A 72,089-nucleotide genomic window follows, 5' to 3' on the forward strand; every position below is an offset into this window, starting at 1 on the left:
TTTTTTTTTAAAACAATTCAAAATGTGTATTTATAACGCAAAAAAACGTATTCCTCAGTTTCCAGAATATGATATAATGGGAATGCAACGAGAAACAGTGCTCTAAGACAATATTGTGAGGCTAAAATGTGTTTTAGATGAAATGGCAATAATCCCTGTCAGGTTATTTTTTGCTGCCACTGTGGGAAACTGACCTGGAAATCTCTCCAAAGTGAACAGAATTCTTATCTTGGATAGCTGTGATAGGAACAAGTATTCCTATTGAAAGATTTGCCCTTATCCCTTGCTGTGGTGACAACTCTAACATTTTTGATTTCCTCTTACTTTTTCTCTTCAAATATAATGGTGAATCTCCACAACGCAGACAGCCGTAAAAACCTGACAGAGGTCCTATCCCTTCCCTACTCATGGTAATACTAAAAAAGAAAATGTTGCTTTTATATATGCTTTACCAACATAACTACAGCAGTTTCCTTAAAGTGTCACTAAACCATATCCTTATTCTAAAATAATAATCCATACACATCCATTAATGTTCCTGTAATCTATTTTCATGAAATAGTTTCTTACTGTGGTTTTCTGCTTCTTTGTATTGTCCTTCATGAGCTCCTGAACCTCTAATTCCGTTCATTTGTTTGGAGCAAGCAGTGCATGTTAGTTGCAGTCATGTGTATGCACACTACACATCCCATAGACTATAGCCCAGTGGCAGATGGTGCTCGATAATTTGGGGGGGGGGGCAGCAAACCAACACCACCCTCCCCCCAGCGAGAGACAAGGCTGTTCCTCCAGGGGAAATTAATGTGAGGAATGTAGCCCCCCCCCATGAGACAGACGGCCTCCTTACTTGTCCAGTCTGAGCCGGGGAGTGTCAGATAGCTGAGCCGCTGAGGGTGAGCCATCCATGGTCACAGTGGCGGCTGGTGAGTCAGTCAGTCTTCTCCTCCATGCCGTGCTCTCCTCTCTCTCTCCTCCTACCTCCTGATCTTCCTAGATATCCAATAGGATCGCCTGGCGATTTGGCCAGTTGGGAAATGGGTCTCATGACACGCTTCCTAATTGTCAGGGAGGCAATACAGTGTGAAAATAGCGAATATTCATTCACTGTTGTCACACAACTGAGTGGGCTTGGAGCGCAGTGTTCTGTACACCAAGATCACCCTTTTTTGAAGCCTATTAGAGTTGGAATCCATTCATCTGGTGCCCTGTATGTAGATCAGGGGGCTGAATGCATGGATAGGGGGGCGGTCCGTGACTGCTATAGCCCCTAGACCATACTGATAGTGAGCAAGAGAGGATGGCTGCATTCATACATACAGTGAGACCACGGGGGACCAAATGCAGCCATCCTCTAACAGGAAGAAAAATCACAGCAGCAAAAAGAAAAAAAAATCTGGAGATTTGGAGAAAGCTGGGAGCAATGGAAAGAACTTTTTGAGTTAAGAATATATACTTGAATATATTTTTTAATTTATTGTCTCTTTAACCAGTTCAGGTCTGCCATATAGCATTATTACTGCTACAGGGTGGCACCTGTGCGCCAAATCATGTATATATACAGTACGTGTTCTGACACTTCCGGGTAGAAGGGCATGAATGCACGTCACCGGCGGCTTGCTCCTGCTGTGATTACACACAGCGGGAGCTGATCAACAGGTATCGCGGCACCTGCCGATCGTCCTGCGGAGAGACAGAACTGCGATCTGCCTATTTCAACAAGGCAAATACAAGGTGGAGAGGGATTAAATTTGTGTACCTACAAAGCAGGAAATAAATTCTATCTCTTCCCCTAGTAAAAGCACCTCCCAAAGTACAGTAAAACACTAGCTAGGCACACCTTTGATCACCATAGATGCGTGACCTCTTCCCAGCTAGTGTCATTAGTACAGTGAAAGTGCATATTTTTAGCACTGATCACTGTATTAGTGTCACTGGTTCCCAAAAAGTGTCAGCTAGTCTCAGAATATCTGACGCAATTTTGCAATACCACTATAAGTTACCAATTGCCGCCATTACTAGTAAAAAAAAAGTAAATAAAAAAATCCCATAGTTTGTAGATGCTATAACTTTTGCGCAAACCAATCAATGGTTTAATGCTTATTGGGATTTTTTTTTACAAAAATATGTAGCAGAATACATATTGGCCTAAATTTATGAAGACATTTTTCAATTTTTTTTATAGCGGAAAATAAAAATTATTTTTTTTTTTTCAATATTGTCCACCAAAGGAAAGCTCAATTTGTGGAATAAAATTACATAAATTTTATTTGGGTACAGCACTGCACGACCGCGCAATTGTCAGTTAAAGTAACGTAGTCCAGTATCACAAAAAAAGGCCTAGTCATGAAGGGGGGTAAATTTTATGGAGGTCAACTGGTTAACTGTATAATTTGAATATAGTAATGGGACTTGCTTTTGTGACTGGACCCAATACTAGCACAGGGCTGCCTTATGAACATGCCAAATACAAAAGTGGGCAGTGCAGTTAAAGATCAACGTATCTTTCAAGACATATTGTAGTTTGAATACTTATGTTCTTAAAGATCCTGTTCCCATACTCTGTCATAGTTATTAAAAGTAGATTTACTAAAAGCCTCCCATTAAATATGTCACATCTCACCTGTTTGAATGCTAAAACTGTCACATTTTTGGTTACAGCTGGCAATTATAGTCAAGTCATTGCCAAGTAGCAAACTGGAAATAGTTTTTGTGGTACAGGGATAGAGCTACAGGGATATTTCAATAAACCTAGTTAACGTTATTTCCTTTTTTTTAATACAGTGTTTAAACACTGCTCAATAAATACAAACTATCTGTCTCTTACCATACACACAAACACACACTCACATACTTAGGTGCATTTCTTTATTAGTATTTTTCTGTGCAAAAATATCTGCTTTATATCTCCTTATTTCCTTTTAAATAACAAGTGACTGTAGGAACATAATACTTTATAGCTTTAATTTTACTATATATTCCGGGGGATAATATGATATCATTAAATTGTATCTCCATGATATAAATGTATGTATTGCTTTCCATCGTGTTAATGTGAGGTTTATTGAATACATTTGCCTCAACCTAATCAATAAAATAACACCACGGCAAAATGTAACCCAGTCTAAGGAACAGTAAATGATGGTATGTAAAGCTGCATATGTGTATTTGTGTACAAGTGTTTGTATACTTTGCAATAGGATTTTTAGGTGAAAAACACGCCCATGCTGTAACCCAGACATACGTCAGTCTTTTCAGACAGAAAGAAATAGCTAAGCATCTGATCTTCATATGACATCTTCATTTTAAAAACAAAGGCGTTAGAAACCTGCAGGAGTCAATATAAGGAAAATAAAGATAATATATCTGAGTTTCAGGATATATGTGAATTGGTTTATCCTCCCTGCTCCCTGCACCGGGGTGGGGGGGGGGGGGTGCAGCAGGGCAGTTGCAGCCCCCGCCCCGAGAAGATATTACAGACTCCAAGTCTCACATTCAGAATCAGCAGAAGCAGCACAGAGACCCTCTTATTGTTGCATGCCCTCTACTGCCTACCACACCGGTTGCTATCGCCTGCCACCTGCCGTCTAGCAACCAGTGATGTCACATACGAGGAGGTGAATGAGGCCCCAGCATTCAGAGCGGAGGAGGATTTAACTTCTTCCTCCTCCACGCCTAGTGAATCTTGGCTCCACCCACCTCCTCCCTCCAACTTTTCCAGAGCAGCGTGAGGGAAAGGAACTGTGCCAACCAGTCTGCCAGGATTAGAGCACAGCACGTCTGAAGAGCTGCCTGTTGACCTGCACGCTGCACCTGCCTGCGGTGAGGGCGAGGTGGATCATGGATGAATTAAAACATATAAGCATTATTAGCATATTCTTTATTTAGCATATACTCATTATTTTGTAAAAAGGCTCTAATCAAGCCCTCACTGACCTCCTTAGCTTTGGGTACTGTGGAGCAATATACTATTAAAATATCACAGTTGAAGCACAGAAATTGTAATTCATCACCCTTTGATTCCCATGGCCTCAAGGAATATGAGAACGAATTACTTTATTACACCTGGCTTGCTAGAGAGGTTAATGAAGGCTCATTTTAAAGCTTATATACAACCACTTAAAAATAAACAAATTTGGTTTGTAATGTCATAATCTAATCTGGAATGATAAGCATGTCACTGTTTTAAAGAAGGTTAGGACTGTATGATACGTTAAATACAGTTCTGTAAGCAACACCTTATTTTCTGGCAGTACCCCTCCTGAGACTAGACCTCTGGATCCGCTCCTGACCTGCACCTGGAATTTTTCTTTTTCTATTATGTTATCATTTAAAGAGCTCTTTGGTCACAGCATACGCTTTCAACTTATAACATCAGTATTGTATTAACAACACAAACAATAATTATTTTTGGCAATCCAATATAACCTTACTGAAAAATCTCCATGATTCATGAGTTCTGCCTGTCTACTGGTTATCTCTTTCCACAACTTCCTGCATTCCCTACATGCTTTGCAGCGTCTCCTCTGCTGTTTACTTCCTATTTCTAAGGACTACCTGTCCCATGGTATCTTGATACCCACAAGCAGTGATTCCTGTACTGACTCTGCCTCCTGAAACACACACACACACATATATATATATTAGCACCTCCAATGCTTCCTGTCCTATTAACTTGTGTTTGAAGTAGCTAAGCAAGGGAAACAGAAATTCAAGGCAGTCTGTCTGGCAACTCTGGAAGTACAGGGGTGGAAATAGAACTATTAGGTAACTTAAATTGATATTAAAGTGTTACTAAACCCACAACAATAAAATCATTCTGTATATGTAGTAAAGCATGCTTATTATACTCACTGTGGAACCTAAGTGATTACTCATTTGCATTATGTATAAAGGCTGTTTGATCCTGTCTTCTCTGATCCTCCTTTTCTTTCAATATCTCCTAAAAATAACCTGATATTTACAGAGCCAGGGGGCAGGCTGCACATGCTCAGTTTGGTGTGTATTGCTAAAGAGGTTTTTTTTTCTTGGGAGGTTGCATGTGATCAGCACAGGGTCAATCAACACTGTCCAGACATGTCCAGGCAGTGGATATGGGGAGAATGAAAATTCCTCCTACAAGCTTTACTAGGAACTGGTACAAGTCACAAGACTGCTATATACTACTGATGAGAAAAGGTATTTATCAGTTTATATTTTCTAAAATGATTGCATTTCCATGTTCTGTGTACTGTGGGAGACCAGATATAGTGAATGCAGGGTCCCGAGTTTAGTAACACTTTAACCTCCCTGGCCATTTCCCAAAGTGTGTCTCGGGGTTAAATTTCAGTACCAATAGCGGTAACCAGGAGCCACACTCGGGATTGCATCGCAGATCCTGGTGCAAGTTACTTACCTTGGCCCCAGGATCCTGCAATGTCCCCCCGCTGTGTCTGTGGTACTCCGCCCAATGCCTCTGTGTGCTAGGCTCCATTCCCTGCAAGTGTCACAACGCAAGGGGGTGGAGCCCAGCAGCAAATTCAAAAAGTACAAAATTCATAACACATACAGTACGCTGTAATTTTACAGGTTACATTACTGTATGAAATCATTTCACATCCCTTTTGTCCCAAGTGCTTTGTCCAGTGCACTGCATGCATTTTTATATTATATATACTGTTCTTTCTGCCTGGAAACTTGAGATTGCCCATAGCAACTAAAAAGTGTCCCTTTATGTCAAGAGTGGTTTTAGCCCAGCTAGAAAACAGCGATAATAAATTAGAACACTTGCAGAATTGAGTGATAGGGAATCATGGGGAAATTCATTTTAATATTATTATATATATTTTTTATAATTATTAATAGTTATTTATTATATTATAATTTATGATTTAGTGTTTCAAACTTTATCATACCCGGGATGTCTACTAGACTCTTTGTTTGGACAGATTTAAGTGAGTTATTCCTAAAAATTTAAATTTTTTTTGCAAAACATTGTACCGCTTTGAGGCGCAAAAATCTCACATAATCTTATCGCCAGGGTGGCTACAGGCATTTTTTTTTGTTTAACCACTTGCCGACCGCCGCACGACGATATACGTCGACAGAATGGCACGGGCAGGCATATGGGCGTACCTGTACGTCCCTGCCTTCCCGCGGGTGGGGGGCCCGATCGGGCCCGCCCCGGTGCCAGCGGCGGTCAGTATCCGTTCAGGAGCAATCCGGGATGAGGGGGCGGCCATTCATTCATGGCCACCCCCTCGCGATCGCTCCCGACGAATGGAAGTGAAGCATTGCACCACTTTCTCTCCTGTAATGTAAACACAGGCAGAGGAAGTGATGTAATCTCTCCTCCGTGTCGGTATTTTTCGTTCCGGCACCGAGGAGAGAGGATCGGTGAGTTGCACCAACACGACACTACACAGTAGAACATGCCAGGCACACTCACACCCCCCCTTCACCCCCGATCACCCCCCCCCCCCCAATTACCCCTGCCCCCCCAGTCACAGTGACACCAATTGCATTATTTTTATTTTTTTTGCATTGGTGTCATTTGTGACTGTAATAACTGTTAGGGCAGTTAGGGTTAGCCCCCTTTAGTTCTAAGGTACCCCCCTAACCCCCCCAATAAAGGTTTAACCCCGTGATCACCCCCCGTCGCCAGTGTCACTAAGGCTGGGTTCACATTGCAGCGGTTTATGAGAACGGATGTGATTCGCACCACACTGCAGTGCAAATCACATCCGATCTCTGTGCGATTTGAGTTCAGCCATACAGATAGTATGGCTGAATTTGCGCCGCACCCGCCACAAACTCGCACGGGGCCCTTTTTTTGGTCCGCAGCAGAATCGGATCGCATGGGTGTTCACACCATGCGATCCGAGTTTGCAGATCGCACTGCGATATGCGAACTGATCTGGGGGTGTCATTAACATTTCACTGACACTCCCAGCAGTTCGCATAGGGCAGTGTGAACTGCCGCCGGGAGGCATGCGATGCGGGAACCCGCTGCGGATTCGTGGCGTTCCCACATCGCTCCAGTGTTAACCCAGCCTAATAAGCGATCGTTTTTCTGATCGCTGTATTAGTGTCACAGGTGACGCTAGTTAGGCAGGTAGGTATTTAGGTTCGCCGCAGCTTTTTATAGCGCCAGGGACCCCCATATACTACCGCATAAAGCCCCCTGATTGCCCCCTAGTTAACCCTTTCACCAGTGATCACCATATAACTGTTACAGGTGACGCTGGTTGGTTAGTTATTTTTTTATAGTTTCAGGGCACCCGCCATTTATTACCTAGTCTCACTAGTGTACCCCTAAATTTAGGGGTGTCTACTTTCCAAAATGGGGTCATTTGGGGGGGGTTTGTGCCATCTTGGCATTTTATGGCCTTCAAAACTGTAATAGGTAGTGAGGAGTGAAGTCAAAAATTTACGCCCTTAGAAAGCCTGAAGGCGGTGCTTGCTTTTCGGGGCCCAGTACGCGGCTAGGCTCCCAAAAAGTCCCACATATGTGGTATCCCCGTACTCAGGAGAAGCAGCAGAATTTATTTTGGGGTGTTATTTCACATATGTCCATGGCATGCGTGAGCAATATATCATTTAGTGACAACTTTGTGAAAAAAATAAAAAATAAATAAAAGTTTGTAATTTTCCCGCAACTTGTGCCAAATATAAAATATTCCATGGACTCAACATGCCTCTCAGCAAATAGCTTGGGGTGTCTACTTTCTAAAATGGGGTCATTTGTGGGGGTTTTGTGCCATATTGGCATTTCATGGCCTTCAAAACTGTGATAGGTAGTGAGGAGTGAAATTACAAATGTATGCCCTTAGAAATCCTGAAGGCGGTGCTTGGTTTTCGGGGCCCCGTACGCGGCTAGGCTTCCAAAAAGTCGACCACGTGTGGTATCCCCGTACTCAGGAGAAGCAGCAGAATGTATTTTGGGGTACAATTCCACATATAACTATGGCATGTGTGAGCAATATATCATTTAGTGACAACTTTGTGTAAAAAAAAATAAAAAATTTTTTTTTGTCATTGTTCAATCGCTTGAGGCAAAAAAATAAAATATTCAATGGGCTCAACATGCCTCTTATCAATTTCCTTAGGGGGTCTACTTTCCAAAATGGGGTCATTTGGGGGGGGGGTTTGTACTGCCCTGCCATTTTAGCACCTCAAGAAATGAGATAGGCAGTCATAAACTAAAAGCTGCGTAAATTCCAGAAAACGTACCTTAGTTTGTAGATGTGACAACTTTTGCGCAAACCAATAAATATACAGTTATTGACTTTTTTTTTACCAAAGACATGTGGCTGAATACATTTTGGTCTAAATGTATGACTAAAATTGAGTTTATTGGATTTTTCTAATAACAAAAAGTAGAAAATATCATTTTTTTTCAAAATTTGCGGTCTTTTTACGTTTATATCGCAAAAAATAAAAATCGCAGAGTCAGTGAAATACCTTTAAAAGAAATCTCTATTTGTGGGAAAAAAAGGACGCAAATTTTGTTTGGGTACAACATTGCATGACCGCGCAATTACCAGTTAAAGCAGCGCAGTGCCAAATTGTAAAAAGACCTCTGGTCATTGACCAGCAAAATGGTCCGGTCTGAAAGTGGTTAAAAATAACAAACATGTTATACTTACCTCCTCTTCTCGGGCCCCCCCGCTGGTACTCCTGGCCCCTCCCTTCTGCCGAGTGCCCCCAGAGCAAGCAGTTTGCTATGCGCGCACATGAGTAGGCTTACTTCCAAGATGTTGTTTTGTGTGTTTCCGCTCTCTCCTCATTGGCTCACTGGCTGTGATTGACAGTAACGAGAGTCAATGGCTACTTCTGTTGTCTCAGCCAATGAGTAGGGGGAGACCCAGGAGAATCGAGGTTCTGGGGCACATTGTTAGATCGAGATGGGGCTCAGTAAGTTTTAGGGGGGAAGCTGGGCAGGCTACTGCACATAAAAGATTTTTACCTTGGGCGTTTACAATTACTTTAACAGCTTGCTGACCAGCTGCAGTGGGTATACGGTGGCAAGTTGGCTCTCCTCGGCAAATCACTGTAGCTGTACGGCGGCTGGTGCAGATGCGATAGCGGTCGACCGTGCACCGCCCCCGGTGTGCACTAGCACCCGCTGCCCTCTGCAAAGCATGCCGTGGGTCGGGCAGACTCGATGTCCGCCAGCAACCCACAATCGCCTATTACAGAGGCAGAATGGGGAACTGCCTTTGTAAACAAGGCAATTCCCTGTTCTGACAGGAGCATGACAGAGATCTACTGTTCCCAGTGATCAGGAACAGTGATCTCTGTTATGTCCCTGGCAGCCCATCCCCCCTACAGTTAGAATACACATGAGGGAACACATTTAACCCCTTGATCGCCCCCTAATGTTAGCCCCCTTCCCTGCCAGTGACATTTACACGGTAATCAGTGGCTATTTATAGCAGTGATCACTGTATAAATATCAATGGTCCCAAAAAAAGTGTCACAAGTGTCCGATCTGTCCGCCACAATGGCACAGTCACGCTAAAAATTGCAGATCGCCGCCATTACTAGTAAAAACAATAAAAATAATAAAAATACCATAAATCTATTCCCTATTTTGTAAACTCCATAACTTTTGCGCAAACCAATCAATATATATTTATATATATTATATTTGTGCTTAGATATGTATTATAGCAAAATTTAAAAATAAATATTTTCATTTTTTTTACAAAATTGTCGCTCTTTGTTTATAGCACAAAAAATTAAAACCACAGAGGTGATCAAATACCACCAAAAGAAAGCTCTATTTGTGGGGAAAAAATTACATCAATTTTGTTTGGGTACAATGTTGTACTACCATACAATTGTCAGTTAAAGCGACGCAGTGGCGTATCGCCAAAAATGGCCTGGTCATTAAGGGGGCAAATCCTTCCGAGGCTGAAGTGGTTAAGATGGCGCTAAAATCTCTCCAAGTTGCTTTCCTTCCCATGATTGCAGGTTTAGGAAGAGACTCAAAGTACAGGTTGAAGCAGTAGTAAACTGGGGCAGCTAAAAAAAAATCCCCTGCAAGGTAATGGCATAATGTGCTAGTATGCAAAGCATACTAGCACATTATGAAGTACTTGCCTTAGAACAAATCACAAAGCAGACTTTAACTCCTTCAGATCCGTATTATAGCCGAATGACGGCTACATGCCAGATCTGCTTGAGGGAAGGCCGTCAATAGACATCCTCCCCTTTGCACACTCCCCGAGACTCCTCAGTGAGACTCGGGTGAGCCAATGACAGCTGATCATGTGATGTAAACAGAAGATCGGTAATCTTTTTTTTTTTCTCCTTACGCTGACAGCGTGAGGAGAAAAAAAAGCTGATCACCGGCTTCTGTACAAGGGACATCAGTCATGAAGAGGAAGAGGTGAAGCTGGCTCATCTGTGCCCACCAATACCGCCTTCCAGTGCCACCTGCCAGTGCCCACACAGTGCCACGAATGAGTGCATAAGTGCCAACAATCAGTGGCACCGATCAATGCCCACCAGTGGTGCCAATCAGTGCCTAATCAGTGCCACCTAGCAGTACTGCCCATCAGTGTCACCTATCAGTGCCCATCAGTGCCCATCACTGCCACCCATCAGTGCCCATCACTGCCACCTATCAGTGCCCATAAGTGCCAGCTATCAGTGCCACCTATTAGTGTCCTTCAGTGACACCTATCAATGCCCTTCAGTGCCACCCATCAGTGAGAACCAATGCCACTTCATCAGTGCCCACCAGTGCCGCCTATTAGTGTCCATCAGTGCCGCCTTATCAGTGCCCATCAATGCAGCCTATCAGTGTCCATCAGTGCTCATCAGTGCCAGCTATCAGTGCCACCTATTAGTGCCCTTCAGTGACACCTATCAATTGACTTTGTATTGCTTTACTCTTTTGTAACCCTGCACATCTTTTGGGTGGTTGTTTTAATGGCTCCATCTGTGCATTGTCACGTCACTCTTTCTCACTTTTCTTTCTCCAGGCATTTTATTTCTTTGGTACTTGGCAGTGCTACCGGGTCCATCATAAAAAAAACCTTCTATTTATCTTATAGATTCTACTTGCCATTATCGGCATAATACTGCAATTACTCTATTTGCTGGCTGGGGGCTTCTCATTGTTGGCCGGGTGTTCTGGGTGGACTCTTTGCGCCTCAGCTCCCGGTGGAGGCTTGATGTAGCGACCCATGCACACCAGGACAAATCATGCTTGGCATTCCTACGGGGTGTAAGTTCTGTGGACTTGACCATCTTTTTTCTATATAAAATTTATTTGTATATAATATTTCTTATAATATGGGCTTTTTACCTGTTATTATTCATTATTTACAGACATTATACATTTGCTGCTGATAAGTCGGTCAACCGACGAAACGCGTCGAGCTAGTAAGGATGCAATCCCTCACATTTCCATCATTTGTTACAACATTTTTAGGAATTCTATTGTACATTATTACTGTACTATTTCTTTGAAATTTGTATACATTTTTTTCCCTGTTATGATTATTAAGTTCTATATCATGTTTACTCGGATGTCATGTCTGTATATGTATTGAATACTCATTGGTCAGATAGAAACGCTCCTTGACATTCATCTATAATTAATAATAACATTTCTACTCTTACATTGTTTTTGAGCCTGCCTCATTTAAAGTCCCATACTCGTTTTGTCTTTTGAATTCAGTGACACCTATCAATGCCCTTCAGTGCTGCCCATCAGTGACAACCAATGCCACCTCATCAGTGCCCACCAGTGCCACTTCATCAGTGCCCACCAGTGCTGCCTATTAGTGTCCATCAGTGCCCATCAATGCAGCCTATCGGTGCCCATCAGTGCAGCCTCATCAGCGTACATCAATGAAGGAGAAAAATTACCTGTTTACAAAATATAAAACGATTTAGTATATATATATTTTTTTTTTAATTTCAGTCTTTTTAATTTTTTTTACCAAAGAATAAAAAACCCAGAGGTGATCAAATACCACCAAAATAAAGCATTATTTGTGGGGAAAAAATTATAAAAATGTAATTTGGGTACAGTGTCGTTCAAAGAGTGACAGCACCAAAAGATGAAAATTTGGTCTGGGCAGGAGGTGGGTTTAGGTGCCCAGTAAGCAAGTGGTTAAATAAAATTACAGAAGAGCACCCCATATGCACTAGTAATCAATTGAATTAGTGTACTTTTGGAGATACTTTTTTTTTTTTGTAATGACATTCTGTGTTGGTTATTAAAACCCTGTCGAGATGAGGCTTAAAAATGGTTGTGTGGTGGTTGTCACATGCTAATGGAAGGTCTGTTCTTTGCCTACAAGGCGTGGACCTGTTGGCAGTAGTGAATTGCTATTTCACTTCTACACTTCTGGATTGCTCTGAGACTACACATCTCATTGCTGATACATCAGTGGCAGAAATATTAAATAGAGCTGCTCACTATGATATTAAGGCTGGGTTCACACCTATGCGAACTGGGTGTGGGTTTCCCCCCATCCAATTTGCATAGCAGGAGAATGTAATCGTCTCTTTATGGAGCTGATTCACATATCTCCGGGGCGGCTGCGGAGTGGCTTGCTTCTTTGGCTCAGTTTCAGGGTCGAATACAGGCAAAGATTTGGCCCTGATTCGTCCCTGAAATGGAGAACAGGGACTCACAGCGTTCAGGTGTGATCCGCGGCCGTTTTCAGTGTGAACCGAGCCTCAAAGCCCCAAAATTAACCCCAAATGATAACACCTCCATGTAGTTCAGAGGTTCATGATAAACAGGCTGCTTTGATCATTCATATGTGGATAGTAATTTTAGCCCTGGTAAGCAATCTGAATGTATCCTTTAAACAGCACATCTTTGGGCATGGAGTACAAGCATGTCGGTTTGGTATGCACTTTGCTGCTACTGTATGTCTTCTTGTAGTGTTTGCAAGTTTTGCTCATGATTATTTGTCACATGAGAGTGTGTACTTTTTAAGTTTTATGGTAGTGTTTTAATACATACTTCACTATATGCATTACTCTTTATGTGTGTTATTTCTCCACTACATGGATAGCTGCTGAAACAAGTGTGATCTTTCCATCTAAGTTCAAGATTGATGTACTGTAGCTATTATCATTGAGCGTTGTATGACCTCTCATAAAAAAGAGGGTCATTATCTTTTGGTAAGCGGTGTGGTTTGCTTCCTTAAATGATACACAGATGGTCTTCGGTGAATAAGAATTATTCACAATGTGTTTCATGTACTTTATTTATTTATGCATATATTTGTTGGCCCAACATTATTGTTCATACTTGTATTATTTTTATATATCATATTTATATTATTGAGTTTTGTATTGATATTAGTTGTTACACTATTTTTGTTTAAAGTATATGTCAACCCATTCAGTTAACCGCCAAAGAAAAAAAAGAGAAGAAAATTAATGTCATAATGTGCTAGTATGAATCGCATTCTTGCACAGTATAAATACGCGTACGGGAGTCATGGTCGGGGCATGGCTCTCTCTATGTCTGGCACACCAGCCATAGAGAGCACAGTGCACATGCTGCAAACGTAAATATCTCCTAAACCGTGCATGTTTAGGAGATATTTATTGTACCTACAGGTAAGTCTTTAAGTAGGTAGGTATACATTTTTTTTTAAAAAGCCTTTACTACCACTTTAAAATAGAAATGAAAGGCAAAACACTTGTGTATATAGTAGATATAAGAAAAAAAACCTTATAAATACCCTTTTTTTCCTTTTTTTTAAGTGATCACATGTTCTCTATTCTCAGCTGCATTCTTGGCTTAGGCCCCTTTCACACAGGTACCCCTGCTATGTGGAATCTGCTTGGTTAGCGAGGGATCTTTCCGCTGATCCCCCACGAGCAGGCGGATGAAAGATCTGTGTCTGCTCCGCTATGTTGAGCGGACACGGACACAGTCCTGCTCTTCTCTATGGAGAAATAGGATGGAAACGGACTGCCTTTCCATTTCCATCAGATGCCATCTGATCCACCGAACAGATGGAAAATAGGACCAACATCCATCTGTTTTTGGCGGACAGGACAGGAGCAGATCAGATGGTGGCAGGTGTCAGAGGACATGTGTCCCCTGACATCCACCGCTCTATAGAGGACAATGCAGTATCCGATCAGGTCCACCTGAAAAACTGATAGGCAGATCTGATCAGACAGCCCATGTGAAAGGGGCGTTAGAGCGATGGTGGTAGAGAAATAGCAGTACACTGATCTTCCCAGTGAATGGCTGTGTGGGGGGCATGTCAGGCATGTCTGACCATTGGAGGACAGGGTGGCTGCTCTCCCAGCACAGCAAGAAAACTGATCACTCTGGGATGGATTTGCTCGCATGTCTAGAGTGTCCAGCTTGAAATAGGAAAGCAGGGGGACTGGCAGGATCACCTGGACACACAAGGAATACAAAGAGAACAAGATACTTTTTAAAGTAGGTTTAAAAAAGGCACATATAGGGAATGTGAAATGTTGGGGTTACATATTCTTTAACAAAAGGAAGGGATTGGTTGACATTGGGCACCATGCGGCATGGAAGTGGAAAAGTGGCCAATAACAGTAGATGAGCAAAACTTAGAAAGCTGCTATGCACTACTAGAATGGTAGACATTAAGGCAAGAGCCAGACTTTATTCAGCCATACTAAACAAATCTGTTGCACCATGTTTTCTTTTTTGTAAGTGAACAGAGCACACAAGGTTTGATGGAGATGAAGCTGTAAGAAACCAGTTCCTCCATATTTTCTCTTTGCCTAGCAGTTCTGACAATATACAGCATGTTGCTCTTTTACAAAGAGTGTACTAGTTTTTTTTGTTTAAACCTGAAACTGAATTCATAGATTATGAAACAGTGCATAAAGGGTATGTGTTTTTAGCAAAAATATTGCCACCCCTGCACTGGGCAATTGCACGGGTAAGAGCTTTTTGTAGGCAAAGGATAACAGAAAATATAAAATATAAAAAAGACACATGTGCATTCGTTTTCGTCCGAATGCATTTTCGTCCGAATTTCAGCTATATTCGTTTTCGTTTTGACAAACGATAACGAAAGCACAAAATCCGAAAAACGAAAGATCCGACATAAATAAATGCTTTATTTTCGTTTTCATTGTTACAACAGTTCGATATAGAATAGGAGATTCGACATGACTCTGACAATAACAATCTGTCTATAGAACCTGTGGTCGAATGTGCCTAACCTTACCTCTATTAGTCCAAGATTATATAGAGAAAATATTCGACAGAGAAAAAAGATTTGACAGAGAGAAAAGATTCTGCAAGTTACTGTCCTAAAAAGTGTTTGGGGACCCGGGTCCTGCCCCAGGGGACATGTATCAATGCAAAAAAAAGTTTTAAAAACGTCCGTTTTTTCGGGAGCAGTGATTTTAATAATGATTAAAGTGAAACAATAAAAGTGTAATATTCCTTAAAATTTCGTAGGGGGGGTTGTCTATAGTATGCCTGTGAAGGGGCGCATGTTTCTGGTGCTTAGAACTGTCCCTGCACAAAGTGTCATTTATGCAGGAAAAAAAGTCTTTTAAAATCACTCGCAGCTATTATGAATTTTCGGCTCCCGTAATACAGAGAACACTCATTGAAAGTCATTGATAAAAAAAAAAATAAATAAATAAATAAAAAGCGTGGGGGTCCCTCAAATTAAATTACCAGGCCCTTCAGGTCTGGTATGGATATTAAGGGGAACCCTGCCTCAAATTTAAGAAAAAAATTGACGTGGGGTTCCCCCTAAATATCTATAACCAGACCCTTCAGGTCTGGTATGGATATTAAGGGGAACCCCGCGTCAAATTTAAAAAAAAATTGACGTGGGATCCCCCTAAAAATCCATACCAGACCCTTTATCCGAGCACGCAACCTGGCAGGCCGCAGGAAAAGAGGGGGGACGAGAGAGCGGCCCCCCCTCCCTCCTGAACCGTACCAGGCCACATGCCCTCAACATTGGGAGGATGCTTTGGGGGTCTGTGACCCCTCAAAGCACCTTGTCCCCATGTTGATGAGGACAAGGGCCTCATCCCCACAACCGTGGCCGGTGGTTGTGGAGGTCTGCGGGAGGGGGGCTTATCAGAATCTGGAAGCCCCCTTTAACAAGGGGACCCCCAGATCCCGGCCCCCCCCTGTTTGAAATGGTAAGGGGGTACAAAAGTACCCCTACCATTTCACAAAGAAAGTGTAAAAAATAGTTAAATAAGACAAACACACTTTTGAAAAATATCTTTATTAAAAATAAAAAAAATAAAAAAAAGATTCCAGCGGCGGTAATCCACTCTTGCTATCCAGCGACGGACGGTCATCTCTCCAGCGATGGCTCATCTCATCCAGCGCAGCGAATACATCCTTCTTCTGTCTCCGCGGAGGAGACACTGCAAGGATTCCGGCGGCCTGACGTTTCTTATATACGGAGGGCGGGGCCACCCGTCACCTGACCCCGCCCCCTCTGACGCAAGGGGAAACCCGGGGTTCCCTGTGACGTATGGGTGACCCCGCACCCCTCTGATGTAACACAGGCAGGTTTCCGTTACATCAGAGGGGGCGGGGTCACCCATACGTCACGGGGAACCCCGGGTTTCCCCTTGCGTCAGAGGGGGGCGGGGTCAGGTGACGGGTGGCCCCGCCCTCCATATATAAGAAACGTCAGGCCGCCGGAATCCTTGCAGTGTCTCCTCTGCGGAGACAGAAGAAGGATGTATTCGCTGCGCTGGATGAGATGAGCCATCGCTGGAGAGATGACCGTCCGTCGCTGGATAGCAAGAATGGATTACCACCGCTGGAATCTTTTTTTTATTTTTTTTATTTTTAATAAAGATATTTTTCAAAAGTGTGTTTGTCTTATTTAACTATTTTTTACACTTTCTTTGTGAAATGGTAGGGGTACTTTTGTACCCCCTTACCATTTCAAACAGGGGGGGCCGGGATCTGGGGGTTCCCTTGTTAAAGGGGGCTTCCAGATTCTGATAAGCCCCCCTCCCGCAGACCTCCACAACCACCGGCCACGGTTGTGGGGATGAGGCCCTTGTCCTCATCAACATGGGGACAAGGTGCTTTGAGGGGTCACAGACCCCCAAAGCATCCTCCCAATGTTGAGGGCATGTGGCCTGGTACGGTTCAGGAGGGAGGGGGGGCCGCTCTCTCGTCCCCCCTCTTTTCCTGCGGCCTGCCAGGTTGCGTGCTCGGATAAAGGGTCTGGTATGGATTTTTAGGGGGACCCCACGTCAATTTTTTTTTTAATTTGACGCGGGGTTCCCCTTAATATCCATACCAGACCTGAAGGGTCTGGTTATGGATATTTAGGGGGAACCCCATGTCAAATTTTCTCTTAAATTTGAGGCAGGGTTCCCTTTAATATCCATACCAGACCTGAAGGGCCTGGTAATTGAATTTGGGGGACCCCCACGCTTTTTTTCTTTTTTTTTTTTTTTTTTTTTTATCAATGACTTTCAATGAGTGTTCTCTGTATTATGGGAGCCGACAATTCATAATAGCTGCAAGTGATTTTAAAGGACTTTTTTTCCTGCATAAATGACACTTTGTGCAGGGACAGTTCTAAGCACCAGAAACATGCGCCCCTTCACAGGCATACTATAGACACCCCCCCTCCCTACGAAATTTAAAGGAATATTACACTTTTATTGTTTCACTTTAATCATTATTAAAATCACTGCTCCCGAAAAAACGGCCGTTTTTAAAACTTTTTTTGCATTGATACATGTTCCCTGGGGCAGGACCCGGGTCCCCAAACACTTTTTAGGACAGTAACTTGCAAATTAGTCTTTAAAATTAGCACTTTAGATTTTGAATGTTGGAGTCCCATAGACTTTAACAGGGTTCTAAAGTATGCTATATACTAGCTCCGTCGAATCTTCTTTATACATTCGACAGACACCATAAGCCTTAAAGACAGATTCAACCGTAATTCATGTGGATTTTCGGACGAATGCAATTTTTGAACGAAAAACGAAATAAATAAAAACGAATGTCGGGAGTAACTAAATAAATTATGTTTTCGGACGAAAACGAAATTCCGAAACGAAATATTTTACTCTGCACATTAGCATTTTGTCATATTTGTCAATTGCCTTGGACACATTTTATGCATGCTGGGATGTCTGTGTCCTTACACTGGGGGGGGGGTCACTGTATATGAATAGCTTAATTTATTTTTACTGTGTAAAAAGTATAATAGGTGCCCTTTTTTTCTAGTGGTATTGCATACAGTAGTTTACAACTCTGCGGGTTACATACATAGTCAGGTTGAAAAAAGACACAAGCCCATCTAGTTCAACCATAAAAAAATAAAAATAAATTAAATTAAAAATTTACAATCCGATATACCCAATCCTATACCCACAGTTGATCCAGAGGAGGAAGGTGCAAAACCCCCCAGAAAAGCAGGATCCAATTTGCTACAGCAGGGGAAAAAATTCCTTCCTGATCCCAGAAAGGCAATCAGATTTTCCCTGGATCAACATTACCTATAAATGATAGTACCCAGTTATATTGTGTACATTTAGGAAACGCAGGCCTTTTCTTAAAGCAACCTACTGAGTTGGCCAGGTTATACACGGGAATGGCATCTCCAGGACATGGTGTTAAAAAAAAGCATGCTCATCTCCCTTTAACACAGCATGCAATTGTTACTGGGTTTGAAAGCAGAAATCCTCATTTAGCTTGAATAATATACACTCATATCTGATAAGAAGATTTAACTGTCCATAAAGATGTTAATTGGCTTGAAGTTAGCCTTGTGTCTCAGAATAATTACATCCATGTTTCTGCTGGCATTTTAAAGATATAAGACTAAAAAACATCAGTTTACATGTTTCAAAAGCAGTTGGAGAAGCAAACACTGAACATTCTTGGCGTCCTGTAGGGTAGATTTTAAACACTGCAGTTCAAAGAAAGAACAGCAGATGTCCTCGTGGATAAAGAATCGAGCCAGACTTGTGCAATCCTTCCACAATACATACACAAAGCAGCAGATTTTTTTTCTTGCTTTCTAGACTCAAGTTTACAAAAAGTGATTCACGCCAGACAAAGTTCCAAAGTACCATTCCGTACTTTTGTAAAGCATCACTCCATAAGACTGTGTAGTCACTGATAAGTTTTCTGTTGCATCATCGTCCAAACTTTTCTTCCAATGGTTATTAGTTAAACGTTTAAGAAGTGGCTCCAAATGTTATTTAAGGCATTACGAAATTTCAGAATTTTGCTTACGTTAGTCCTGTTTTAAAAGCAGTTTTTGATAATTTATTTAGCGAGGCTGACATACAATGGCTGTGTTCCATGCTGTTTGTATGCATTAACTAAAACACTGTTTAAAACAGGAAATCAATTTCCTAATATATACACTTATAGTAAAGGTATAATCACACACGATTATTTGTTGTAGCGTGTAACTGCTGCTGGTATAACCCTAAAATCAATAAATATACATTAATACTTAGAATCTGTTTACCTTTATATATGTTTGCTTTATTTTTTTATCAGAAATATCTTTGAGTAGCAGAGCTGGCATTTTAACTTTGCAAAGTGGTTTTACAAATATGTGTGTTCTAGCATGATAAAAACTTTGATTTTAAAACATTTAACCTTTTTTAAGATTAAAACTCAATTTCCCTCATCTCTTTTAGGTCTAAACTAGAGAGATTTTTTTTTTCTTGCTGGCAGTCAATTTATTTGTAAGACATTGATCTAAGTTGCTGTAGATGAGACATTTGCCAACCAAAGGTTATTCTGAAGTTCCCGAGTGATTCAAAGCCTCATATGCAGTTTAGGCCAAAAAGCCAAAAGGAGCCTAAGCTAAGACATCCAATAGGAAAATGTTGTTACCAAATCCTTGATGATTTATCATTTTGAAGTGCATCAAAAATTGGATGTTTTTTTCCATATTTATAGTGACGCTGTCGCTTCCCAGAAAATCTCCTGAAGGTGGCAAGTCCAAACTCTTCTGTTTTTAAGTGATAAAACCTTCAGCAAAGTCTTTAGCATTTAACACTTCTGTAAGTGTTGAATGTCTTTGTCCCTCTCTGAACACTGTCGTTCCTTCCACCGGCTCCTACAACACTACCGGACACAGTTGTGACTTGGGGGGTCAGTGGGAGGAACCACCGAGTGCAGTGGGGGACCAGACATCCGGCACAACCAGAAGTGTGTCAGATGTGACAATGCACAGACTGATTCAGAAGTAGTGCACTTACACCAAGTAGGTAATAAAAGATTCACCAGTGCTGTAATATCACTTACACACACACAGATCCACCAATGATGAAAGAACACTCTCGTAAATGTGCCAGTGTAGCATTAGTATGCTATAAACATTTAGTAAATAAAATATCTTACTATATACCGTATATACTCGAGTATAGGCCGACCCGAATATAAGCCGAGGCCCCCAATTTACCCCCAAAAAAACTGGCAAACTTATTGACTCGTGTATAAGCCGAGGGTGAGACATGCCTGTCCATCCCTGTGTGTGTGTCCGTCCCTGTGTGTCCGTCCATCCCTGTGTGTCCGTCCATCCCTGTGTGTGTGTGTGTCCATCCATCCCTGTGTGTGTGTGTGTGTCCATCCATCCATCCATCCCTGTGTGTGTGTGTGTCCATCCATCCATCCATCCCTGTGTGTGTGTGTCTCCATCCATCCATCCATCCCTGTGTGTGTGTGTCTCCATCCATCCATCCATCCCTGTGTGTGTGTGTCTCCATCCATCCATCCATCCCTGTGTGTGTGTGTGTCTCCATCCATCCATCCCTGTGTGTGTGTGTCCATGTGTGTGTGTGTGTGTGTGTGTGTGTGTGTGTGTGTGTGTGTGTGTGTGTGTGTGTGTGTGTGTGTGTGTGTGTGTCCAGCCTACCTGTGTCCCGAGCCTCCGTCCCGTGCCTTGCCTCCTTGCCTCCGTCCCGTGCCGTGCCTTGCCTCCTTGCCTCCGTCCCGTGCCGTGCCTTGCCTCCGTCCCGTGTCGTGCCTTGCCTCCGTCCCGTCCCGTCCCATGCCGTGCCTTGCCTTGCCTCCGTCCCGTGCCTTGCCAGGATCGCCGCTCTTCGTCGGCGCCTCGGCGGCCATTCTAAAATTCAAAAGCCCCGCCTCCGCCTCCGCCTGTGATAGGCGGAACACTGAATTTCCCAGCAGCCTGTGTTCCGCCTATCACGGACATCGGCTCATCCTCGTACTACGGACGAGGATGAGACGATGTCCGTGATAGGCGGAACACAGGCTGCTGGGAAATTCAGTGTTCCGCCTATCACAGGCGGAGGCGGAGGCGGAGGCGCGGCTTTCAAATTGTAGTATGTCCGCCGTCTGTCTGCTCGATACGCTGATTGAGCAGTCAGACGGCGATGACTCGAGTATAAGCCGAGGGGGGCACTTTCAGCCTCAAAAAAGAGGCTGAAAATCTCGGCTTATACTCGAGTATATACGGTAACTATGGATTATCAACATTTTCTGTGTTTTGTTACTTGAAATGTGCATTATTATTATTATTATTATTATACAGGTTTTATATAGCGCCAACAGTTTGCTCAGCGCTTTACAACATGAGGGCAGACATTACAGTTACATTACAGTTTGGTACAAGAGGAATCAGAGGGCCCTGCTCGTTAGAGCTTACAATCTAAAAAATATTTTGGTATGTCTTTTTCTTGTAATTTTTAATGACTTGTGACACTATAAACTTCAACATTTAAAACTTCTCTCTTATTGGTCAAATAAGCTCCAGATCACACTGCCGAGACTTGTTCTGCAGCTTGAGAGTTGAAAGTCGCATGACAAGTCACACTTCATTAATGACAATGGAATCGTTCTAATCGGGGGCGTGACTCAAGTCACTCCTGACTTCTGTTAAAGAAGTTGTATGCAACCGCTGATGAAGTCACGCAGGAATGTCGGATTCAAAGTCGTGCGACAGTTTGAACAAGGGCTAAAGCGCACTCCTGATGTTATTTGCCAAGTGAGACTCTCTCCTGGCATGTGACTGTTCTTTGAACAGGTTAGCAGTTCTGTCTGGCTCATCTGTGTTCCAATTATCTTAACTAGAAACCAACAGAGGTGGATCAGACCATGTATGGCTGATGGTATCACATTATTCATGATGTCACGTGGGAGGTTTATAGGTTTGTGCTGAAAGAAATATAATCAGATATCAGTGGGAATTGTCACATATTGGTGTTGATTTACTAAAGGCAAATAGGCTGTTCTTTTTGCTAGAGAATGTGCATTTTACAGGGACATTTTCCCCAGAGCTTAGTAAAGTGGTTAAATTTTAGAAAGAATAGCCAATTATGTGAAAGGGGAAAAAAAACTGTATTTTTGCTTGTATGTAATTGAATGATGGATGTCGGAAGAGCTTCACCTCTTTCACTGGGCTCTCTGGAAAATTCCGTTGCAAAGTGCAATTTCCCTTGTCCCTGTCTATTTGCTTTTAGTAAAAACCCATTGTCTTGTAAATTATGCGATTTACAAAGTGGAACATTATTTTTTATTTGTTGTCTTTTCTCTCAATTAAAGGGCTTTTGCCAAGTGTCAATGTGTGTTTTTCAATTTATCTCTTACTGTGAAAAAGGGGTCCTTGTGTGCTTTGTAATACTTTCTTTTGGGTGTTGCATTGATTTTCCACAATCTGCAACTTCTCCTCCACTAACCTCCACGTCCCTTTTGGTAGACGGGTTGTGGTGATGAGTCCCATCAACATGGTGCATAGATGCTATATGGGGTAAAAGCCTTAGGTGTCCCCCTGCCAAGGTAACCCCTTTGTTCCATTTTCCTGACCACCCACCAAAATGCCTGTAAATGTGCTTGATTTGAAAAGAAGTAGTAACACAAAAAACGTTTTTTTTTTCTTTATGCCACTTTAATCAGATTACATTGTATTGTTCAGTAAAAGAATTTGCATTTATAAAGCATTTCCAAAGCATGGTAATAAAATGAGTTGTGTTTGAGAAATGTACACTCCTAACATGTATGAAAAGGCATACTCCTTGCTGATTTTTTTTGTTTAAAGTACACCTCTAATTCCATTTTTTATATTTATTTATTTATTTTTTGGTGTGGTGACTTAAGCTTACAACATTCATACATTTTTTTACTGTTGTACAGGTCTCCATTAGTAAGATTTCCCCATACTTCCTGTTTTGGTAGCAAACTTTTCAGAAGACAGGAAGTGAAGGAAACCCTCCAATGCTAACACAGTATATATCGTAGAGAGGATCTTTTGCACATTTTCAACTCCTTCTATTTTTTATGCATTCCAGGACTCCATTAGGGAGCTTTGCCCTCATTTCCTGTTCTGGTGACAAAGTTTAACCCGAATAGAAGGGGTGAAAATACGCAGCAAGTGAAGGGAAGGGAGGAAAGAGGGGAGAGAAGGGGTCTTGATTGTAGATTTTAGAAATGTCATGTGCTGCAAATATCTTGGGCAAAAAAATGTTTATTGTGTAAACTAGGGACCCCCAATCAAAAGGAATACTATAAACAAATTAGATCTAATTGTGTCTAAAATATTTGCGTAAAATTATTATTTTGATTTAGACCCCTTTCACACTGAGGTGTTTTTCAGGTGTTTTTGGGCTAAAAATAGTGCTAAAAATAGTCAGAGTGCTTTCACACTGAAGCACTGCTCTGGCAGGACGTTAAAAGAAGTCCTGCAAGCAGTATCTTTGGGCCGGTGAAGGAGCAGTGTATATGCCGCTCCTCCACTGCTCCTGCCCATTGAAATCAATGGGCACTGATGCCGGAGCACCTGCAAAGGGATTTGGCAGTGGTGCTACACGGGCGCATTTAAACCTTAATTCTGCGGCTAGCGGGGGTTATAACCGGCCCGCTAGTGGCCGAATAGCGCCGGTAAAATTATGGTAAGTTGGCACTAAAACTAGCAACATTTTACCGTCAATGCCCACTCGCCCCAGTGTGAAAGCAGCCTAAGACTCCTTTCACACTGAGAAGCTTTTCAGACACCTTCACGGAAAAAAAAGCACCTGACAACCTAATGAAAATCTATTTCCATTAAAATCAGTGAATACTTTCACACTATGGCGATGCACTGGCGGAGAGGTAAAAAAATTCTTCCAAGCAGCATTATTGGAGCATGCTTGGAGAGCTCAAAAAAGCCCCTCAAAAACACCCCCCCCCAATTCAAATGAATGGAAAGCATCTGAAAAGCACATGCAAAGCTCTTCAAAAGCACTTAAAAAGCCCTGAAAAGCTCTTTCACACTTAGGCACTCAAAAACTGCCCATAAAACGTCGGGCATTTCTATCGTGCTTTTGTGGCGATTTAGCACCATTTTTGCTGTGCTTTTGTAGCATTAGCGGTGCATGTTTTTTTTAAGTCACGGTGCTTTTGTGGTGCTTTTGAAGTGCTTTGGAATCGCTTTCCATTCATTTGAATGCACAGAATTGAATTGTTTTTGAGGAGCTTTTTAAAGCGCTCCAAACATGCCCCAAAGATGCTGCTTGCAGGACTTTTTGTACCATCCCACCCCAGTGTGAAAGCATCCATTTAAATGAATGGCAAGCAGTTTTCAGGTGCTTTTCAGGCACTATTTTTAGAGCAAAAGCGCCTAAAAAGCGTCTCAGTGTGAAAGGTGTCTTAGGCTTTGGGGTCCATGGTTTAATAAAGAAGAAGGCCATGTCTAGATTTTTATATCAAAATAAACACACATAAACACTGCTAACCCATTTTATTAAAAAAAAAGTTATATTTGAGCCCAGTCTTATACACATAGAAAAAAACCTCATAACACATCTCCTGCCTTAAGGCCCCTTTCCCGCTAAGGTGCTTCTAAACTGCCAGTAAAGCACTGAGCGCTTTTGAAGAGCTTTTCAGGCGCTTTTGAAGAGCTTTCCATTAATTTCAATGGAGAGGGGCATTTTTTCATTGGCGCACTGGCCCAGTGTAAAAGCATTAATTGATTTTAATGGAAATAGGTTTTCATTAGCTTTTCAGGTGCTTTTTTTTGCGTGAAAGCACCTGAAAAGTGCCTCCGTGTGAAAGGGGTCTAATATAAAGATCTACAAACAATATCATACATTCAACTCATATTTATCTGTAAGCTATCCAGTATAGCAAACAAATGAAGGGTGCTCTGGAAAATAAACATACTGTACATGTACATTTCTTTCAAGCATCGAGTTGTGTCCAAGAAGAAATTTCAGGAACAAGTAGCAAAGCCTAAATTGTGAAGCAAAAAAAAAAAAGGAAAGTAGTTTATCTGTAGAAATAAATCTTTATAAAAAAATAAAATAAACACAAAAACATTTTACCGTAACATGGCAACAAGATAAAACACAGCATTAGTAAGATTTGAAGCAGATTTCTTATGAGGGGAAATGGCAACATTATGCAAGTATGCAATCTTAAAAAGTTATTTTAAAAGGTCTAACTTAAACATAAACCACAAAGAGGTCATACTATTCAAAGGTATGCAGTAAAACGAAAGGGATGGCAGATTTCTTATTGCTTTACATCAGGATGAAGCTCATGTTTAGTAGCATGAAGTAAATGTGTGCATACCTGGAAGATAGAGGACAAACTAGTATAGTTTGGCCAAAAGAAATACGAACAACTGTAGACCTTTATATAACAATCCTGTAGACTTGCTGTTTGAATTTTGTATAAACTCGCGTGGCCAACCCATCTTGAATTATACGTGCTGCTAACACAATGTAGCAATGTGGGTGCAGGGGCGGACTGACCATTTGGCCACTCGGGCAGTGCCCGAGGGTCCCGGGGCCACTAGGGGGCCCCATCAAGGTTGCCAGCCTCATAAAACCAGGGACCGTATGTAAAAATCTGTGTTTTTTTTACATCTGTCTCTGAAATGTGCCTTACCGACATCCTTTTGGTCTAAAAATCCTGAGATTATAGCTGCCCCACCTCTCCAGTACCTTCTCAGCCAATAGAAACATGTATGTGTATACTGTGTGATTGTATACTGTGTGTGTGTATACTGTGTGATTGTATACTGTGTGAGTGTATACTATGTGGCCCCACAATTTCTGATTTCCTGGGGGCCCCATAATCTCCTATTGCTCGGGGGCCCCATGAGTTGTCAGTCCGCCCCTGTGTGGGTGTATGCATGTTTTAGAAAAAAAAACATTTTTTTTTCATTTCTTGCAAAGGGATATAGATTATCACACTATGAACCTGGCAACATGTATCAAGAGTGACAGAGCTATTTTTTTTGTCTAAATCTGCTTTTTAAACTAATAACTAATAAGCAATAAGTAATAATTCATAATAACTAATTTAGTGAGGTATTTCCCACTGTAGAGATTCATCTAACCTAATAATGATGCCTAAATTTAGACTCTGGACCACATGATTAGCTTTCTATTCTTCTCTTTGAAACCAAACCAGAGCATGGTGGATATATATATATATATATATATATATATATATATATATATATATATATATATATAGCTTTCCGCGAGGAACCGGCCCCCTGCTTAGCAACCAGCTACATACAGTGGAAAAATAAGAACCACTAAAAAAGAAGAACACATCAAAAATCGCATCACAAATGCACCACTTGCGTTTCTGGTGTAGCTCCATTGAAATCTATTAGCCGCAAATTGCGAGAAAAAACGTACCGGCCACAAAATGCATAGATGTGAACCTGTACCATAGGAAACTATGTTAAACAGACTGTAGTGCATTTCTGCAAACTGCAAAACGCACACAAAAAAACGCATAGGTGTGAATGTAGAGTTAATGGCCCCTAAATTCCAAAGGGTCCTTGTTCAGTTGTATAGTCTCTACCATTGATGTGCCCATCCCTGCTGAAATGAATGCACTGCTTAAAAGGTGATTCCCAACAAGTGGGCACAGCAGTGATTGTGATCAGTGTTATCTCGGATTTGGAAATCTACTATTATTTGAACAGCCACAAACTGAATATCAACTTTCAGGTTTAACTGACATTTTCCTGGGCAGGCTCGCCAATTTCATTATTTTATGTAGGGCATATAAATTAACCAAAATTGAACACAATCAGTGCAAAGAGAAATATATGAGGTAAAATGCAGTTTAAAACTAAAAGATTTTTCACATAATCCACAAGTCAATATTTATACAAAGGAGTGCATTCCTTTGTATAAATATAAATAAACCACCTTAATACCAACATGTTGCACTCTTTTTTCCTTTCCATGCCATTTTTCAGTTTTCAGTGCTGTGATAGTTTGGCTGACAACAACTTATCTTCTGTTATAAATCATATCATGTACAAATGGCAGGAGTTTACAAACATCCCCAAAATGACCTTTTTTGAAAAGTGGACCCCTCCCCCAGTTAATCCACAGTTTTTGGAAATAAAAAAACCCGCGGGTATTGACAAACTTTTAAAAGTACCCCACTGTGCAAATCTTCCTTGATTAGTGGCTAAAAGTTGCCTGAAAGATGAAATTACATTACATGTAAAATGATTAGATATCATAGATTAAGCCCCCTCACCCATCCCCAAAGCAATCCCTCATTGGTGATTAGTGGCAATAAAACAATCCCACAGCAGTTTTGATTTAAAGCCCACAAAACAATGCCAGCATCTTTCGATTTCAATGTACCGTATATACTCGAGTATAAGCCGAGATTTTCAGCCTCTTTTTTGAGGCTGAAAGTGCCCCCCTCGGCTTATACTCGAGTCATCGCTGTCTGCCCGCTCGATCAGCGTGTCGAGCAGACAGACAGCGGCCATTCTATAGTTCAAAAGCCGCGCCTCCGGCTCCGCCTTCGCCTGTGATAGGCGGAACACTGAATTTCCCAGCAGCCTGTGTTCCGCCTATCACGGGCATCGTCTCATCCTCGTACTACGGACGAGGATGAGACGATGCCCGTGATAGGCGGAACACAGGCTGCTGGGAAATTGAGTGTTCCGCCTATCACCGACGGAGGCGCGGCTTTTGAATCCTAGAATGGCCGCCGACGAAGAGCTGAAGGACGGAGGCTCGGCTCGGGACGGGACGGGCCGGGCCGGGCCGGGACGGGACGCAGGCTGGACGGGACGCAGGCTGGACGGGACGCAGGCTGGACGGGACGCAGGCTGGACGGACACAGGCAGGCTGGACACAGGTAGGCTGCACGGACACACACACACACACACACACACACACACACACACACACACACACACACACACACACACACACACACGGATGCATGGACACACACACACACACACACACACACACACGGATGCATGGACACACACACACACACAAACGGATGCATGGACACACACACAGGGATGGATGGACCCACAGGGATGGACGGACACACAGGGATGGACAGGCATGTCTCACCCTCGGCTTATACACGAGTCAATAATTTTTTCCAGTTTTTTGGGGGTAAATTGGGGGCCTCGGCTTATATTCGGGTCGGCCTATACTCGAGTATATACGGTATGTATATATATTCAATGTATATTCAATGTATATATATATATATATATATATATATATATATATATATATATATACTGTATGTTATATAAAGACAATGCTTTAAGTGCAAAAGGTCATGTCCTAACTCATACATATATCCGATCCCTCTATTACATTTGTGATGGTGAATTTAGATGATCCTTTGCCATTATTTATATGAAGTATTTTTCCAACTAGAGATAGAGTCCAAGATCAAATGCATCATTGTTCCCAAAAAATATCGGCTCATCAGACTAAAAAGTGTATTGAATATATTCAAACGATTATTACAGAGGATGCTTACATGCTATAGTATCCTATATTAAATATAGCACTTCATCAGAGGATGATAGTATAACTGAACTCTTTCAGAAGACTGAATTGAAATATCCTCCAGATCTCTCAGTAACCACAAAAAGAGAATGGCTACTGGCTCAATATGAATAACTTTTAATGTAGACCCATAAAGCTACCCCCTCCCCCTTTTTTTCATTTTACTAAACAATCATCTCTTCAGAGTTGCAATCAGACTGCTGTTTTATATACGACATGTACAGTGTATATATATATATATATATATATATATATATATATATATATATATATATATATATATATATATATTGTTTTCAATGGTTTTCAAGATAATAAATCTCAGCAAAGCTGGACTATTATGAATAACTGAAGGTGCATAAATGTTATAACATTCTTACTACATTATTAATGTTTACTGTTATGTTAAAAATGCAATAAGGATAATATAGATCCGAAGAATTTGTATGAAGTCTGTTTATTTTGAAAGTCCCCTGTGTTATAATTAAAGTTAAGTTAACCTTTCTTAGGAAAAATAAAGAAAGGCCGCCGTTGCTGACCTCCTTCTGAAAATGTTTGACGCCTGGCTGTTGACCTATTGCCTTTATTAGTTTTTGTGTCACTGAATCTAAACATGTATGTAGATACAGAGTAATGACCTTTCTCTGAGTTCCTACATTGCATAACAAGCTTCTAATTCACTCCCTGGTCATCTGTCGTCTCGACTACTGCAACTCCCTCCTCGTTGTATTACCTTTACATAGACTATCCCCCCCTCAGTCCATAATGAATACCGCTGCCAGACTCATCCACCTTACCAGCCTTTCAGTGTCCTCCACCCCTCTCTGCCAATCCCTGCACTGGCTTCCACTCATCCAACAAGTAAAATTCAAAGTACTAACAATAATTTACAAAGCCATCCATAACTCTGCCCCTAGTTACATCACTAACCTAGTCCCAAAATACCAACCAAGCCGCTCTCTTCGGTCATCTCAAGACCTCCTGCTCTCTAGCTCCCTTGTCACCTCCTCCCATGCTCGCCTCCAGGATTTCTCCAGAGCTTCTCCCTACCCCAATCTGTCCGACTGTCCCCTAATCTATCCATCTTTAGACGATCCCTGAAAACCCTTCAATTCAAAGAAGCCTATCCTGCTTCTTTCTAACTAACACTGTTTTTACTTCCTCCATCAGCTCATCCCCCACAGCTATTACCTTTTGTATCAATTGCCCCTTCCTTTTTAGATTGTAAGCTCTAACGAGTGGGGCCCTCTGATTCCTCTTGTACCAAATTGTAATGTAACTGTAATGTCTGCCCTCATGTTGTAAAGCGCTGAGCAAACTGTTGACGCTATATAAAACCTGTATTATAATAATAATAATAATAATAATAATAACTGTTATGGGTCAGTAAAAAAAAAATAGAAACCAAGCAACATAACAGGCTGCAAGTATTTTCAGTGGGAGTTCAGAAAAGGGTACCTTCCCTTATTCTTTAGGGAGACCTTTCGGCTCAGTTCTGGTTGATCTTGCCATTATTTATGTTCCCTTTCTGACTTGTGACTAAATCTGTTCTGACCTGTTTTTTCACTCTACTGACCTCTTCTTCTCCTGTCTGTGTATCCTCTGTTGCACCTTAGCCTGTTTCCTGAGTTTGAGCTTGAGTTGGTTCTGTGGATTAAATCTTGCTGATGGACCTGCACTACCTACCTTTAAGCCTAGAACCCATGGGATAAATGGTGGGTGGCATCAGCTGGTTCAATAAAAACTAACCGACATTCGGTCCATGTTTCCTGCAGCCGGTCGGATGTTGATGGGGCATGACCGAAAAAGGTCTGCTGTTCATTCTGGCGGGGGGCATCCCCCTGTTAGAACACAATAGCATAATATTATATTTTTGTTCAGCCTAGCTGGGTTTAACGAAAAATAACTAATAGTGTGTACTAGGCTTTACTAGGCTTTACCCTGGCTTGGAGCTAGATGATGAACCTATTCTGCCTGCACTGACCCTTGCTTGAACTCTGATTAACTGTCTGCATTATATTTTAGTCCTGTCAAAACTAGTAGTGTGTACTAGGCTTTATACTCAGTACAGGATTTCCGATCTGCTTATGTCTCACCTGCTATCTTCTACTTTTAGCTTCAGAAAATACTAGGAACATGTTTTTAAACACCACCCAAACCTTCAGTGGCTGTGGTAAAGATTATGTTTTTTATTTAAGTGGTATGTCTTGGGAAGCCTATTACCATCTCTGCTGGGTGTATTATTGATATCTGAATCCTGCTTATTTCTGGTCTGCGGCTTCCCAAGGTTATCATCTCTGATAGGGGTAGGCAATTTGTCTCCAGGTTTTAGTGAGCCTTTTGTGCACAGTTGGGAATTCAGATTTCCTTCTCTTCTGCGTATCACCCGCAGTCTAATGGAGCTGCAGAACAAGCAACCAAGCCCTGGAGCAGTTTCTAAGCTGCTATATTTCTGACCACTATAACAACTGGTACTGCGTCCTCACCTGGTGCAGGTTGAGAACCATGAGGAGTATGAGATACAACCAATCATTGACTTCCGTAGGTTCCGTGGGGGCATGCAGTGCCTGATTCATTGGAAGTGGTACGGTTCGGAGGAACGCTCTTGGGTCTCATCCTCGGACGTACATGCTCCTGTCCTCCTCCGCGCTTTCCATAGACATTTTCCCCTGAAACCTGGTGGTTCTCCGAGGAGGAGGGGTCATTGAGGAGGGGGTACTGTCAGGGCTGGGCTCTCAGCCCTTCCTTCTCTGTGTTCAAGTTGCCCAGCTGTCAGTTAATTGCCAAAACTCATCGTTCCACAGTGGCTCACCTGTTGATCATCTCCTGCTCATCAGTCCAGCCCACAGCCAGCCCCTCCTGGCTATTTAAACTGCCTGGTTAATTTCATCAATTGCCTTTGCCTTGGCTAAACATATCTAGAGACTCTGCTGTGTTCCTGTTGAAGACTTGCCTGGCTGACGTCCCTTCTGCTTCCTGATCCTGTCTGCTGCCTCTGACTACGCTGATCTCTGTATCCCTGATTTTCTGTCTTGTTCTGACTACCGAATTTGGCTACCGAACCATGGCTATGATTTGACTACATTTACCAGTTGTACCATGTTGTACCATTTTATTAAAAGGTGTGATTTTTGCTGCATTTTCTGTCTCTGTCTGTTTCGTGGTTCTGACAGTGGTGGCTAGACCTTTAAATTTACTCAATCATAGCTTTTCAGTTCTTAAAACATTAATGTTTAGACTTATTGTTTATGTGAGAATAGTTCATAGATAAATGTTTAGGCAGCCACTTGAGCAATGATTTATTAAATAAGGGATAATACAGATATTTTTTTAAACATAAAAATAATAAGGCTCCTTGTGCTGGAGGCACTGACTGCCCAAGAAGGCTTTGAATGTGCCCCAACACAAAATTTACTTTAAAGTGTTGATTTTTTTATTTTTTTGTTAAAATATGTTTACACTTATAATAAAGTAAAATATCTCTGTGCCAACCAATTAGATAGGGGAAGATGGATATTGCTGCATGCACTGAAAGGGGTATGCAGACCCAAAGAACAAAAGATCAATGAATAGAGTAGTGCTGCGTTATACAGGGGAATATGGTATGGGAGTGGGTAAGGGAAGTATTAAGCTATTTAACATGAGGCAAAAGTGTATATAAATTATATAAATAAGATGACTGCAATATTTCATAAAATAAATATAAAAAATATATCTAAAAATAGATAAAGTAGAGTTCACGGTCTATCTGTATGAAAGCGCCTCTTCTAGTGCAAAAACAGTCAAAATCAAGTAAATAAATTATCAAGTATTATTCCAAAATATATAAAGTGCTAATAAGTGTCGTTGAAGAACATTTGATGATAATGAGTCATGAAAAGTCCATAGAATAATCAACATAAATGTCTGTGCAAAACACTGCAAAAAATGATAAATAAAGTGCAAACTTACAGTGGCCCAATATAACACATATAAAGTGCTGGTGCAAGTAGTTGCAATAATAATAATGTCCGTGCAAACAATTTGAGAAAAATGTGCAAACTTAAAGTGGTCAAGGATATCACAAATAAAGTGCTGCTGCTGATAAGTTTTCCTGCAATACAGTGCAGGTGATGGGTGATGTTCTCCCCTTCTCCGTGATTAAATGGATGGGTGTCCCCTTACCTTACTGCTGTAAGGTTACAGCATGAAAAGAGGCTTTGTAATGGGACCCTTGTATGTCCCCAGTAGGGGCGTCCCCAGTATGGTCTCACGGGTATCTGGTCATTTGGTTCTCCCACTAAGTTCACTTGGAGCGAGTATGTGGCCTCCCTTTTACAATTGCTGGAGTAGGTGAACCTCATAAACAGGGCAAGAGGGATGCTCGATAGTGTAGTAGTTTTTTAAAAATATTTATTGGTACAACACAGTAAAAATAGGTACTCACATTGATCAGTGATAAACAGGCAAAACAGAGACGAGCAGCGAGCTTGTGCACATCACTACCGGTATCTCGTTTCCCGACATGTGTTCATCACAGTCACGTGACTTCATCAGGGAATAAACTGAGCTAGTGGAAGTGTCTTTTATATGTGTGTGGAAAGTGTACGTGGCGGCCATTTTATTGAAGTCCCGATCGCCGGAAGTAGAATCGTGGCCATTTTTTCCGCTTGTGTTCCCGGAAGTCTATTGGCAGCCATTTTCTTGGAAGGTATTAGGCTGAAATAGACTCGCGGCCATTCTTCTAAAACGCTCATGTCACCGGAAGTCTATTAGCGGCCTATCTTTTTGAAAGGTATTAGGCAGAAAGATGTAAACATCCGGATCAGGATATTGTTTCTTTTAAAAAACAGGATGCTGTGTGGTGTATGGAAAGAGGATCTTGGATGTGCTAATATTGTATGTGCCGCTGCATAAAAAAGTCAAAATGACAGTTATATATGAATTCTGATAAAAGAAAAATGCTAAATGCTAACCAACCTATTGGATATATATTTCACTATATTTTTTTGCATGTTTCTTTTATTCAAATTTTTCTTTTATCAGAATTCATATATAACTGTCATTTTGACTTTTTTATGCGGCGGATTGTTAACTTGATCTGCCTGACTTTTCGTGCTCATGAGCTATCCTTATTGTTAGTGTATTTTATGTTTAGCCCAAGACAATTCCTCTTTTTCTAATGTGGCCCAAGAAGGTCAAAAGGTTGGACACCCCTGGAGTAGGTCATTGTGTCAAATGGTTGGTGAGCACAGGTCTCAAGTCTGTACATGAATTGAATTCTAGCTGCAACATATGGTTGAAAACTCTGTATTAGAAAAATACTGGATGGCATAATCAAAGAATGAGTCTGACTACAATACAAAATTAGCTTTGTTTTCTTAGATCAATCACAGAACAGAAATCCATCAGTGTTCAAGTAGAGTAAAATTTCTTTTTTTCTCACTGTGACTGCATCAGTGTGGCTGCTACACTAAAAAAAAGTAAAGCATGTTAATTTTACAATGCAATTTCCATTTTGCAAGGATCTTTTCACTTACTTTAGTGAATATTCACTTTTCCAACAATACCCAATCACTTGCTAAAAAAAAAAATGACTTTTTGCTTGCACATAATTCGATGAAGTTGGCACAGTTTCACCTCATTCATTAGGTTAAGCAAAAATGCCCTTGCAAGGGGAACATTAACTTTGCAGCACGAACATGCTTTACTCCTTTAGTAAATCAGTCACACTGCATTAGAAAGTGCTATATTGTTACTTTTGTATCTCCAGTTTCCATAACTTAAAGTGTTGCTTGTTATGGTAATTTGGGATAGTATTATATGAGAGGTGAACTCTTTACTAGGAACTAATTTATGGAGTTCATTATGTGTTACATTATGGAAAACCTATCCATATGGCATTTGAACTAAGACTAAGAAGAAGCAAGAGTAACAACCTGGCTCTATTGATCAAAGAGGAAGTGTCACTAATTATTTTAGTTAGACACTTAGAGCATATATTTAATGACAAAAGGAACGGATTTCCCCTGCATGTGGATCAAATCAGAGTTATCATATAATTGACTCTTTACAAGGCCAGGCCACTATGTAATGGACTAGATATTAAAAGCCTTAATCATTTAAAGCTAGTTTACTTCTTTATTTTAGAGATCATTTACTGCTTAGAGATATTTTACAAGTCTTAAAGATTATCAGCATGCCTCTGAAATACTAAGGGGTTTAATTCTGGAGCTTGGAATCTTTACTAGGTTTGATGATTAATGATGTCAAGCAATGAATTCAATACCAGTTAAGAGTAGAGAAGGCTAGATTCTGAGGTAGTATATACAGTATGTTAATTATGTACTGTTAGTGTTTATTTCCATAAATGTGATTACCTCTAGATTATGTGGCTTTGATGTTATTATTATACACAATTTATATAGCGCCAACAGTTTACGCATCGCTTTACAATGTAGAGGGGGGACAGCACAATTACTGTACAGTTCAATACAGGAGGGCCCTGCTCGTAGAGCTTACATTCTAAAGGTAGGGGGTGGTGGTACAAAAGGTAATAGATGCAAGGAATTATTTGATGGGGGTGGCTCGGGGACAGTTGTTAGGTGGGTGTGGGATAGGCTTCCTTGAATAAGTGAGTTTTCAGGGATTTCCTAAAGGTGGACAGGTTAGGGGCTGATGGGATATACCAGGGCAGGGAGTTCCAGAGGATGGGAGAGACTCTGGAGAAGTCCTGAAGGTTAGAATGAGAGTAGGTAACAAAGGAGCTATAGAGCAGGAGGTCCTGGGAGGAGCGGAGGGGACGATTTGGGCGATATCTGCAGATAAGGTTGGTGATATAGCTGGAGGCTATATTGTGGATGGCCTTGTATGTTGTGGTTAGCATTTTGAATTTTATATGGTGAGGTAGGGGAAGTCAGTGAAGGGATTGGCAGAGAGAGGCAGCAGTCACGGACCGATTGGTGAGGTGTATTAGTCTAGCAGCAACATTCATAATAGACTGAAGGGAGGATAGCCTACGTAAGGGTAGGCCATTAAAGAGAGAGTTGCAGTAGTCAAGGTGGGAAATAATCAAGGAGTGAATAATTTGTTTTGTGGTGTCATTAGTCAGGAAGGGTTGAATTCTGGACATGTCGCAGAGGTTAAGGAGGATTTAGCCAGTGATTTTAATGTGGGGACTGAAGGAGAGGTCAGAGTCCAGGATTACACCCAGCACCCTGGCATGTGTGGAGGGACCAATAGTTGTGCTTTTGATCTTAATGGTAAAGTAATGGGGGGGGGGGTCTGGGAAGGAAGAAAGAAATATAACAAGCTCAATTTTGATGTTGTCTACAACTTTCGGCAGTGTTTTCAAGCCAACATCTTTTACTGCTGTACAGACATATACAGTATCTCACAAAAGTGAGTACACCCCTCACATTTTTGTAAATATTTTATTATATCTTTTCATGTGACAACACAGAAGAAATTACACTAATTATACTGATACTAGTAAGTGTACAGCTTTTTATAACAGTGTATGTTTTCTGTCCCCTAATTCAGCACACAGCAATTCATGTCTAAACCACTGGCAACAAAAGTGAGCACACTCCTAAGTGAAAATGTCCAAATTGGGCACATTAGTCATTTTCCCTCCCCGGTGTCATGTGACTTGTTATTGTTACAAGATCTCAGGTGTGAATGGGGAGCAGGTGTGGTAAATCTTGGTGTTATCGCTCTCACTCTCTCATACTGGTCACTGGAATTTCAACATGGCACCTCATGGCAAAGAACTCTCTGAGCATTCAAAAAAAAAAAATGTTGCTCTACATAAAGATGGTCTAGGCTATAAGAAGATTGCCAAGATCCTAAAACTAAGCTGCAGCACAGTGGCCAAGACTATACAGTGGTTTAACAGGACAGGTTCCATGCAGAACAGGCCTCGCCATAGTCGACCAAAGAAGTTGAGTGCACATGCTCAGCGTCATATCTAGAGGTTGTCTTTGTGAAATAGACATATGAGTGCTGCCAGCATTGATGCAGAGGTTGAAGGGGTGGGGGATCAGCCTGTAAGTGCTCAGTCCATACACCGCACACTGCATCAAATTGGACTGCATGGTTGTCATCCCAGAAGGAAGCCTCTTCTAAAGATGATACACAAGAAAGCCTGCAAACAGTTTGCTGAAGACAAGCAGACTAAGGAAATGGATTACTGGAACCATGTCCTGTGGTCTGATGAGACCAAGATAAACTTAATTGGTTCAGATGGCATCAAGCATGTGTGGTGGAAACCAGGTGAGGAGTACAAAGACAAGTTTGTCTTGCCTACAGTGAAGCATGGTATTAGGAGTGTCATGGTCTGGGGCTGCATGAGTGCTGCCACTGGGAAGCTACAATTCATTGAGGGAACCATGAATGCCAACATGTATTGTGAGGCCGCGTACACACGCGCGGACTGTTCGCCCAACTTTGTCCGTCCAACAGTTTCGGCAAACAGTCCGCTCAAAATTAGCATGGACGGACATGGCCACACACGACGAACGAACAGTTTGCTGAAACCGTGCGCGATGACGTGAACGTCACGTACGACGGGACGAAAAATACGACGTCCTATACACTGCATTATAACTTTCGGCGTGTAAATCCTTTCTGAGCATGCGCGGAACTTTGTTTGACGAACAAGCCTACACACGCGGGGACTGTCCGCTGAAACAAGGTTTCAGCGGACAGTTTTTCGGAAATTCCATAAAACCTTGTTCGTCAAACTGTCCGCTGAAACTGTCCGCTGAAAGCCCACACACGAGCGGACTGTCCGCCCAAACACTGTTCAGCGGACAAAGTTGGGCGAACAGTCCGCGCGTGTGTACGCGGCCTGACATACTGCAGCAAAGCATGATCCCCTCCCTTCCCAGACTGGGCCACAGGGCACTATTCTAACATGATAACGACCCCAAACACACCCCCAAGAGGGTTAAAGCAGTGCTGGAAAATAATTGGTGGTCACACAAAATATTGATACTTTGGGCCCTATTTGGACATTATTACATAGGGATGTACTCACGGTTTAGACATTAATGGCTGTATGTTGAGTTATTTTGTTTCCAATGTTTTTATTCAAGTTTTCAGATAGAAATACAAAATTGGCATTTGTCATTGTAAGCGAGAAAAATACGTTTACACAAATAAAACATTGAAGGTCAGTTACATAACTGTTAAACCTCTATACACTGGAGTCTGTATATTGCATCATTTACCTATTAGGGTCAAAACTGAACCAAACTTGCGAGCCACCATCTGATCTTCCACATGGGCTCAAGAACCATGTATAGTACAAGAGTACACGCAATGTCAAATTCAATCAAAAAGAAATAAGAGGAGGAAACAGAGATAGTAAAATAAATGAAAGGGAGAGAGAGGAAAAACAAAGGGGGGTGGAAGATAGGGAGAGGGATGCACTCCAGTCTTGGAGGAAGATCCTCTAGAACCAGGTCAACTCGTTATGTAGTCGTGAGATATTTGATCCAGGGGTCCCATATTGTATTAAACCGAGTGACCTTGTTGTTTAGAATTGATGATAGGTGTTCATTCACCCTTATCCATGATAGTTTAGCTTAAAGTAGGTAAAAAGGGATCGTAGGAGACATCCAAGATTTGGCTATAGATATTCTTGCCGCGGTAAATATAGTTTTATAGTCCTTTCCACTGAGCATCCCAACAGTGCATTCAGAGGTTACTTAAGGAGGTTCACTTGGGTCAAAGAATATATTAAGTTATACGTGTGTATCCAGAACCGACTCACTTTTGGACACGTCCACCAAATGTGATATATGTTGCCGTCTGTATTACATCCTCTAAAGCGGGGACACCCCTGGGATAAAGGTTGCTATCCATGCTGGGACCATGTACCACCTCATCAAGACTTTGTAGTTTGCCTCTATCAGAGAGGTATTAATAAGTGATTTAGATGCGTTTTGTATTATTTTGCTCCACTCCTCTATTTCTAAGGTAGTGTCCATATCATGTTCTCATTTATGCATGTATAACAATTTTTGAGAAGCTGTGGATAAAATACCATAAATCTGTGATATGTGGCTGGTGTGTTTGTCGAAAGTCCTACAGAATGTTGAGTTATTTTGGGGGGACAACAAAGTTACACTGTTTTACAAGCTGTGCACTCACTACTGTACAATGTAGCAAAGCGCCATTTCTTCAAAGTTGTCACATGAAAAGATATAACAAAATATTTACAAAAATATGAGGGGTGTACTCACTTTTGTGAAATGCTATAATATATTAAATATATTTGTTTTTTACCTATCATGTATGCATGACTGCATTTTTATGTGTTTCAATTCAATACCGTTTTTATTCAGCCCCATTGACTGACTGACCAATGACCAGGATAAACTTGTGGGAATTATAGAGTGTGGGTATATATTTAGTGTATCTTTCCACAACGAGATAGTGTGGTACATGTCTTTGTGTTTACAGAGACATACACTGCCCCCTTCTAGGAACGAACTGTAGAGGGTCCCGTTATAGTCGGTTTAGAGTCATTACTTAGCTATCTAGTGGGGTACTTTGTATTAGGGAGGGTGGGTTTGCCGCTTGCGGGGATTGCTTTTTCTACCCCTTGGTCTTACGAGGGGTATCTTTTCCCCTACACAGCGTGTTTGGTTTTAGAGGAACATGTTTGGGGAGGGCTTTGTGCCAAGATGGCACAAAATCCCCCCAAATGACCCCATTTTGGAAACTAGAAAACCCAAGCTATTTGCTGAGAGGCATGGTGAGTATTTTGCAGCTCTCATTTGTTTTTGAAAATGAATAAAGAAAAGAAAAAAACTTTTTTTTTTCAAATTTCAAAACTTTGTGACAAAAAGTGAGATCTACAAAATACTCACCATACCTCTCAGCAAATAGCTTGGGGTGTCTACTTTCCAAAATGGCATAATTTGGGGAGGGGGGTTGTGCCATCTGGGCATTCCCTGGCCTCTGAAACTGTGTTATGCCTATGAGGAGTGAAATAAAAAATTTACACCTTTAGAAAGCCTGAAGGCGGTGTTTGGTTTTCGGGGTCCCATAGGCAGCTAGGCTCCCAAAAAGTCACAGAATGTATTTTGGGGTGTAATTTCACATATGCCCATGGCATGCTTTAGCAATATATCACTTAGTGACAACTTTGTGCAAAAAAAAATAAAAAATAAAACATTTGTCTTTTTCCCACAACTTGTGTCAAAATATAAAATATTCCATGGACTCGACATGCCTCTCAAAAAATAGCTTGGAGTGTCTACTTTCCAAAATGGGGTCATTTGGGGGTTTTGAACTGTCCTGGCATTTTATGCACAACATTTAGAAGCTTATGTTACACATCACCCACTCTTCTAACTACTTGAAGACAAATCCCTTTCTGACACTTTTAGTTTACATGAAAAAATATTTTTTACTGCAACAAAATTACTTTGAACCCCCAAACATTATTTTTTTTTTTAAAGGAAAGGCCCTACAGATTAAAATGGTGGGTGTTTCATTTTTTTTCACACAGTATTTGCGCAGCGATTTTTCAAGTGCATTTTTTTGGAAAAAACACACTTTTTTCAATTTTAATGCAATAAAACTCACTATATTGCACAAATGTTTGATGAAATAAAAAAGGTGATCTTAGGCCAAGCACATGGATACCAAACACGACATGCTTTAAAATTGTGCACAAACGTGCAGCGGCGACAAACGATATACAATTTAAAAGCCTTTAAAAGCCTGTACAGGTTACAACTTTAGATTTACAGAGGAGCTCTACTGCTAAAATGACTGCCCTTGATCTGACCTTTGCGGTGATACCTCACATGCATGGTGCAATTGCTGTTTACATATGACGTCAGACCGATGCTTGCGTTCGCCTTTGCGTGAGAGCAGGAAGGGGACAGGGGTGCTTTTTTTTTTCATTTTGCCTTTTTTTAAAACTGTTCCTTTCATTTTTTTTTTTTATATATATACTTTTTATTGTTATCTCAAGGAATGTAAATGTCCCCTATGATAGCAATAGGTAGTGACAGGTACTCTTTTTTGAAAAAACTGGGGTCTGTTAGACCCTAGATCTCTCCTCTAGTCTCTAGCTTCTGGTTTCTTAGGCCATAGAGATCATTGGAACCATTCTGGTCTCTGATCAGCTATATGATCAGCTGGGAGAACCACTTGCTGCATTCTCAGGTTCCCTGTTGGGACAGGAGAGCCAGAGAAAACCATGGAAGACAGTGGGAGGGGGGGACATTCCCTCTTACTGCTTGTAAAAGACGCTAGGATTTCTTTTACATGAAAGCTGACCACTGGCTGAAAAGAATAATACCTAAACCTGCAGGCATCATTCTGGTATAACCACTCAAAGTCCAGCAACATACTAGTACTTTGCTGGTCCTTGTTGGGCATATATTGTAATCTTTTTTTTCATGCAGCCTGTGGGCTGAATGAAAAAAAGAGTTTGATCGGTGGGTATGCCCACCATTAGAATACTCCCCTTCATCCACCCCCTTCTAATGATGGGCATACATTCCCCATTTTGTTTTTAATTGTGGTGGTGAAATCACCTCCTACAGCGCTGGTGTCACGGCTTTATGTATCGTGGGAGAAAACGATGTTGCTGTCAAGATAAATAAATCCGCACTGCAACTGAATGGTGTACCTCCTAAGCAAATGATGGTTAACAATAAAACAAAGTAACATTACAATATAACGGGAAGACATACCATACCTGCAAAGCAAATACAAAAAAAAGTTAAAAAAGAAAACATTTTTAATGCAATCTGTGCCTAAAATATATATATGCCGAAGCATGGGGGCATCCTCCCCAAAAGTTAGGAGCAAATCGCTCCTCCACCCCTGCTGCCCCCATGCGCGGATTTAATACATTTAAAAAATAGCATATATGCCGAAGCATGGGGGCATCCGCCCCAAAAGTTAGGAACAAATCACCTCCTACAGCACTGGAGCCACGGCTTTATGTATCGCGGGAGCAAACGCTGTTGCTGTCAAGATATATAAATCCGCGCTGCTGCTGAATGGCATACCTGAAAGCCAAAAAAATGGTTAACAATAAAACACAATGAACAGTAAAGTATAAAAAAAAATACCTGAAAAGCAAACATGCTAAAACACAATAACAATAAAACATTGCAGAATAGAATACAGTAAAAAAGAACAGAATATATAAAAAAAATAGAAAAAATTGAGAGAGAATCAAGAGAGAGAGAACAATAAAACGACAACTATTTTTTTTTTGTGTTTTTTTTTTTTTTTTACACTTTTATTAGTAAATGTAACTGTAACGGTTAGGTTCCAGGTTTCTGTCTCTCAAAATGCGATGGCATCTTGGGAGACCCTGTGAAAGTAAGTTCTAGTCTATGCAGTGCTGTACCCTACGCTAAAACTCCACTAGTGTATGGTAGCATTCAAAACATTCACCAATGCAAAGATCAGGATTGTCAGGACAGGAGGGACAATAATAGCGGGTGTCACACCTATATCTGCACTTGCTACAGACACAACATCTTCTTTGGGGGGGCTCGTTGGGTAGGGGTACTCGGGAGGACATATGGAAAATGCCTCTCATGCAGCATACTTACTGTATTTGGATTGGGACGGTCAGGTGGAGAACCGTCTGGAGGCAGAAGGGTTCTGACGATCTCTTCCTGGAATTTAAGGAAGCATCAAGTCCATCCTGAAGCTTTGTATAGCACATGAGTGTTCAGCAAAGCCAATTGAAATAAGTATACAGACACTTTTTTGTACCGGCGTTTGGCCTTATGGTAAAATAGGTACGGTGCCAACAACTGGTCGTTGAAGAAGACACAGAGGGGTTTCTCCAAAACAATTCGCCGTAGGAATGTTGACCATCGTGTCAGCATGATGGGAGGACAGAACGAAAACATTCTTATTATTCCTCCACTTCACAGCAAGTAAGTTATTACACTTCAAGCATGCTCTCTCCCCCAGCCTAAGACAGGAATCTACAAGCCTCTGGGGTAAGCCCCGGTGATTAGATCACACTGTGCCACATGCACCAATCTTGATCAAACAAGTGACTAAAAAGTGGCACGCTTGTGTAATAATTGTTCACATACAAATGGTAACCCTTTCCGAATAAGGGTGACACCAAGTCCCACACAATCTTCCCAGCACCCTTATGTAATCTGGGCAGGTCGGTGGCTCTACGTGACTATCTCTTCCCTCGTAAACCATAAAACGATATGTATAGCCTGTGGCCCTGTCACAGAGCTTATACATATTGACCCCGTATCTGGCATGCTTGCTGGGAAGATACTATTTGAAAGACAAGCCGCCAGAAAACTTAATCAGGGACTCATCAATGCAGACAACTTGATGGGGAGTAAACAAGGCTGCAAGAACGTTAGTTGAAGGTGTTTAAAAGGGGTCGAATTTTGTAGAGCCAATCGTATCCAGGGTCTCCACGAGAATGACAGAGTTGATTGTTGTTGAAGTGCATGAACCGCAAGATCTGCTCGTATTGTGCCCTGGTCATGGAGGCAGAGAACACCGGCATATGGTAAATTGGGTCAGTGGACCAATATGACCGCAATGTACTCATTTAAACTATGCCCATGTCGAGGGATAGGCGCAAAAAGGTCTTAAATTTGGAAAACTGTAATTGGTTTCCAATCTCTGGCCAAGGAGGACTGGGGATTAGTGGCAATGAATTGACCAGCATACAAATTACTTTACAATAGATCTATAGAGATCTTCCGTGAAAAACAGTGAATAAAAATCAAGTGACGTAAAATCAACTGTTTCCACCTGAATTCCGGGTTGGCCAGTGAATGGGGGAAGTATGGGTGCTGCAGAAGTGGTGGGCTCCCAATTAGGATTGGCAAATGCTGCAGGAAGGACACTAGGGGCACAACGGGCCTGTCTTTGTCTTCTTGGTGGCAGCGGGACACTACTTATGCTTGCCACCTCGCCAGCTTGAACTGCACTTATGGGACTCACCAAGTCACCACGTTATACTGCAGTGCTGGATGTATGACCAGGGTGTACTAGGCCACTGGTGCTTGCCAGTTCACCAGAATGATGCGTGGCACTAGTACTTCTCTGCTCCATACGAGAACCCTGCAATTCTTGCACCTCAACAACAACAGAAGAAGATCGGGGTCTGGTACACCTGACCTTGGCAGGTACCACAACTCCCTCGCCAGAGCTATCTGTCATGGAGCCGCGGTGATCTACAGGTTTGTATTCTGAGCCTGAATCTGGCAGATGAGTGTCTTCCTTTTCACTATCTGTCAAGCTCACAAACATGTAGGCCTCTCCACTAGTGCACCTTTGATTTGCCATTTTGTGCTCTAAATTTACTGGTACACCCAAGGAGACACAGGTAAAAAAGCACCTTGGCTGTCAGCAACTGTATCAAATACTACAAAAAAAAACTGTTAGCGATCGCAGGGATCAGGCCTGACTCTGAAAACCCTGCAGTTATGTGTTTAGTGTTTTGTAAGTGACAGTGAATGATCGCTACGGTATTTGGGTGGGCTGGGCGGAGGGGCAAAACTCAGGTGCTAGCAGGTATCTGGGCTTATACTGCGTTTTTGGGAACCCTAAACTTCTGGGGACGCTAGTATACATCTGATCAGATCAGATATTGATCCGTTCAGACACTATACCCCTAAGGGAGGTGTATGCAGCGTGCATGGGTGTTAGTGATACTTGCCCCTAATCTGATGCTGCCTGGGGTGACGCAAACCCTAACTGATCCTAAAAACTGATATCACCCAACAGGCGATAAGGGGGTTAAACCTTTATTGGGTAATAAATGGCGGGTATAAAAAAAACTAACTAACCAGCGTCACCCATAACACTTATACGGTGATCACTGGTAAAACGGTTAACTAGGGGGCAATCAGGGGGTTAAAACCTTTATTAGGTAGTATATGGGGTACCTGATGCAATAGAAAGCTGATGGTAACCCTAAATAACTAACAGGCTAACTAGCGTCACCCGTGACACCAATATGATGATCAGAAAAATGATCGATTAGTGACACTGGCGACAGGTGGTGAAAGGGTTTACGGGGGGCAATCAATGGGTTAGGGGATTACCCTAGACCTAAAGGGGCCTACCACTTATAACAGTCACAAAATTACATCAATGCAGTGATCAGTAAAAAAAAATAAAAACTGCTATTGGTGTCACTGTGACAGGAGGTGTGGAGCGGTGATTGGGGGTGATTGGGCAGTGATTTGTGTGCCTATGTGTACTGGTGTTAGTGTAGTGTTGGTGCTAACTTACATTGATGTCTTCTCTCCTCATTAGCCAGAACAAAAAGGTTCCACGAGGTGAAATTACATCACTTCCTCTGCTTCTGTTTACATTTCAGAAGCAGAGGAAGCTTCCCATTCGTCAGGAGCGATCGTGAGGGAGAGGCTATGAATCAGTGACCTCCCCATCAGGAAGGATCGCTCCTGCAATGACGCCGACCACCACAGGCACCAGGGGTATGCGATCGCGCCCCCCTCCCGTGGGAGGGGCGTAACGTACCCATACGTTACTCTGCCTGCCTGTGCCATTCTGCACGCAGTATATCAGTAAAATTTTATCGGGTATTTCCTTTTTCTTATGCCTATAATCTGCCTATGTGTCACAGTTTTTTCTCTGTGCAACAGGCTTTAAAGGGGTATAGAAGGGTCACTTTGATGAAAGATAATAGGTCCCCTATTATGCTTAATATTTTAGCAAGGCTTTGTGTGGCGACATCTCGCGTTTGCGCTTCTAGTTATGAAGCCATCCTCTTTAATTCAGTTTTTTCCCTGGCATTTTTTGCTGCATTTAGAATTTTGGGAATTTTACCTACCTCACGGGCTGGTGAATTGGGTATTTTTTGCCAAATGTTATATTGCTTAAGGATGGTTTAAGAATTTTTCTACAATTTAGTAAGACTGATGCTTTAGGTATCGGAATGGGAATATTTGCCCAGTAAAAGCTTTCCGGTCTTATATTGGCCTAAGGCCTAAAATTTCTTATCTATTATTTATTCACAGGGACAGTTAGCCACTGACTGTTTATCAGTTTTCAGTATGGCTGGCACATCTACAGTTGAGTCATTTAAAGATAAAAACTCATACTTTTTGAATCGGAGCAGCTACGGAAGCAGCTTGGATTGGTTTAGAATATATAGGCGAGCACCATTAAAAAAATAGGGAGATGGAGTTCGAATAAGTATAAATTATATATTTGTCCTTATTAATTTTGTTGTTCTGTTGCAGGTACACATTGTACAGTATGGATTGTGGATCATTCTTATATTTTTTGGGCGCAGAAAAAAGCGGCCAATAGAATTTATTCTGAAAATTTGGGCCTGGATCCTTCTTCTTTCCACATTCATTGGCATGGACATAGTGGTATGGTTTGGGAAGATTTGGTTTTTGAGTTAGGCAGACTTTATGCCATGTTTCATGCACCTGATAACCTTATAGTTCACCTTGGTGGAAATTATATTGAGAAAATTAGAACTTTTGATTTAATTTCCAATATGAAGGATACATTTAGATTCCTTAAGATAGCTTTGCCAAATACAGTTTTGGTGTTTTTAGAAATTGTACCACGTTTACGTTGGTTAGAGTCTGTTGTATTCAAACCTCTTGAGAAAGTTCATAAGAGGATAAATAGAGTGTTGGAAAAATTTATTGTTCTGGGTTTAGGAATTTAATTTTGTAATTTTGAGTTTAAAGAAGGAGTGCAAGGTATGTATAGACATGACAGCAAAAATCTATTAGATGTAGGCTTGGATATTTTTAATTTAGATATGCATAGAGTTGGCCACACTTTGGGGGTTGACAGAAGGGTTGCTTTTAACAAACCCTTCTGTCGGTTTGGAGATTTAAGAAAAGGTTTAATGATAAAAGATGAGTCAGCTCAAGTCTTAGTGGCTGGGCTGAGTATGGTTTATTGGTTGAGAAAAATGATTTGATGAAAATAAAATTTGATGTTATAATTAATTAATTTGTTTAACCACTTCAATACAGGGCACTTAAACACCTTCCTGCCCAGACCAATTTTGAGCTTTCAGCGCTGTCGCACTTTGAATGACAATTGCGCGGTCATGCTACACTGTACCCAAATGAAATTTTTATCATTTTTTTCCCACAAATAGAGCTTTCTTTTGGTGGTATTTGATCACCTCTACGGTTTTTATTTTTTGCGCTACAAATAAAAAAATACCGAAAATTTTGAAAAAAAAAATGTTTTTTTTTGTTTCAGTTTCAAAACTTTGTAAATAAGTATGTTTTCTCCTTCACTGATGGGGCTACACTGATGGGCACTGATAAGGTGGCACTGATGGGCACCAATGTGGCACCAATGAAGTGGCACTGATAGGCGGCACTGATAGGCGGCACTGATGGGCGACACGGATGGGCGACACGGATGGGCGACACGGATGGGCGACACGGACGGACACTGATAGGTGGCACAAATTGGCACTGATAGCTGGCACGGATGGGCAGCACGGATGGGCATGGATAGGCGGCACAGGTGGGCATGGATAGGCGGCACAGGTGGGCATAGATAGGCGGCACAGGTGGGCATAGATAGGCGGCACAGGTGGGCATAGATAGGCGGCACAGGTGGGCATGGATAGGCGGCACAGGTGGGCACTCAGGCGGCACAGGTGGGCACTCAGGCGGCACAGGTGGGCACTCAGGCGGCACAGGTGGGCACTCATAGGCGGCACAGGTGGGCACTTATAGGCGGCATCGGTGTTATAGTAATGGATGCCAATCAGTGCCAAACAATAATGCATGCCAATCAGTGATGCCCATTGTGGCCACTGATTGGCATCCATTATGGGCACTGATTGGCACCCATTGTGCTGACTGGCACCCTGGTGGTCTAGGGAGGATTATGTATTTTTATTACCTTTTCCCTGGTGGTCTAGTGGTGTCCCTGGTGGTCCAGTGTGGGCATCCTCGGGGGGGCTGTGCTGATAATCGATCAGCACAGACCCCCCCTGTCAGAGGAGCAGCCGATCGGCTCTCCTCTACTCGCGTCTGACAGACGCGAGTGAGGGAAAGCCGATCACCGGCTCTTCCCATTTACACTGTGATCAGCCGTGATTGGACACGGCTGATCACATGGTAAAGAGTCTCCGTCGGAGACTCTTTACCGAGATCGTAGTTGCCGGGTGTCAGACTGACACCCCGCAACAACGATCGCCGCGATGCGCGCCCCCGGGGGCGCGCAGCGGCTTATTATCCTAATCACGTCATATGACGTCGGGTTAGGATAATGAAACCACTTTGCCGCCGTCAATTTGTAATAGGGCGGGCGGCAAGTGGTTAAACCAATAAACCAGGCCGTGGCAAATTTTATTCTAAATTCTGGCGTTGTGTTTTTTATTATTATAATCTATGCACGTTTGCTGGTCCTTGCCTGGTGCCTGCTATCCCATGGGGAAAAAAAGGAGGAAGCCATTTTAGGCTCCCCTTTACCTCATAGGATTGTGGCATTGGCATTTTAGGAGCATTTAATAGGGTTTTTTAATAGGGTTTAGTTTGATTGGCTGGTTAGGGTCAAGTGACATAGAGGGTTCTGGAAGGTCAGTAGATTTGGCAGGGATTGGCCAGTCAGGGTCAGGTGACCTTTCAGAACATTCCAGAAGGCATTTTTGGCCTATTTAATGAGCTGTTTTATCAGGGTTGTTTGCCAGTCACCAGAGAAGATGCAGCGCAATGAGTTCCCCACTCTATCCCCCCCCCCCGTCAAAACCAATAAATATTATAATCTATGCATGTTTGCTGGTCCTTGCCTGATGCCTGCGATCCCATTACACATTCCTGACTCTTGCCTTCTGTTACAAACTCCTGATCAGTGTGCACCTGCTGCTTCAAAGTGAAATCCTCCCAGGTCTGCCAGATCTTGTATGTGGCATGTGTGCCATATGAGGTCTGGCACTGTTTGTATAGGATATTAACAAACCATACAGGTCTCCTTTGGCGCATGTGTGAAATCTACATGGAAAGCACTGCTGGCTGAATCTTCCCGGGGCATCTGTTAGACCATGTCACCAGTGCAAACTGAAAGCTAGAAAAGTTGGGGAAATGCTTCACATATACTGTGCAAATAAATTTATAATGTTTTGGGATAAGCATGCAGAGCTGAAAGTGGTTCTAAAGGTAGACATTTTCTACCTTATTGCAATCTATGCATTAAGGTAAACAACTTTCTGTGTCCAGCTCCCCCCAGTTCCCCTAAATACTTACCTGAGCCCAATCTCAATCCAGGGCTTTGCCTGAGAGCAGCGGCTTTCTCCTATCTTTCTTTCCTCACTGGACATGAAGACAACAGCCGGAGCCATTGGCTCCTATTGCTGTCAATCACAGCCTGTGTGTGTCAATGAACACGTAGAATGCGGCTCATAATAAAGCCTCGACAGGGCGGAGAAGCAAGAGTACCAGCAGCGGAACTCAGAAGAGGATCGGGTCTGCTCTGTAAAAAAAACATTGCACAGAACAGGTAAGTATGACATGTTTGTTATTTTAAAAAAAAATGTAATTACAATCACTTGAATGCAACATGTACTTTTGTGTTTGGGAGTTGTAAAGGTCTGCTTTAAACCCCTTCCAACGTTTGTACAATTTGGCCTAAGCCACTATTTTCTCTGGTATGAGTAGGGATCCCCAGGTCTTTCACAATCCTACATTCCATCTTCTGGTCTATTGTCTATTTTATATAACCATATTAATAAAGAAAGGACCTTTTTCAATTTACCTAAAATGAATCACATGTATAATGAAGCTGTTTATGCTGTGCACTGGCGGACCTTCAGGGGCTGCAGTTGCAACCCTGCCCATCCTGCAGGGGGCCAGTGTGGGCACCTCCATCTCTGCAACCAGGACCAGCCATAGGGAGCTACAGGCTGCCTCTGGCTTTCTCTCCTTTGTGCAGTGCAGTACAGCTTTTGTGCCCGACGTGCAGCCACCTGTGGCTGGCAGCACCCATGGTCTCTCTCCTGGCCAGCAGACTCCCTACAGGCTGATGGTGGGTGGGGTGTGGCCAACTTCATGTACATGCACAGATGGCTGCTCTAGCTGAAAATGGTAGAGGACTGGAAGGAGGAACATAGATGGCAACCCGAGGAGTCTTCACCTGCAGCCATATGGTGAGTGACTCCTGCAGCAATTCCCTCCATCTGTAATGCTTCAGCTCCCTACTCTGGTTGGTGCACTTTATGCTGCTAACTGCAGCACCCCCTACCCACTGTATACTGTCCACTGCACTGGCCTTTCCCCACTGTATACTGCACACTGCTCCCCCCTACATTGTATACTGCTCACTGCTCCCCCCACAGTGTATAATGCTCACTGCCCCCTTACAATGTATACTACTCACTGCCCCCCCCGAACTGTATATTGCTCACTGCTTTCCCCCACTGTATACTGCTCACTGCGCCCCCACTGAATACTTCTCACTGTCCCCCACACGGTATACTGCCCACTGTCACCCCCCACTGTGTACTGCTCCATGCCCCTCCCCCCGTATACTGCTCACTGCTCCCCCTCACTGTATATTGCTCACTGCTCCCCCCCTCCTAGACTGTATACTACTCACTGCTCGTCCCACACTGCTCACTACTCACTGCTCCCCCCCAATGTATACCGCTCACTGATACCACCACCCCCCCCCCCCCCACACACACCTGTATACTGCTCATTTTTCCTTCCCCCCCTCCAATTTTAAGTTATTTCCTATAGCGTCTGTTTAACCAAGACATCTCATATACATTTCCTTATTAGTTCAAAAACAAAAAAAAATAACAGGGACCCAGGTATTATAAACTGTGCTATAATGAGATACTTCATAGCACTCCCTAAACGGTGGCAAAAGCATTGCAATTGTTGCTGAGCACCAAAGGTCACATAGTCTGCTTGTAAGCAGGTTGAAGTAGTCAGTGGGGTTAAAGTTTTGCCTGCTCTCCTTTTGGCAGGTTTTTCTGTCTGAGTCTAGACCACTTGCCCTGAAGGAGCCCAGGGAGTCATCCTTGGCCCCACAAGAGAAACTGAGTAAGCACGGTTCGGCCTTGAGTGTGAGACCCGGAGAGGATAGAGACGGAATAAGAGACCCGCAAGAGTAAGAAAATATCGTCAGTTATGGCTTGCAACAAAAACTTTTAAATTGAGGTTGGCCCTGAAGATGCCAACACTGGATTATAAGGACCTACACTTGCGTGAGAAGAGCCTGTAAAGGACCATGGACACTGGAATGCACTTTCGCAGGTAAGCTGGGGCAGCGCATTAGCCTGTAGTTGTGGTTATGGAACTAGGAAAGTGGCATGTCTTGTTTGTTTGACTGTTGGACCGTGAAATGTCTGCTTTTGCACATTTTAAAATAAAGGGTTTGAAACGTTGTCCCTGCCCGGTCTGAAGTTTTAGTATTAAAGAGGTGTATCCTAAGTAACCAGCGCACACACAGTCAACCTGTAGATCTTAACACATTGGGATATGAAAACATCAACGTAGAATGAAGTAACGTAAAGTCATAAATAGTTGCAAAGAGTAACAGAAGTGTAACAAGCAGCCTGTCGATAACGTGTACCTGTTACAGTTGGCACTGCCTTCGAGAGAAATGTTGTCAGTATCCTCTAGAAGTCTGTATCCCTTAGCAATGGGAGCATATTGCACCGTAGAGGTTCCCCATCTTGTACAGAGGTGCAGAAGTTCAAGAGTTAAGTGAGTGTATGTGTGGAGCACATGCAGAGTGCACGGCGGGGTAGTAGTGGAAAATGCTGAACAGGTGGTTGTGGTAGCCTAAGTAATGCAGTATGTATGCATTATCATTTAATATTAAATAAAAATATTGTGACATTTTGGGATACAAAGACACATTGGTCAAGCCTAAAGATAGATTTAAGTATTATTTATTTATTCTAAAGTCTTGTATTTTATTTGTGTTCATTTTAAGAAACTGATTTCTCATTAACTAGCACCACTTTCTACCAGTGTTTATAACCCTTGTTTTCTTTTAGATCATTTTGTTTCTAAATGATGTTAGTAATCCGTAGCTTTCCTTAAACATAAAAATAGGCTCATTCTAAATAGGTAAGGGGCTCACAAATTTAGCATCCTGATATTTTTCTAATTAATGACTCTGGGGCAACTGCACTGTGTCATAGAAAATACAACCTTTCAGGTTGTCCTTCCTGACCCCACTAAGTTCCCATCCCCACTTTGCATTGACACTAATGGCTCTGCTCTCTATTAGAAAAGAAAAAAGAAACCCATTGTAGAACATATGATACTGTGTAACCATGATTGATATACAGAGTGTATGCTTTTAGTTCATATTGCCTACTGAATGGTTGAGATATTCATATTTAGAACCTTGTGCCAAGGGCAAAATGATGAGAAATACACTGGTTATGACATCTAATTGGGACTTGCCCAAATACAAATGTACTTTAAAATCTTTGATGTGAAAGGGATCCGTGACAAGACTTCAATGGGGTATTGTGGAGTGTAAGCAACTTGGGGCTCTAATTTAACTCTAAACGCTACACTTAAGTTGTTGTATCAATTATTACCAAGAAAATATACAGTGCCTTGAAAAAGTATTCATACCCCTTGAAATTTCCACATTTTGTCATGTTACAACCAAAAACGTAAATGTATTTTATTGGGATTTTATGTGATAGACTAACACAAAGTGGCACATAATTGTGAAGTGAAAGGAAAATGATAAATGGATTTCAATTTTTTTTTTTTAGAAATAAATATGTCAAAAGTGTTGCGTGCATTTATATTCAATATTTATATAATACTTTGTAGAACCACCTTTTCATTGCAATTACAGCTCCAAAAGTCTTTTTTGGGTATGTCTCTACCAGCTTTGCACATCTAGAAAGTGAAATTTTTGCCCATTATTCTTTGCAAAATAGCTCAAGCTCTGTCAGATTGAATGAAGAGTGGCAATTTTCAAGTCTTTCCACAGACTTTCAATTGAATTTAGGTCTGGGCTTTGGCTGGGCCATGCTAACATATACATATACTTTGATCCAAACCATTCCATTGTAGCTCTAGCTGTATTTTTAGGGTTGTGCTGCTGGAAGGAGAACCTCCAGTCTCACATCTTTTGCAGACTCTAACAGGTTTTCCTTTAAGATTGCCCTGTATTTGGCTCCTTCCATCTTCCCATCAACTCTGACCAGCTTTCCTGTCCCTGCTGAAGAAAAGCATCCCCACATGATGCTGCCACCACCATGTTTCATGGTAGGCATTGTGTGTTCAGGGTGATGTGCAATGTTAGTTTTCCGCCACACATAGCGTGTTGCTTTTAAGCCAAAAAGTTCAATTTTGGTCTCATCTGACCAGAGCACTTTCTTCCACATGTTTGCTGTGTCCCCCCATGGCTTCTTGCAAGCTACAAATGTGACTTCTTATGGCTTTCTTTCAACAATGGCTTTCTTCTTGCCCCTCTTCCATAAATACCAGGTTTGTGGAGTGTACGACCAATAGTTGTCTTATGAGCAGATTCTCCCACCTGAGCTGTGGATCTCTGCAGCTTCTCCAGAGTTATCACGGGCCTCCTGACTGCTTCTCTGATTAATGCTCTCCTTGCTCGGCCTGTCAGTTTAGGTGGACGGTCATGTCTTGGTGGGTTGTAGTTGTGCCATACTCTTTCCATTGTTGGATGATGGATTGAACAGTGCTCCATGAGATGTTCAAAGCTTGGAATTTTTTTATAACCTAACCCTGCTTTAAACTTCTCCACACCTTTATACCTGACCCATCTGGTGTGTTCCTTGGCCTTCATGATGCTGTTTGTTCACCAAGGTTCTCCAGCAAACCTCTGAGGGAACAGCTATATTTATACTGAGATTAAATTACACACAGGTGGACTCTATTTATTTATTAGGTGACTTCTGAAGACAATTGGTTCCACTGGTTTTTAGTTAGGGGTATCAGAGTAAAGGGTGCTGAATACAAATGCATGCCACACTTTTATGATACATGAGTGTAAAATAGTTTGAAAACCATTTATCGGTTTCCTTCCAATTCACAATTATGTGCCCCTTTGTGTTGGTCCATCACATAAAATCCCAATAAAATACATTTACGTTTTTTGGTTGTAACATGACAAAATGTGGAAAATTTCAAGGGGTATGAATACTTTTTCAGAGCACTGTAGCTGAAATACACTAAAGTGATTTGCTGAATTGTGTCTTTTTAACAAAATCAAAGTTTTGTTGCACAATGTAGCGCTGTTTTTAAATGTGTTTTTTATTTTATATTATTATTAACTAGCTAAACTGTGTAGTAGTGTGGATGTATAATATGATGTTCAGAATTAAGCGCCATGTGTTAACAAAGCAAGTGTATTGAACATAATATATTATAAATATGTATATATTGTTCATATTATGTTTAATTCAGTTGGTTGTTATTCTGGGGAGGGAATTGGCTGGCTATTAAGCCTCGTACACACGATCGGATTTCCCACAGACAAAACCGCAGACTTTTGTCTGAAGGGTGTTGGCCCCAAACTTGTCCTGCATACAAATGGCACACAATTGCTGGCCAACAGATATGAACGTAGTGACGTACTACATGGTTTTTCAGCTGTTTAGCACCACCCTTTGGGCTTCCTCTGCTAATTTTGTGTTATTAGAAGTTTGGTGGGTGTTGATTCGTTGATTGTTTCATTTTGTGCTTTTCATTTGACACTTTTAACTTTGTGCTTTTCATTTCGCTCTTTTCAGTTCGTTCCTGAATGCCCATTCCTCAACCAACCATGTTGCGGAATCAGAGGCGATAAGGTGTTATTTGTTATTGGTCTTGGAGTTATTGCTTTGACCCAAGTCCAGTCCAGGAACAGGAGGAGGAGGATTTCTTGGACCAAATATTGGTTGCTTTATTAATCGTGACCAATTATGTTATATGCCTTTGCAACGGGAGCTCCAGGAGAATAATCCAGATGTTTTTTGGAATTATCTCCGGATGACGGACCCCTGCTTTCACCAACTCTTGGCATTGTTGACCCCCTATATTAAGAAGCAGGACAAATGCATGAGGCTTTTATGTTATTTTTTGGTTGAATAATGATTTAATTTGGTATATTTTCTATATTTTTGGATGCATAGAATGCACTTTTTGGTTAAGTTCTATTGGCAGATATTATGTCTAATTTTGTTTGTTTTATTTTTTTAATGCACAAAAATGTGGAGAATAATGCTTGGCTATGTGTTTTACTTCAAATGACAGTTTGGGAGTAGGCAGTTACATTTTAAAAAATACAATGTAAAATTAACAAGGGACACCAACATTGTTGTATCTTGGATCTTAAAAACTACGGGATAATGGTATTGTGGTAACTTGCACCAAAAAACAAACAAAAAACAAGCAGAATAATATAATTCTTGCTATCACTTGAAAAAAAAAAGCCTTTGAAAATGTATTTGCAATAACTCCATCAGTATCACCAACACAGCATCTTCATTATTATCCCATTAAAGAAGAAGAGAATGTGCGCTGTATTTGGAGATTTCATACTTTGCCATGTCGCAAATTTTAATTCTTCAGTAGGAATGCTAGTTTACAAGACCGACCGCTTCTGGCTTGTCCTTGCTTCAGAGTATGCGTGTCTGTACTTTGGACTTTTGTCCAACGGACTTGTTTACACACGCTCGTAAAATCTGACAACACACATTTGTCCGCGTAAAATTTTAAAGCCTGCCTTCCAACATTTGTCTGCGTAACAATTGTCTGAAGGATCGTACAAACAATTGGATTTTCCGCCATTAGCCTGTTATCAGACAATAACTGTCAAAAAATCTGGTCATGTGTATGAGGCTTAAGTCTGAAGAGGAATCGACTGCAGTATTAAGTAAAGCACAGGGATTGGATGTCAGTAGGAGAGGTGTAGTGATCAGCCTTCAATCTTGACTTCCTGATAGTCATTACTTGGCAGCTCACAACTCTGCTGTGCACTCTTGCCCTCACCTGCACTTATTACTGCACTTTAAAGTGAGGCCACAGCTGTGTCTGAACAAATGTTTTAGAATAGAGTAGAGTAGTAGCATATAGCTGGCCATACACAGCTCGAATTTTTCCCAATTCCTGACGAAACTGGAGCTGTGGGTGTTCCTGTCAGCACCTCCCAACTTGCCAAACTTTGATTGAAAAATCAATTATTACCAACCAAACAGTGTCTGCTTTTAATGAGATGCAGTCACTATTTGGGTACTTTGACAGCTGCAGAGGCATTTAGAATACTGTAGCCAGCAAGGACTATTCAATTTATTCAACCCAAAGGGGCTGCACAAGAGAAATCTTATTGGGTATGGCTAGCCTATGGTACACCTATCTGTTTTGCCAGGACCAATGATGCTAGTGCTATGTAAAACTTTAGACAGATGACAGTAATTACACTAATTTCTGATTACTGTCATCTGTCCAAAGATTTTCATTAAAGATAGTAACAGAGTCACACAGACTGATAACACAGACATACAGTGCCCTGGTTCCAGACAGGCTAATGCAGCATTGACACACATTAAACGAGGTAACAGGCTGATAAGTAAAATAACTATAGACTGAGTACAAACAGTCTAAACAGTACACAAGAAAAAATACAAAGCATTGACTGACAGACAGAAGTCAGAGGCAGCCAGACTTTTATCAAGGACCTGATCAACAGGTTTTTGTCTGTTTGTTCATGCCACAGAGGGTCTACCAAATTCATCATTACGAATGAGCAAAACATTCCCAGTAAACTGTTTAAAAAAAAAAACAGCACATTTTAGTTGTCCTAAGCTTTTGTTGGTATTAGAAGCCCCAGCAGATGAGCTTAGTAATATGACCAGTTTAGCTCAAGCTGGAGCTAACAAAATTGTATGTAATAACTGAGATTAATTGTGAACTTGTAATATTGCTAGTGTTTAGAAAAGTTTCTGAAAGCTTCAACAACCAGTGGGATTGTGGAATAGGCTAGGATAGAGTGTCTAGGACCACCCCAAGATGTTCTTAGCTCAAACCAACTGGAAGCACCTCTGGATTTGTGAAATAGGTGGAGAGACTATTAGTCCCAGTCTCAACAGACAAGTTCACTAAGCCCAATGTTGGGCAGAAAACAGTTAACCCACTAATTTGCTTTGGGTTGCAGAAAGAAATGAGTCCATGGAGGAAATGAGTCCATGGAGGAAACCCATGCAAACATGGGGACAACATAAAACACTATTCTGCCCTGTCATAATGAACCTCAGTTCTGCAAGGTAAAAATGCTAACCTATTAGGCAAATTATTTCTCAATAACCCCCCATTCCATCTTTTTACAATGATTGTTTTAAAAGTGGAAGTAAACCCATCGATTTAAACAGTTAAAAAAAAAGGCACGCCGGGAATGCTAACCGCACATTGGCTGTGCTCTCAGCCAAACTATCAAACCATCCAATGGCTGGTGTCATAACAAATCACATGTGCAGCACCATAGCAGTTGTTGAAGATTAAACAGAGGCAAAGATGGCAGCTTCCTTGGCTGAAAACGATAGGGGAGTTTACTTCCACTTTAATACCCCTGAAAAAGACCTGTCTAGAGGTAGACTAACCCTTTAAAGATTATTGCTGCCCAGTTGCTATTAATATTCTATTCAACATCAAATTTGGGTTGTGTGAGGTTAATTTGCTAAATAAGAACATTTCATATAAGACCAAAAGATTTGCAATTTGTTAATTCCATTTTAAAATATATTTAACAGAAAAAAAAAAACTTTTGTAATAATTTACAATAAGAATAAAATAAGTCACAAAAACAAAAACTGAAATATAAGGCTTTGCCATTTTTATGTTTTACATTTGGTTACAGGCATCGTACTGCAGTTTTTTTTCTATTTTGGAAATGCTGTTTATAAAGGTCAATGGGACTGTCACTTGCTTGTAGAAGAATGGCTAATAAGACATTTAATAAATTCTCTTAGGGACTGTGAGAAATGCGCCACTTTAAAGTAGAAGAGAAAATGCCCCATGCTGCATGCATTAGTAGAAACTTTCCATCACACATACAGATATATAGAAGCTCTGAGCCTCAACATACTGATGCTGTAAAACAACCATTTAATAAGCCATTAAAATGCCATTGAGTTAGACACACACACAAAAAAAAAAAAAGAAAACGAATGAAAAGAAAGACATTTCAAATAATTAAGATCTTATGTCTTAGACCGACAAACAGTCTTTTAGCATATCATTTCCCCTGCAGATATCAGGCTGCATATAAATCTGATAATCTAGAGATATACCAAGGGTATAAATTTAACACTGAGATCACTTTGTTTAGCATTCTGTACAGAAGACAGTTTTTTTCAACAGTTATCAATTCTAGTGATCAGTGTTTGTAGATCAGTGACTTGACACTTAAAATCACATATGTACAAACTGAATAAAACAATACCATATAAGATACCATTTGCATTGTTATGATGTAGAAATGATCTACCTTATTTATTTTAATTGTACAAATGTTATAGTGCAAAATATTTTTGTAGTCTTTGTGAGCTAGAAAACTTAAGGGAGTTGTCTGTAGTTTATTATGTATTACATTGTGTATTATATAAACATAATGGTCTCAGCTATAGAGACTTAAATGTCTAGAGTCTGTCTTTATATTGATAAATAGATTTCCTATCTGCATATATTGTTGAATATTACTTTCCAACTTTGATGGAAGATGGCATTGTGTAAGTTTTATTTCAGGTTGCATTTTCAGGTATTTATTATAATTATTCCAATTTCACACCAACTTATTTTGCTGTTTTTCAAAGTAAGTTTGTACAAAAAGTAACCTATTAGAAAAAGTCAGTGTTCATGGTGTAACTATGCAGTCACAATGTTATTCTATCAGTGTCAGACTTTGTCACATACAGTAGATATCCTGTGACCTGTCTCCCATCTGACCAACTTTTGATATATGATCTTGGTGTTTCATTAAAAATAGGGGCTAGAAGCAGATTTAGTGACCAGCTCCATCAATGCTAAAGTGGTTAAAGTTTATTATTAATATTTCTGGCAATAGTAATTAATTCCCACAAGGGTCTTTAGATTTATCTATCCGCTAAATATGTTGAGTTAAATGTCTTTAAAAACATGTGGTGACACTGTGCTAATATAAGACAAATTTCTAGAAGTTCAAAAAGATATGAAATGATCTACTCTGTATTAAAATAACCATGAAAGTATCATTATTGTACTAGTAAACAAAGCACTTGCTGACTTGAAAAAAAAACACTACATTTTAAATTCCCTCCATTAATGCCAACCCCCCCTCCACTAATGTCTCCTAATTGTAAAACTATCTACATTTATTTTATTTATTAGCTCAATTCTAGCATGGACAATGTGGATTGAACATTATCTGCTGCTACAATTTGCCCATTTGATTTATTTTCTACAATTTTTTGAAGCTGTGATACATTTTTTTCATAGGAAGCTTCTTCCTGTTACAGACACATTCACTTTTTTGTTTTTACCCTAATTTTAATTCTCCAAGAATCTTAACGTTGAACTCTAGGCAGGATTAAATGATGCAACTTAAAGTGGTTGTAAACCCAGTAACACCACTTGTACCTACAAGTAAGGCTATAATAAGACTTACTTGTAGGTACTGTAAATATCTCCTAAACCTGCACGGTTTAGCAGATATTTACCATATACCTTTCATGCCGACGTCATTGCCGCATTTCTAAAGGGCCTGAGCCGAGTGACGTCATCTCGGCTCAGGCCAATCACAGCGCCAAACCCGGAAATAACTCTGGGAGACATGTCCTGGGCACGGCAGTGTATGGGGACCGCTGCAGGGGCTTCGAGCTAAGGTAAGTATTTCATAATGAGCTAGTATGCTATGCATGCTAGCTCATTATGGCTTTGTCTTGCAGGTTTTTTTTTTTTTTTTATATTTGTTTACAAACCACATTAAAGTGTATCAATGGTCAAAATGTAAAAACATTTATTCATTTTTACATTGTATTTTACTTATTTCTAGCCTACTCCTATTAATCTGAATGGTCTTGAAGTTTGTAACGGTAATGTGTAATGATCCCCACACATTTATTTTCTTAGATTCTGTGATATGCATTCACTATGAGTAGACACTGATGTGTCACATATTTCAAAGAGCCTGCCTTCTGAACTACAAAGTGGCTGAGAGGAGGAGTTTCATGAGGAGGTACCAGTACATGAATCACAGCTTGCAGGCAGCAAATTACCATGGGATATGTAGTGCTTGGAAACTGAAAGTATATGATAAAATGCAGAGGAGAAGCTGAAAAGCACAGAAGCTGTGGAAAAAGATTGCTAGCAGACAGGCTGCACTCACAGCATGAACGTCAGCTTATACTGAATTTTCAAATATAACTATTGTTTGTTTTGTTATAATAATGCTAATGTTATAAAGAGAAGGTATATGCTGTGACCATATATCTCCTTTAAACATTTATTAACATTAAATGTACCTAAATTGGACTTGGTATCTGCCTCTTACAATACAGTAAGTATCATGCACACTGGGCGTTTTTGGATGTTTTTACAACTGCTGTTTTTGGCTTCAGACGGTTTTTTCTACAGTCAATCAACTCTCCAGCATGTTATCCTATGTGTCCATGCAAACATAGGCTGTTATCAACTGTTATTTGGCTGGGGCATTTTTTGACTGTAAAAAACCCCAAGACTAGTGGGTTCTGAGAGAAGTTTTTCAGCTGTAAAAACGTTCTAACTTCAAAAAACACTCAAAAATGCTGATAAACGCTCAAAAACGTGGCGCACCAGCTTTTTTCTTATGTTTAAAAGAGCTAACGCTAAAAAAAACACAAAAAACACAAAAAAACATTTTTGCAAAAACGATGAAAAACTCACTGCAAAGCTACTGCTGTTTTTATAACATTATTATAACATCCAGTGTACATGAGGCCTCAGTCTACGGTACAGTTGGTAAAGCAGAGTTTAGAGAATGAGAGGGAGAGGAAGCATAGGGGCCAGCCAGGTGTTCGGTAGTGTAAAGCTGGGTACATACACCTACACAAGCGTTGCATGGATCTCTCCCATAGAGTCACTGTATTTTGACAAGTGGGACTCTCTCCCTGTCACAATGAACTGGTCAGCTGATCAAATGCTGTTTTTCCAGCAGGACCGGCTTCTTTTGAATAGATGGCTCTACACATGGACCAAAAGTCATCTGGTTCCTGCTGAACTGGTTGGTTTTTAGCCCAAGTGTACTGAGCTTAAGAAGCATGCTGATGGAGTTTGCTTGGAGTTCAGCTTTTTTTTGGGACAGCATTATACAAAGAACTCTATAGGCAGCTCCCATTGTGCTTTAGAAAACAATTAAGGAACAGACTGAGGTTGAATTAACACTGACTTGTGATAAAATGCAGGAAAAATGGATGCACCTTTCCAAGCCTTTTATGCACATTTAAATGCATGGTGACTTGCAATGATCTGCATTTTAGCACACTTGTAAAATGCAGGTCAGTGCATAGACACATAAAAAAACTATTATTTTTTATGCGTCCTGCTCACACTAGAATGATGTGTTGACCTGTGTTGCGTTAAAATGCATACATGTTGCTTTTTACTGCAAGGCAGGTCAATGCAGTGTTGTAGTGGGAACAGGATACATATTTTTTTTCTTTTGTGTCTATGCGTTGACCTGAATTTTTAAAGTGCATTAAAACGCAGATAAAGGCAAGTCAGTGGTGTCCCAGTCATAGTCCATTGGGTTCAATATTGAGTTGGCCCACCCTTTGCAGCTATAACAGCTTCAACTCTTATGGAAGGCTTGAGGTCCGATCTCTGTGCAGGCCAGTCAAGTTCCTCCACCCAAAACTTGTTCCTTATGGACCTTGCTTTGTGCACTGGTCCAAATGATTTGGTGGAGGGGGGATTATGGTGTGGGGTTGTTTTTCAGGGGTTGGGCTTGGCCCCTTGGTTCCAGTGAAGGGAACTCTTAGGGCGTCAGCAAACCAAAACATTTTGGACAATCTCATGCTCACAACTTTGTGGGAACAGTTTGGCCCCTTCCTTTTCTAACATGACTGCGCACCAGTGCACAAAGCAAGGTCCATAAAGATATGGATGAGTGAGTTTGGGGTGGAGGTACTTGGCTGGCCTGCACAGAGTCCTGACCTCAATCTGATCTCGTTTGGGATGAATTAGTTAAGAGACTGCAAGCCATACCCACAGTATATATTATTAATATGCACCAAAGGCTGCTATTATTTTATAGATATACTATAAATATACTATAAACATGCTAGATTTTGGCAATATCTGTATACTGTAGATGCATCAAAGACTGGCAAAGAAACTTGTTTCATGCAAGCATTATAAGCTAGATATTTCCTGGCACTGTAACATAGTTTAAAGATTTACTGGAGGCAGAAGTTGCCATTATAAACCTACTTGTACTAGAGGACTTTAATACTTTTACAAAGTGGCTAGTATTAAAATTTCACTGGGATCAGAGACTAGTACTGTATATATTTATTGAAACCAGTTTTAATATCATATTTACTGGCATCTGAGAGTGACATAGTTTTACTGGCTTAAGAAGCTGGCAATATATTTTCTACATGCACCAAAAATACAGTATGACAACTGTATGCCCCACTTTCTATATTTTCTTTAGGTCTCACATTTGCTAAAGCCAGTTCTGGAGTAAACTCTAAAACTAAAGCTAAAGTTTTTGCCAAAAGATGACATGACATGAGTTCCAGGCCCAAAATCTGAAAACACACAGCAAATTAATCCTCAAAACAAATTAAAAACGTATAGTATTTAGTCCCCATACTGCATGTCAAAAGGAAACTTTCTCCATCTGCTCTCTTTGCAACCACTGCACTGCCCCCTCCAGTCATTTACATTCCACATGAAGACCCCCTGGGAGGAGAAGAAAAATATTTTCAAATGCCAAGGCACACACATATTCCACAGCCAGGTAGCCAAAATGTATATGAAAAAAGCCTCTCAAAAATACTGCAATGATTTCAACAACATCCTACAAGCAAAAAACAAAATCATTTATAAAAATGATGCTCCTTGACAATATCTAACGTGTCTCACATATAGAGTTAATTTTTTAGCATGCCATATTTCTTTATGCCTTTTGTAAAGTTCTTTCTCACCAAAAATTGTCAGTGGAGAACTGTATTAGAATGGGAACCTTTGATTTTTGTATGGAGATTTGGTCAGGCTGGCTTTCTTCCAGGGCTTCACCCAGTCACAGCCACAAGTCTCACTTGAGGGATTCCACTATCTGCAGTTGTCAGGCTTTACTATGGGTCCCCTCCAGTCTTGCCAAGCTGTTGTTCTCAATGGATCTTTCTAGCCCTGCCCATCACAGTTCAGTAGACAGTAATTATTATCCTCATAAACCGCATTAATTTCAGTAAAGTCCAGGGTAGCTCCGGTAACAAAGATGAACAGCTGGAGGGATCCAAGAACAACATGTCACCCTTTTGGCTCCCCACAGTGGCAGAGTCTTCTGCGGAAGGTGAGCACTATTAGGCTCGGGACCAGCTGCCTGCACGTTCTGACAGTGGAGGGCCTCTCACCTGGCTGCAGATCACTTGCCCAGCTACCGATGCCTCATTATGTTGGTTCTCTAAACTCCCGAGGAGTTCATATTGGCATGTCAAGGAACCCAGGGAGTTGTAGGAAATTGAGTTAACTGGGACTACATCTGCATCTGCACAGTAGTGCTGCTGAGGGTGAATCAGAATCTTCTGGCTCCCTTCATCGCAGCAGGTTATGGCCAAGCAGTGTCCTCTTTTCAAAGTATGAAATCATCATTGACCCTGTTAAGGGCTGATGTCTTTAGTCTCAATCCAAGTTCTCCGAGACTAGCCGTTAGATCTTTTGACTTTTTCATGCCTTATCTTTTAGTGTTTTATGATATTGTTGTGCTCTCATTCAATGACATTTTGTCATGGCTTTCTGTATTACAGATGCCATTTTTTTCCATTTTAAAACAATAAAAATAACAAGAAACAATCATTAGTGTTGTTGTACTGTATACTATATGTATTAAGTAACTGTAATGCCACGTACACATGACCAGACTTTCCGGCAGACCAGGTCTGGCGGTCTTCCCGATGGACTTTCGGCTGAGTTCCGACGGACTTTCCGAATGAACGGACTTGGCCATACACAAACAGACTAAATCCTTTCAAAAGTCCGTTCGTTTTGAACGTGATGACATAAGACGTGACTAAAAAAGGAAGTTCAATAGCTAGTAGCCAATAGCTTCCCTTGCATCGTATTTGGTCCGTCGGACCAGCATACAGACAAACGGTTTTCCCGATAGGAATTGAGTCTGTCGGATAGATTTGAAACATGTTCTATTTCTAGGTCTGTCTGATTTTTTTTATGAAAAACCATCGGATTAGCCCACACACGATCGGATTGTCAGACGGACTGATTCCGTCAGACCTAGTGTCTTATGCCATGCACACACGACCGGTCTTTTCGACAGAAAAGGTCTGACGGAACAAATCTGGCAGACAATTAGATCGTGTGTGGGCTCCATTGGACCTTTGCTGTCCAAAAATCTGACGGACTTTAGAAATAGAACATGTTTCAAATTTTTCCACTGGAACTCCGTCGGATCCAGTTCCTATCGAGAAATCCTCTTGTGTGTATGCTAGTCCGATGGACAAAAACCGCCGCTAGGGCAGCTATTGGCTACTGGCTATGAACTTCCTTATTCTAGTCCGGTCGTACGTCATCATCCGTCAGACTTTGGTGTGATTGTCCGTTCATTCAGAAAGTCCGTCGGAACGCTGCCTAAAGTCCGTCAGGAAGACCGTCGGACCTAGTCCATCAAAAAGTCTGCTTGTGTGTACGTGGCATTAGATGTTCAAATTTCTATGTAACTTCAAAAAGTAATATTGTCTTCAGGTTACAGCATTTAGCAAAACAATAGAAAATTGCCAAATTTTGTTTACGCCTTGCAAGCACAATTGCATCACATTGTGAATGGTTAATCATACTGTTAGTAAGAATGCTACCTGTGCTTAAAAATAGTTTTCAGATTTGAGAAAACCTCACTATATAATCCCACTAACCTTTTAGATGATTATCAGGAGAAGGTGTCTTGGCTGACTGCAGGTTTTTTTTTTTTTTTGTAATGTAAGAGTGGCGGCACAGTGGTGTAGTGGTTAGCACTCTCACCTAGCAGTAAGAAGGGTCGCTGGTTCGAATCCCAACCAGGACACTACCTGCCTGGAGTTTGCATTTTCTCCCTGTGCCTGCGTGGGCTTCCTCCGGGTACTCCGGTTTCCTCCCACAGACCAAAGACATGCAGGTAGGTTAATTGGTTTCTGTCCAAAATTGGCCCTAGTATATGAATGGGGACCTTGGATTGTGGGTAGGGACCAATGTGAGTGTGTAAAGTACAGGGATAGGGACAATTGTTGACACTTGGGTTGAACTGGATGGACTGGTGTCTTTATTCAACCTTACTAACTATGAAACTATGAAACTATGAAGAGTGAGCTTGTCCCAAGTCTGTCCTCATAAATACACTATTATTATTTTAACATTACAATGATATTACAACATTAACCTGCAAGATGCCTAGCATTCAGGGCTGCTGAAAGGGGGTACCACTCCTGTTAGGGGCCCAGGCACACAGGGAGGCTCAGACAGCAGGGGGATCAGTGCTTTCAGCTGCTAGGGGGAGAGACACAGACACAGGACAACATTCTGTAATTCCCCCCTTGCCCTGCAACACCAATCCCCCCATGGTCCTGCCGACATCAGATAACCCCCTGTGTGCCCAACTCCGCAGCCCTGCCAACTTTCCTCTCCCACTGGCTGCTACGGGCACACAAAGGGGACAGAGAAGAATATGTCCTTCCTGTTCTTAATGGACACAGTGAGTAAACGACACAGATTGCTCCTGTGTCCATTTATAGCTAAAGCATAGTAAACTGTTTTTACATACAGTGACCAGAGCATTACATTGTTACCATAGCATCACTATACTATGTACACATATGATTACTTAAAACTGTGAGTTTTATAGTTATAAGCAACCATTTGTTCGTTTTTGCTGTTGTGATTAGCTGTGATTGTCCCCATCTAATTACATGGTACAGATGGGTTGTGATGGGCCCTGTCTGTACTATGCGATCACTGTGACCAATCACAGAGTCCATCACAATAGTGCACAATGATTTGAATGGCAAGAATCAAAGCCTTTCATTGTATACAATTGTCATATGATCTGCTATGATTGGCCACAGTGATCACATGGTACCAGCAGCGGCCGGTTCAACTGTCATCAGCTGTGTCCGGTGGACATAGTTGGTGACAGATCGTGCCAAAGCACAGCACGTGGGGCTCACGCAACCTGCGATCCTGGGAGAATATCATATGACATCCTCCCAGTATAACAGGGCTCCCGCTTGGCCGTCATATTATAATAAGCCAGACAGCTTTTCTTTTACAGATTGGGCATTCAAAGTGAACAAAGCTCTAAAATTGCTTCTTTGCAAAATGATATTGCAAAGTTATCATTCTCCTCTTTTGCGGACATTAAACTCATATATTGAATTAAATGCATTTCAATGGTAGCGTGTTTCCTATATCTATCCTTCTTCAAATGAATGTATAATAACAAGATATTATGGAAATTTACATGCATTAATAGCTCTCTTTCATCAAATTCATCCACTGTTCTCCTTCAAATGAACTTCATGCATTGACATATATTTAGACCCAGCCTGTCTGGACAGTATGCTCACCTGCGGACTTGTCACCATCTACAGGCAGCCTAACTCTTTAAAAGACACAGAAATTGAATCCAACATAATTTTACTTCAGTTAATTGCAGTGCCAAGAATGTAATTCCAATACTGTAAAGTGTAAGAAGGCAATGACTTTACTAAGCCCTGTCTTTTTCAACAGCTAACACTGATAGGGGGAACCTGAAAGAAGTAGGGAGGGTCCAGCTAGGACCTAACAAGCACTAAACAGAAGGTGATGACAGAAGAAGGTACCAAAATCACACTAGTAAACAATAGAGATGGGCTGAACACCCAGTTTGGTTTGCGCCAGAACTTCCGAACTTCGCAAAAGTTCTGACCCAAACCAAAAACCCTAAAAAATCTATTGGACCTGAACTTGAAAAATCAAAAGTCCCCATTTTGAAGGCTTATACAGGGGCATCTCATAAAATTAGAATATCATCAAAAAGTCCATTTATTTCAGTAATTATATTAAAAAATGAAACCCATATATTTTATATAGATGCATTACATACAGAGTGATATATATTTTAAGTATTTCTTTCTTTTAATTTTGATGATCATGGCTTACAGCTAGTGAAAACTCAAAATTCAGTATCTCAAAAAATTTGAATATTACATAAGAACAATAAAAAAAAGATTTTTATTACAGAAATGTTGGCTTACTAAAAAGTATGTCCATGTACATTATAGTATGCACTCAATACTTGGTCAGGGCTCCTTTTGCATGAATTACTAAGCGTGACATGGAGGCAATCACGCTGCGGCACTACTGAGGTGTTATGGATGCCCAGATTGCTTTCATAGCAGCCTTCAGCTTGTCTGTATTGTTGGGTCTGGTGTCTCTCATCTTACTCCTGAGAATACCCCACATATTCTCTATGGGGTTTAGATCAGGTGAGTTTGCTGGCCAATCAAGCACAGTGATACCATAATCATTAAACCAGGCATTGGTACTTTTGGCAGTGTGGGCAGGTGCCAAGTCCTGCTGCAAATTAAATCAACATCTCCATAAAGCTGGTCAGCAGAGGGAAGCATGAAGTGCTCTAGAATTTCCTGGTAGAGGGCTGCCCTGACTTGATAAAATGCAGTGAACCAACACCAACAGATGACATGGCTCCTCAAATCATCACGGATTGTGGCAAATGTTGCATCTCATTTGGAAATCAAGGTCCCAGAGTCTGGAGGAAGAGTGAAGAGGCACAGATTCCAAGTTGCATGAAGTCCAGAGTGAAGTTTCCACAGTCAGTGATGATTTGGGGAGCCATGTCATCGGCTGGTGTTGGTCCACTGTGTTTTATCAAGTACAAAGTCAATGCAGCCCTCTACCAGGAAATTCTAGAACACTTTCAATGCATCTATATATAATATATGACTTTCACTTTTTGAATTGAATTACTTAAGTAAATTAACTTTTTAATGATATTCTAATTTTATGAGATGCACCTGTATGCAGGTTATTGTACGGAGGCCCGGATACTGCTCTGCGGGACATGTACCAATGCAAAAAAAAACTTTAGATTTTTTTTTTTTTTAAAGGAGCAGTGATTTTAATGATGCTTTAACTGAAACATGAAAAAACCTTTAAATATAGTGCATGGGGGGGGGGGGGGGGGGGTCCCCTTAGTCTGCCTGTAAAGTGGTGCATTTGTACCGTGTATAAAACCTGCTGAAGCAAAGCTGACATTTATAAAGAAAATACATTTTTTTATTGATTTTTCCTGCAGCTGGTGGTGTGTTGTTGGCAGATGTGTTGCAAGGACCTGTGACACCCTTTGCTATACCATAATCTCTGTCAGTGGAGGCTTCTGAGAGGTCATGACATAGCGGGGGGTAGACATGAAAGGTGAGGAGGACAAGAATTGTCTTCCTTGGGTGTGGCTGTCAGGTGCTCTCGCTATTGGGATGAGTGGTGGGAGGATAAATGCCTTATCAAGCATGTGGTACCCAAATGGCTGGTGTTTTTGCCATACTTTATCTGCTTGGGGCAGAGGTTGCAAATTGCAACAGTGTGATCCACTGCATATGTTTTAAAAAAAGCCCAGACAGCTGAGCTGTGGGAAGTGGGTCGGGAGATAACAGCTCCACTATCTGATGGAATAGGGTGTCTGCTCTCTACTCTTCCATGATGGCTGCCTCTGGAGGACATCCTGCCTTTTTGAGGTTGTGGCTCTCCCTCACTTTCCTCCTCTTCTATATCGGGCACCCTAGTCGCATCAGTGACCTCATTATCATCATTCCCTCCATCCTCATCATCGCTGGAGCCAATTCAGCAATACGCTGCAGCTGGGGGAACATGACTGACCATTTGTTCTCTGTAGGCAGAATAAGCTGCTCTCGCAGCTGCGGTGGACTGTGCACTAGTGTCAGCTTAGGTCATAGAGGATGATTTAGTAAGCCAGTCAACCACCTCATCTGCATGCTGCGACTGAGACTAATGTGCCCTGCCTGAGGGCGGACCATGTCCACCTTTGCCTGTGCTGGCCCCCTCATAATGGCATGGCATCTGCTTTCCTGCTCTGTCTATCTCCAATAAAAATAAAAAATAAATAAAAACACTCTGCTAAAGCTTCCTATGGGAAGGAACTTTTTATAGTGTGAGTGGGACTATGAGTACTGAGCCATGATTGGACAAAGTCAACGTCAATTTGTCCAAATAGGGCTCTGAGGAAGGACCATGCCCACCTTTGCCTGTGGACACAGTCGCTACTGGCCCCCTCATAATGGCATGGGAACATCTGCTTCTCCTTGTTGGCCTCCCAAACATGATGGGGGTGGAAGGGCTTATTACCAAAATTTTATAGAAACTAGGAAATATGTAATTGGATGCCCTTTATTGAATGAAAATTAGTGTCTGATACACTTTAAATTGAGGACTGATGATGACAGAAAAAAAAAATCTATAAAAAAATAAAAATAAAATAAAAAGGGAAACACCAGCATTGCAATTGGAAAAACTGTACTTGACAATTTAAAAAAAAAGGGGGCAAGCAGGGGACAAAATAAAAAAAAAGACCCACACACAGCAACCAAAAAAAGGGGTATATAGCACTGTATACAGCGATACATTTTATGTCATGTCTTAAACTGCACTACACCAGCACACTACACTGACACTACACTATACTCACACTATACTGACACACTATGCTCACACTATACTCACACTATACTAACACTACACTAATACTCTACACTCAGAGTCACAATAAATCAAAAGGAGGAGAGAGAAGCGCCAAGCCAATCCTTTAAACAGCTTAGGAATTTATTCAGTATAAAACTGCTCGCCTACAGTGATCTAGATAACTATCTTTTACTGTTTACAACATTATCTTATTCTGTTTTATACTTATATACTGAATAAATTCCTAAGCTGTTTAAAGGATTGTCTTGGCGCTTCTCTCTCTTCCTTTTGCTTTACTTTTGTTCACAGTGATCGGGTTCCCCAGCCCGCGCCCAAAGCAGCCTCGCTCCCTTGACAGCCTCCATTTAGAGACTTTTTTAGAGACTAATTCTTAGGGATTCATCCCCCAGACCTTTAAATCCACTCACCATTCACATGGCTGCACCTTGCAGATGCATTCCTTTTCATTTAAATGTTAAACTTTAATATTTTTCATCAGATGGTTTAGCGCTTAACATTATACCAATATTGTGTATGTGTTTCCTCCTAATGTCACAATAAATCAACACACTAACTTGCTAGTAGCAAACAGAGCCCTGCTCTCTCTATCTCCACTCCAGCGACACACTGCTAAAGCATCCTGTGGGAAGGAACCTTTTATAGTGTGGGGTGGAACTATGAGCACTGAGCCGTGATTGGACAAAGTCATCATCACTTTGTCCAATCAGGGCTCTGACAGTGCTCTGTGCCCTAATTGGTCAGGTGCAAGGCTTTATCCAATTAGGGCCCTAGAACGCACTGTGCAGGGTGAACAGGCAATGTCCGGGCTGAACTTGTGCTCAGCCCGAACCATTCGCCCAACTCGTAAACAAGTTATAGTGGCCCAAAACTGCCACTAAATGTCAGCATACTACAAAACAACAAGATCCTAATGAAGTTCAATAGAACACAGAAAAAAATACATGAATGTGGGGCAGAACATCCACAGTGCCTAGGATGCGTAGAGTGGGAGAAAACTTGCACAGCACATTCAATCTTTATACTATTAGTACTACCAACTCCTAAAGTGTCACTAAAGGCAAAGCTTTTTTTTTATGAAAAGGAAGAGCAACTATGACTTTATATTTCAATAATTTTAATATGTCAGCCTTGGATATGCATGTATTTTTGATTTATTATATTGGCTTTAAAGGCTTACACGCTTTAACTTGTTCTTACGATGTATTTTTGCGAAATGTGAAATATTGCTCATGCTAAGTATTGTTTATGATAAGACATGACTTAGAATCATCAACTTCTTAATCATAATCATCATCAGCAATTCTGCATCGTCAGCTCTTGATGAGTGTAATTTCCTGTGTGCTTGGCTGCAGTCTGGAACAATCCTGTCTCAGTGTTCTTCCGTGTTGTTGATCCTTTCATTTCCTCAAGCCAGTTCCTAAAAAGTTTTATACCTCTCATACAGGCTGCTTATTAAAGACAGTATAGAAAAAAAAACCTCCCTTAGTGGTACCACTTAGTATCTAGCCAGAGCTTAATAATTAAGAGGACCCATACATATTTGCAAATTAAGCAACCAAACAAACAAGGAAACAAGCACAAAAAAAAAGAAGCTATTTTTTTGAAGATAACCTGTTAATCAAAATAAAAGCAAACAGCAGCAACAGTTAGCTAATAACATAATCTGTTCATATCCCTTCCCATACCCCTATAGCAGCTTGTGCTAGATTAGTTGTTAGTTGCATATACTGTTTAACCACTTCATGTTTGCCCCTTCATGACCAGGCCATTTTTTGCGATACAACACTGCCTTACTTTAACTGACAATTGTACGACGCTGTACCCAAAACAAGTATGTCCCTTTCCCCACAAATAGAGCTTTCTTTTTGTGGTATTTGATCACCTCTGCGTTTTTTATTATTTGCACTAGATAGAAAAAAAGATTAACAATTAAAAAAACAAAACAAAAAAAAAAACAATATTTTTTAGTTTCTGTTCTAAAACCTTCCCAATAAAAAATCTATTTAGGTCAACATGTTTTCTACTGCATATTTTTGGTAAAAAAAAAAAAATCCAATATATATATATATATATATATATATATATATATATATATATATATATATATATATATATATATATATATATATATATATATTTATATTTATATTATATATATATATATATATATATATATATATATATATATATATATATATATATATATATATAATTTTCTTTTTTATTAGTGATGGCTTATAGCAGGACTGCGATATTGCACCTAAAAAATCGGACACCTAGCTGACACTTTGGGGAGGACAAGTGACACTAATACAGTGAGCAGGGCACTGTTACTGTACTAATGACACTGGCAGGGAAGGGGCTAGCATCAGGGGTGATCAAAGGGTTAAATGTGTTCCCTGTGAGTGATTTCTAACTGTGGGGGGAGTGCTTTGACTACAGGAATGT

This window comes from Lithobates pipiens, unplaced genomic scaffold (genome assembly GCF_037356315.1).
Source record: "Lithobates pipiens isolate NorthernLeopardFrog02 unplaced genomic scaffold, aLitPip1_a1.2 Scaffold_16, whole genome shotgun sequence".
Lineage (NCBI taxonomy): Eukaryota > Metazoa > Chordata > Amphibia > Anura > Ranidae > Lithobates > Lithobates pipiens.